We start from the raw sequence: 72089 nt of genomic DNA on the forward strand, positions 1-72089 counted from the left end.
TTACAGTGTCACTGAAGAGGAAAAGTAAAGATCCATATTTGAAAATTGCAAAACATAGGCCTCTTGGAAAATGGAAGTTATTTGACAGTTGTCCATTCTATTCCTGCTTTGTTTGAGCATCCTGGGGGCCTTGCAACATGGGTAGTTATTCAGTGATGGCTGGAGACAGATGCTTAGAGGCATTTAATCTGGAGTTAGAAGCAAGAAAGTTGGGGATTGTTTTGTTAAGTGTGAATGGAAATAGTTTCCCCAACCAAATATTATTTGAAACACTATTTTTTATACGTGGATTAGAAGAGACATTTTAAATGTGGGTTTAAAATTAGTTTGGAAATTGTCTTTAAGCAGGGATTGTATATAATTTATTTGAAAACTGGGCCTGATTAAAAATGCATTAAGGAACAGTCAGATGCTGTGTGCTGCTAGTGTGATGCAGGACGAGGCACAGAGCACCATGTAGGAGCTTCTTGCCAATAATGTGGAACTTGAACCCAAACAGGCCTTTAGCGGTCATTCCTATTTATAGGAAACAGGGGTATGAGGAGAGAAGAAAAGGTTAAATGATAACATTTGAGCTGAGATTCACTTTCAAATACTTCAGCAAGGAGAAAGAAGTAAAAAAAAAAAAAAGCGCATTCATTTCCTGTAGGTGCCATAACAAATTACCATAAACTTGGTGGCTTAAAAGAACAGAAATGTATTCTCATTTAGTTTTGGGAGGCCAAAAGTCCCAAATCCAAGTGTTGGTAAAGCTGCAATCCCTCCACAAACTCTAGGGGAGAATTCATTCCTTGCCCCTTCCAGCTTCCAGTGACTCCCGGTGTTCCTGGCTTGTGGCTTCATCACTTCTCTCTGCCCCCATCGTCATATTGCCTCCTCCTCTTCTCTGTCAAAACTCCCTCTGTCTCTTTTTTGTGTAAGGATATAGGTGACTGCATTTAAAGTCCACCTGGATAATTCAGGCTAAGTGCTTCCTCTCAATGTCCTGAACTTAACTGTCACTCTTTTGTCATATATAAGGCAATATTTATCCCAGGTTCTCAGGGATTAGGATGTGGAGATATCTTTTGGGGTGGGTGGGCACCAGTCAGCCCACTACATAATGAAAGACAAAATCTTGATAATTGATCAATTCAGTTAATTAATTTATTTTCCCAACTTTATTAAGGAATAATTGACAAATATAATTGTATGTATTTAAAGTGTAGACCATGATAACTTGCTATAACTGTGCATTATGGTCTCATTACCAATGTCAAGATAATTAGCACAACCATCATTTCACATAGTTAACTCTGTGTGTGTGTCTTGAGAATGCGTAAGATCTACTCTCAGCAATTTTTAAGTATACAATACTGTATTATTAACTATAGTGACCATGCTGTATATTACATTCTCAGAATGTATTCACCTTGATAATTGATCAATTTGAGTAATGGGCCTATACAGGTTTTAGCTTGGATAAATTTATGAATTTTCAAAATAAAAAAAAAGAATTGGATATCTTTTAAAAACTCCCTCAGGCAATAATGGAGTAACTGAAACCAGATTTAACTTCTGCCAAAAACAAGTAGAAAACTGGACAAAATAGATGAAACGTGTTTCGAAACACTGGACAGAAGGCAATGCAGACCAGGGACAGAAGGAAAATACGAGATTACCCCAGGGTCACCCTCGCTTTCTGCATATAGGTAACTTCCAGACCATAGCACAGGGAAGAAAGGCTCAAATAGGGCAGAGCAGTATCACTGAATTTTGAAGACTCAGATAGGAGTTTGAAAAAGCTGAGGCAATTGGAATCAGTGATAGAGCAACATCACTGCGTTGAGCAAAAGAAGCCAGACCTGAAAGATTAATTCTGTATGATTCCATTTATATGAAATTCAAAAAAAAGAAAAGAAAAGAAAACCAGATGAAGGCAAGAAATGGGTGGGACTCAGTTACAACGGGACAGGGGGGAACTTTTTGAACAAAGCTGTTCATCCTGGCTGGGGTTGCTGTTGCATGACAGCGTACATTTGTCAAAAGTCATCAAACTGTTTATTTTAAATGGTCCATTTTATTGTATAGATTATACTTCAGTAAAGTTGATTAAATGTATTAAAATAAGAAGTTACTTTAATGTTTTCCTGCTTTGATTCATCTCCTGGGAGCACCTAGATTCTAGCCATTTTTGCTTTTTTATTCACTCTGCTTTTCCCCTGGAGGCAGGTAGTTGTATAGCTGAATGGGATGGGAGGATACAAGGCATTCAATAAAAACTACAGCATTTGACATCTTATCATTAGACTAGCAATATAATTGGAGGATAAAGGGAATCTGGGTTTTGGAACTAGGAACTGAGTTTCTGTTCTTATTACTTATTTAAAAACTCTGGCTTTACCCTGTGCGAGCCTTAGTTCCCTACATTTTTTTTCTTTTCTTTTCTTTTTTCTTTTTTCTTTTTTTTTTTTTACAGTGAAATGACCTTACACCTATGGCTCACCATTGTCTTGCATTTTTAAAAAATTTTATTCATTTAAAGGAAATAAAGAGGTACAAACCTTTATTATAAAAAAATATAAGTCATGGGGATGTAATGTGTAGTTGTCCTCTTGTGTTATCCACATGATGTGAAGGCAAAGGAGTCAAGAAATGTTGGCTAATGCTATTCTTATTCTGAAGAAATTCTCATCCATCTAGACAAAGACATATAGAGAAACAATTTTGGTTACAGGAAAAAATCGAGTGCCATCTAATTGTCCATCAGTAGGGGAACGCCGTGCTATGGCTTATGATACGATACTATGCAACCACCTAAAGGAATGAAGATGACCTCTGTGTTGTTATGAAAGGGTGTCCACGATTACTGCAGATTTATAGAAAGCAAGTTGAAGAAGAATATATTTGGTATAGCACCATTTCTGTTTGAAAAAACCCCAACATGTATATGAGTATATGGGTGTGCATCTGAATTATATGCAGAGCAAACTCTGTCAGCAGAGATGACCTCTGCAGACAGGAGCAGCTTTGCCTTTAAAAAAAACTTCTTTATTTGGAATTATTCAATGAGCATGTGCTACTTATTAAGAAATTACACATTTCTAACAAATAAGCAGTCAGCACCCCTCCCTTGCATTCAGGCTGCAGAAATCAGAGATGCCAGTAAGCTGATTGCAATCTGTCTGGTGTGCTTATAAATGGAGACTTACTTTCTTTATTCCATGGAGGATATCCTACTCATATATTGTTCTCGCTTTTCCCATCCCATACAGTTATCTTTTTGAATCACTGAGTTGCCTCAATGAACTCAAATAGATGAATCAATGATTAGAAATAACTTGTGTACAACTTCAATGTAATTTGTTCCAGAAGAGGAGTTATTTTTCTCCTGTGACCTCTAACCCATTTGAATACAATGTGGGGAAACAGGCTATGGTATCGCACAGCTTAGACTCTAGTGCTACCACCACCAAAATGCTGGGCCCGTTTCTAGCTCTCGGGATTCTCTGAACCTATTCTTCTGTCAAATGTGCAAAATACTTGCTTTCCTGAGACTTACTAGGGTAGTTGTGAGTGTCTAATCAGATAAAGGGGAAACAGATTTTGGAGAAGGTGATTTAACTTATCTAGGTCACCTGAACTATCGTAGGTGCCGAAAAATCACCTAATCTTTCCCTAGAACTTTTGGTCAAAAAGTGATGAGGATAGAGAGCACAGCCTCAACCAAATGCCTAGAAAGAGGTAAAAAGGAAAGCAAGAGGAAGCACTTATTATGTACTTACTATGGGTCAGGTGGCAGTTAAGCAATGTACGTATTTTATCATGTTTAATCCTCACAACAAAACTGTGATTTGGGTATCTCAGGCTGCGTTTACAGATCAGAACACTCAAAAATAAAGAATATGTAACATAGATGTGAACATCATTCATCCATCCATCCACGCATCCATCCGTCTGTCCACTTAACAATAGAACTTGGTCCGAGGAATGCAACTGTGAATAAAAAAGTAGAAGCCCCTGCTGTCATAGAACTTACCTTCAGGGGCGACCTGGTTGGAAGTTTCCCAGCTATCCAAGGGCAGAGGGGCGGTTCTCATGCTGTGTTCTACCACACAGTTTCTGGCTCTAGCATTGGCACCCTCCCACCCCACCTTTCCTAGACTCTTCACTTCAAGTCCCACATGTAGGTCCCAGGAACCTTGATGCCCTTTTCCGTCCTCCCCCTGAGGCTCCGCACCCTGTGCCAACACTCGTGAATATTCGGGAGTGAAAGCTTGTATTAACCAGTTTTTCTTCCAGGGTGATTATCTGAGCAAAGGAAACTTCCAGGAAGGCTGCATTTCTGGATGAGTCAGTTGTCATCACAGCCATTGCCCAATGCTGAACCGGGACGGGGTTGGGAAGGCTAAGTCATTGAAAAAGCGAAGACTCATAGGTTTGGAACTCGAAGTTGCAAGGGACGGGCCGTGTTTCTGCAGCTGGCGCCGACTTGTTCATTCTCTGGAGAAAAGGACAGGGTTGCCTTCAAGAACCCCAATTTAAGATTGCTGGGAAAGGGGCTCCTTTTCAATCTTTCTCAATGAGTGTTTAACAAGGACAGCCAAAGGGGGGGAAGGAGGAGGAAAGGGGAGAAGAAAGAGAATTGGGGCTGGAGAAAGGCAGATGTGAGGGGAGTGCCTACTGGCAGGAGCACACAGACGGAGGTTCTTGTGCCAACCACTTGGGTTCTTAAGCTGATGTCCCCGCGCTGAAACCTCTTGTGTCGGGGCCAAGACCATACGAATGACAAGGAAACCCATCATCAAGGCAAACTTAACAAAGGCAGCAGACACCTGGGGCCTCGTGTTGCTGGTCTTGATTGCCTTGCTTAGAAGTAATGCTGCATAAGCTAAATTGTCGCCCATCCTATGCTGTGTGTCTTAGGAGACTTCCTGGCTTCCTGTCAGCGTGGACGGAGAGCACCTCCAGTCTGCACTGGCAGAAAGGAAGCACACGAAGTCCACTGCTGGTTTGAGCTGGCTCCTCAGGGAACCCCGACCTGCTTCTGTGACTGCTGATGCTGCTTCTGAGCTCACCCTCATTCCCTCAAGGTACTCTTGACTCACAAGTTACTCCCAGACTCAGCAGTAAACAGACACGTTTTCAGCTTGCCATTTCCTGTCATCAGCTTTTTGGGGGTTGTCATTTCCTGGCTTCTCCCCAATAACACCTGAAATGCAGCATCCCAAGTCAGCTCTCTTCTTCTCAGAATAAAATATTAGCGTGTGTCTTCCTCAATTGCTCCGTAGTTATTTTTATTCCTTTCTAGGTACTCAACTCAGAGATAAAGTTAGAAATAAAAGGAAAGAGTTAAGTCCCTGCCTTTCTTATAGGAGATGTACCTCAAGGTAACTGAGCCGTTGATAAGGGCAAGTTTCTCTTTAGAGAAGTATTTCACTAACGACTGAGAAGGAATGACAGAATTAATGAGGCCAATGTGTCTGGGCAATGATTATCAATGCTGCCCAAAGTACAAAATAGAGACAATCAGACATAATGTGATGGAAGTGTACACCACTACTTATGAATTAATCTTGACAAAATTAAGAGACTTAAGAGGCATACTGCCCAATTGCAATGTATGATCTTATTTTGATCTGAATTTAAAGAAATGCACTATAAAAAAATCTAAGACAAGCAGGGAAATGAAAACATTGACTAGATTTTTTTAATGATATTAAGGAATTAATGTTGAAATGGGATAATGGGATTATAGTTATTTTCTTTTTAAAAAGAATCCTTGTCATATATATATATATATATATATATATATATATATATATATATTATGGATGAAGTGTTGTGGGTATCTTGAATTTCTTTCAAAATAATCCAGAGGATAGCGGGGTAAATGGGTGTGAGTGTAAATAGTACAAGACTAGGCATGAGTAGGTAATTGTTTAAGTTGGGTGATAGGTGCATAGGAGTTTATTAAAGTAAACACTTTTGTGTATGGTTGAAAATTTCCGCAACAAAATGATGAATTTTAAGATAAACTACTGGAAGAATGAACATGAAAGGTATGACATCCCTGCCATTAGAAGGGTAAAAAATGAATAAGGAAACAATGAATTGAATAAAAACCATGAAAAGGGAAAAAAGGGCAAAATTAACCTAGAAAGCATTTTGAGGAGATAACACAAAATAAGATGGCAGAAATCCATCCAATTCTGCCAATAATGATAATAACTGGGAATGGATTAATCTATTAAAAGATCAGGTTACTATTTTCAGTTACATACATTGGTTTTTTTTTTTTACAAGAGAAACCCCCAAAAAATTGAAAAGGAGGAAAATGAAGAGATAGAAAATGATCTACTAAACAAACACAAGCAGAAATTAGTTGAAACAGTTCAGTAAGTTAAGAACTGGAATATTTCAGACAGAATTAGCAACAATGTGATCATTGGTGACCACAACAAGAATGGTTTGAGGGCACAGTGGGAGCCCCAACCAGAATGCATGTGACAAGCAGTGGATGGAAGCAGAAGTGGAAAGGAAGAAGAGGTAGCAGAAAAAGCAAGTGGAGGGAACACATTCCCAGTAAGGGGAGGAGGGTTATTTATTTATCACTTATTTACTTATTGAGCCTGTACAAATACTGATGCGATGAAGCTAGAGGAAAGGGCGAAGTGGAAGAAATGGTAGCGAGAGAAGGAAAACCATTCCCGGGGAGGGGGGAAAGCTGAAAACGATGAGACCCAGAGCTGCAGAGGAGACATTAGCAGCAGACAAGAAGCAAACACCTTATATTTTATTTTATGTCTAATTTATTAATTTGTCATTACACAAACAATACATGAATGCGTCCTCAAAAACATCACACATTACAGTTAAAGCTAATGCACTCCACCAAACTAATGTTAACAGTTTGGTTTTATTCTTCCAGACCTTCTCTACACATTGTTATAATACACAAATAGGTACTTAAGAGTACACTGTACAGTATCCGTGTATGTGAATGTATGTGGCATGTGTTAGTATCAGTGGTGTCATATGTAGTACATGTATTGTCCTTCAATTTTCCCCCATACTTTAAAAAACTTAACACTGTATCCAGAGATATTTCCACGTTAGTACATGCAGGACTCTCCGTTTTCATCGATGCCCAGTATCATATAATGTATACCACACTCTATTCTCTTGAGGGGCATTTCGTTTTTTCCAATTTTATACTATTAAAAACAAAGGTGTAATCAACATCATTGTACAAACCACTTTGTGAACAAAATGTGTAACGTGGATTTAATTAAAAATTGGAATTGTTGAGTCACAGGGCATGTGAATTTTAAATTTTAATGGATACCACTTAATTGCATTATAAAAGTGGCCCTGCCAATTTGTACACTCCCCAGCAACATAGAATTCTTATTTTCCCACACCCTTGCCAGCTCTTGATTTATATGTATTTTAAACTTTTGCCAATTGGATCTGAAATAGTTTCTTGTGTTTTAATGTGCATTTCCCTTATTTCCCTTATTGGGCATCTCTTCATGACGTATTTGTAAAACTTTTTGTTTATGTGCATTTCACAGGGAGATTTCGAAAAGGGCTCTGTGACCAAAAAGCATAAGACTCGCAGCTAGTCTAACTGGAATTAATTTTTGTGAGAGATCTAAGTTTATTTTTTGCCCAAATGGTTATGTTGTTCCAGTACTATTTGTTGAATAAAAAACCATTCTTTCCCTACTGGTTGGAAATGTCATTTTTATCATTTAATCAATATATATTTGTGTTTGTTTCTGGGTTCTCAGCTCTATCAGATTTATTTTTGGTATCAGGCACCTGAGTTATTCTTAACTTGATTCATTGAATGGTACATGGTTTTGTCAGCCAAGATAATATGTTGCTTATGAGACAACAGATGATACAATTCATAACACACAAATCCTATTCTAGTTTTTGATTTAAATCAGTTTCATTATCTACAAACTTGGAGTATTAAAAAAAAGTGTAAACTTCTCTCTCAATTAGTTCCTCTTTTGTTTTAGGCTCAATGTAGAGATGGGAGGCTTTTCACCAGGTCCCCTCTTTCTAAAAGTATTATTTGATGCTAAAGCTTTTTGGTGATTTATTTAAAGTTTTTCCTGGCAATGTCAAAGGGTTTCACGGGGCATGGCAACTTTACTGTTGATTTATACAAACCTTTCATTCAACAAACGATATGAGGTCCACAAACTATGACATATACTTTGAAGCAACAATATGGCACTTTAGTTTTTACTTTAATATTGGACTATGAGGTCCTGAAGTGCACAAATCATGTCCCATTTGTCTTTCTGTCCCCAAACATCTAGTATACAATACAGCACCTGAATAGAAATAGAATTGCATTTCAACAGTGTTTCTATAAAATAAAAAATAAAACCCGAACTTCTCAAAAACAAAACCTTTACTTTAGGGGCTTTACAAAGTTACACATATATATATTTTTAATGTCCATTTGCCACCTGATTCAATTATATATATACTTTTAGTAGAAACACTAGAATTATACACTGAGATGATATTGTTTCATGCCCAAGTGCGGGGAAAATGTTCCCTTGCTGTACGTGGACTTCCTCGGGTATAATATGTCGATAGATGCATTGCTTGCCTGTGAAATAAATGATGGCAAGAATTGTGATCTGGAAGACATTTTAGGTTGCAATGGGCAAGAATACTTTACAGTTGTTATAGAGAAATATCTCAGGCATGCAAAAGAACACAATGAAAAGATAAACTTGGCTTTTTTATGGGAAAGTAGAAATGTGGCATTTGCCTTGTTTTAAAATTCAGTGACTTTTATGCATTAAATTAGCACTGTTTCCTTCCCTCTTCCAAAGGGATAACTTTGGCTTATGTGGACAATGTTTTAATCCATAAACTTAGATGCTCTGTTTTATAGCTCAACCCATGACATCAGATCATGGGCAAGTTCCCCGAATTGCCTAATCTATCAGTTTCCCTGGTGAGGAGAAGGAAAAATAAAGCTAATTCACCATCCAAGCATGTTGAACAAATTCTGTGACCATGTGGATAGACTGTGCCAGAGCAAAATACCAGCCTCTTACTTTACCATTACCAATCCTGAAAGACTGTCTTACTTTATGAGAATTATGTTAAGAAAATAAGAATATCTGTGACCTTTATCTTGCTTTATACAGTGCCTATTTTTCATCCGTGAACACAGCATATTCTACCAATTGTAGCCCACTCAGGTTGTTCAAGAGCACTGTACAGTAATCTCTCCACTGACAAAGGGAATATATGCAAAGAACAGCTCTTGCTATAGCGGTTCTGTGACTTGGAAATGTTCGAGACAGGGATGCTTCCAGAATGTCGAAAAGAAGAAAATACGGTATAAATATACGTGACTAAATAAACTATTGCTAGAAAATAGAAACATGCATTACTAGGCTTGAAGCAGGAGATGGGAGAGAAGGTCCAGTTTCACGTAGGCAGGGGACTTACAGGGAAGAAAGCTTTCTGAACTGGACTGTAGCAAAGAATAGAAGGTTGAAGCTTGGGCTGTGTCTGCAGCGGGGCCAGAACCCATATTATCCTTTCTGGGGAGGAGGGGACAGCTAGCTTTGGACTCAGGTTTCCTCTATCCTAGTCACCATAAAAAGACTAAATTTGGTTTACCTTTAGGTGCTTAATTTACACAGAGGCATAAAGTGACAATCAAGTCTCCTCTATCCCCTTCTCCTTTTGATAAATTCTTGAAATTCCTTTAACAGGATTCAGACTTTAATTTCATAGGGATCTATGGCTGTTGGAAGGAAAAATCTGACTCAAACTTTCTAAGACTTGGGGCTCTCTGATCTTTCCTTGGAGCAAGAAAGAACAGGAACCTGATGCTGAGAATTGAATTTTCATTGGGGAGGAAAAAGTGGTACAAAGAAAGACACAAGACAAACTTCCTTCATGAGCATCACAAGATGACCTACGTAATTTTGCCTTTTCATTTCTTCTCTGGCTTATTGTTGTCCTTCCTAAATTATTTCTCAGCTTCCAGTTTTGGCCCCCAATATACCTCCCATCTGCTGCTGGAACGATTTAAGTTTTCTCGAATGCAAATCTGATCACAACCCCACTGCTTAAAATCATTCAATAGATCATTCTTGCTTTCCGAACAGATGCCAAATTACTAAGGTGCGTGAGGCAGTCGTGGCCTTCTGCCTCCGGTGACACAATTTTGTGGCTATTCAAGGAGCTTCATGTTCTCCTTGAAGCACTGTTTTCTTACTCTTGTGACCTTCAAGATGCTGGTGTCATCTCTTTGAGGAAGCCTTTCCTGACAAAGCTGTCCTTGAGTGTGTCTTTATTATTGCATTGTACCTGCTGGCTTGTTGTATCCTCAATTAAACTGTGCATCTTAAGCTGAGTTTTGTCCTTTTAGCAGGATTAGTCAAGAGAACTGAATTATGTCCCCAAGTGCCTGCTACGGAACTACAAAGCTTCCATTTAAAACATATGTGACTTCATCTTAAAAATTTGTTGCCAGAAAATTAGCTAATATTTCTGGTTCTACAAAGATGCATTTCTATGAACAGGTATTTTGGTTACTCTAATCTTAAGGACTGCCCGCCCCCTTAAAGGTCCAGGAGTGACTAGAGTTTGGAACTTGGAGAAATACCATAATCTCTGACCTGGGAAATTCTTTGTGATTACCCATCACTGGGGGCTTGATGGTTAAGCATCCTTGTGTTAATACTTCTACTCAGCTCAGAACTTGGGAAACAGAACTGGAAATACCCAGCTGTTGAGACACACGAGTTAAACACATACTTAATATCCAAGGTGTGGGTGTGTGTAGTAAGCTGTAAAATCACATTATAACTACCTAAAATGAATTTCCTTTGAGGAAGTTAGGTTTGTATTACAGACACATTGCCATATCAGAAACACATTATTTTCTGGTTTAAATTAAACAGAAAATTTATGTGGCACCTTGGTCTATGGTCATTGCACTGAGAAAATTATAGATGGCATTCCTATAAGACTGTGCCCCCAAACTGGCATCTCAATAAATATTCCAGTCAGGTGGCTCAGGAGATCCTAAATCTGAGGTAAAACTGAAATTTACTTCATATCCTAAACAAATGCATTGGGGGAATACCCGAGGTTTCCAAATACAGAGAAGTACACTAGCTTTCCCACCCTTGAGTTTGGCCCTGACTTTGGAGAGGGAGCGAGCTTCATGACAGTAGGTTTGGATGTAAAGGCTTCCTTTCTGTTATTTTTGGGGGTGAACGTAGGGAGGAGGTTGGGTTCAAAGGGAAAGAGGGATAGGAGAGCAGCGGACAGGCACTATTATAATCTTACATTTTTTGAAGATTGCATTATGAGTTGAGTATCTTCTCATGTCATTAAACTGAAAAGTTTATTAATATTTAAGGCTCTTGATACATATTGCCAATTACTTTCTATAAGTACAGAGGAACGCTTGCCTTTCTACATTAGGCCCTATTTATCGGTTGAACCTTTAAAAACTGCCATTTCTTCTCTGAACTATCCATGTTTTCTCTTTTGTATTGGTTTTTTTAAAATGTAAAAATAGAAGTAATTGCTTTTAATTACCATTTTAAACTAACATTAATCATTTCCTCTGTGACTCTTACTTTTATGTTTATAAAATGTTTTCCTAGCCCCAGAACCAAAATTTGTATTCTCACAAATTCCCACCTTTTCTAATACTAGTTTTTCTCTGCCTACATTAAATATCACACTGTTTGCACTTGAGGGGTACAACTGGTTAGCCTTTTGGTTATTCCAACATGGAAATTTCACTTTCTGTCATGTGTGGCAGCTCTACTTAAAATCTTACTCCACCCACATCTTTAGGGATGCTTCTTCAAGCCTATGTACTAAGTTCCTTTAGTTATTTCTAATGTTATCATTAACATTAAAATTTTGTTTATATTGAACAATATATCCTGAAGAACAACTAGAATGTAAGATATTTGGTAATCCCATGTATGCTCCGATTTTATGTATTTAGTTTGTGGCTCATCTGATTAAAATTTTATGTTAAATAGATAAAGAACATTTATCTTCTTTTAACGCAGAGAGCTAACTACTGGTTCTCATTAACTCTTGATTAGCTAGCTGGCTATAGATATAGGCACCTTTCTGAATTCAAGTAAATGTTTTGGTAGACAAGGATTTCCTACTTAAATGTCATTGACATAATATGAATATTGAGTACAAATATTGCTCACCATTCTTGCATTCTTTAAATTATTTTACTTTGAAAATTTAAGAACTATCATCAAGTCATTAATAACATAGGTTTTCAGTAAGGAATATTTTGAACTGTGAAAATACAAATCTAATCAAATTAAATTTTGAACACATATAGAGCCAAATATTTCAACAAAACTGCAGTTTAATTTCAGAAAATGTGTTAAAATATATATTTATACATCAATTTCTGACATACACTTAATGTTAGTATACACAAAATGATGCTTTCTCTTGAAACTGTATTTATGAAATGTACATTTTAATTTAAATACTCAGTATACACTGCACTTAATCTGCATGTTGCATTTATTAAATACATTAAAATCTGCAATGTAACAAAACGTTTTCTGCATACGAAATTCAAAACACCATTTTAAATGAACAAAAGATGGCTCACTTCATTTTTTCTTGTATTTTACAACTAGTGTACAGTACACTAGCTCAGCTCCACATCCTACCTGTTCGTTCTTTTTTATCTGACATTGTTCACAGACTAGTACATATTACAATAAGAGTGCTGGATAAAAACATGAGGTACGAAAGTGGTTCAAAGAGTATAGATCATGCAGATCATGCTAGACAGCAAAGAAAATTGTGACCGAGAAAACACTAAATAAAAATACATAAAGAATGTGCATTATAAAAAAAAAAAAAAAAACTCCATTACACAGCTTTGCATCTTTGGTTACAAAGTAGGTTGAACAATTTCACAGCTTTTTATTCCCACCCGAAAAAAAAGTCATACGAAATGTCGAAAAGCAGAGGAATCGTGGCAATTTCTCTATTAGAAAGTAGAAACAAATGAACAAAGTTTTCTTCATCAAAATAGCCCAATTATTTATTATATCACAATGACTGGTGACTACCTGTACAGCTGCACTATGTTCTTCATACTTACACTATACAAAATTTACATTCAAGCTGGGTCTTTACTACTAAAAATAAATACCAAAGGTAAATTGCCATTAGTGTTAGAAATATGCCAGGATTCTTTTGTTCAATTATTGCCTAAACGTTGTAACTATTGAAAGCAATCCTGTTTTCAATTCCTTTACTGATACTTATAATTATTCAAAAAAATTAAAAAAGTTCTGTGACATTGTTCATGTACATTATGAAAATAGCAGCCCTGTAATAAATAAAACACAAATAAATGAAAACTTACATAGGCAAATGTTACTGATATTGAAAGAAAAGTGGCTCTTTAGATGAACTGTTATTTATAATGTGAGAGGAAGGCTCAGGGTAAATCCATGGGTATAGGAAACATGGGAGAGCCACCAAAGCTCTTAAAGACCCCACTCATGCGCACCAGGTAAAACGCAGACTTTGCTCGCCTTAATAAACCCCATCTATTATTCTCCTTGTGTTCTGATGACAAAACTGGACATCAACAGTGCCGCGTGACATCTGAGAGAGGAAAAGCTCTTGCAGAATGATTGTCTAATACTGAAAAGGCCAAACACACAACCGAAGCATGGCTACTTGCTTTCGTATTAAGTGGAAAGAACACCAGTGGCACACAAGGATAGATTGCTTTCAGTTTTTCTTAATGAGGCAAGAAAGCTTTATGCTGAGGAGACATTCGGCTGCTGTGGAGGTTGTGTTGGCTGCGGAGGCTGTGCTATCACTGCTTGCTGTTGAGAAGTGCTACCAGGATTGGCCTGTTGGGCTGGGAGTTGGGATAATTGATCATTGTTTGAAAGAGATTTTAACAGTGCATTTTCTCGTTCAAGTAAAGAGTTTCTTTCAACTAATTCTTTTATTTGTTCCTTTAGAACTTCCACTTCTTCTCTTACTGCATACATCAAATGGCTTTTCACCAGATCCTGTGAAAAACAAAATTAGGAATATCAAAAAGAGATAAAGGGGAAGGTGCTGTTATTTGGTTCTAGCTTACCTGCTGCCTTATAAACATAAGGTGTTTTTCTATTAGTTTCCCTGCTCTGGCTTTTAATGCTTCTACTGTATCCACCCTAAAGGGGGTAGGGTGGAAAAATAATCCAGTTCCCAATTAGGGCAGCAAGCCCAGGATTTTCTTTTCAAAGTTTGGAGTAATTTCCAAAAATACTAGCTCCTTAAATTGTCAATTATAAGCTTGGAATTCAAGAAAGTTTAAAATCACATGCTTAAATGTTGACTAAGAGAACAAAGGATATGAAACTGTCTGATATTAAATTAGTTACTGCTTTAATAGATAAGGTGAGCTGCAATTTCCAACTTTAAAACCTTAGTGTGTTTTTCTTAATAGTTTGAGAATAATGGTCCTTATTTATAGCCTATCTACACTTTTAATAAACTTGAATCAAAATAGTTTATATGATATGAATAGTATATTTTTAATGGAACAAAAAAACTGATAGTAATAGCAGAAATCAGAACCAGAATCAACAGAAAACAAGTCTACGTACTAAAGTTGAGTACAACAGTGTCTGTAAGTGACCAAAGGATGACAAAAATTTCTAGCTGAAGTTTTCATTTAATAGCTTTTTTGTCTCAACTATTTTTGATGCTGAAATATTTGGGGGAACATAATACATTGTATGCTTCTCAAAATGGCCCTTATAAATGGTAACACCTGAAATGTGAGATGTTCAAACGGGGGCAATATTTACTCCATTGGTATTTCTTGACTAAAATTTCTCAATGTTCTAACATCTTTAACTAAATCTCATTATCAAAAAATATACTTTAGACATCTTGGTTTAAAGAAATCAGGTGTTTGTTTTTTAGAATTGATAAAAACCAAGTGCTTCGTAATAACCAACAACCTATGAAATGAGAGAACTATGAAGTTTTACTTACCATTGCTTGTTCTATTTTGTTGTCAATGGCTACACCACCTCCCCCAGATGCACTGGAAAAAATTAGAATATTTCATTAAATTATTCTAAAAAATGTAATCTCCTTTCCAATCCTTAAAATAATTACGAACATTTGTGTTTTACTTAAAATAAAAAATAGTAAGTTAAAATAGCGTATTAAGTATATTTTCACAATTTCAGTACTCAGAGCTCTCATTGTGAAAATGAGGATCTCAGTAAACAGGTGACTTCTAAACAAACATCCTTTGTAGTTCCAACTTTTCTATTTTGCCTATGACAAAATATGCTACTTTAATAGTAACTCCCAATTCTAGTCAGGAGTTCTCGATTCAGTGAACTTAGAAAGATAAATTCTGAATGAGCAGTACCCTCTGTACATCTCTCTTACTTCATTTACCAACTATACATTCTAATTGCCTTTCAGGTGGAAATTCCAGTAGTTACTTATTGCATTACAATTTGGATGATGCCTTTTCTTCTATAGATTTTATATGTTACTATTCGGGTTTTAAATTCTAGGGCTGGCTTCTAAAAATGATTCAGAGAGCTTTAGGGCAAGCCGTATTTGCAGGATTGGTTAACAAAGAACTCAACATTCTGGCAGACCTATATGCTTTGACTGTAGTTTATTAGCTGGCAAAAATCACCTACTAAGGTATGTGCTTTGGACCAGTTTTTCCTGGAAATAATTGGAAGTAGTCTAGCTGATAAGTACATCCCAAGTTCAAAAATCACCTTAGCATTTGTATGATAATGACACAGAAGATGAATAACTGTATTCTTTGGCAGTTTATATTCTCCCACATAATAGCTTAAATATTAAGAGCAGCGAGGATCTTTTTCCTTTCCTTGGTGTTTTTGTAAATTTTGAAGAACAGTTATTAGGTTGTCTCATAAAGACCAATCTGATACTTTAATCCACTGTATCAATAAAAAAAGAAGTCTTTAAACAACTTTTATATTACTAAATACTCTTCATAAAGTATACCCCACCTACAATTTAGATGCTAATATATTTAAAGACTATTTTCCTTTAGATGATGTGGATCCTCAGTGTTATATCAAACTGAGGCTCAGAAATATCCTGTCTGATGTAGTGGTGCCTTTTATATTACAATCCAAGTAGATGTGGTTATAATCCTGGTTCTGCTACTCACTACCTATGTGACCATCAGCAAATCAACTATTTAACTTCCCTGGACCTCAGTTACCTCATCTGTAAAATGAAGGGATTGGTGTCTCAATACCTCAATGGACTTTCTACTTCTAAGTCCTCAAAACTCTGACTCAATACATGAAAACACTAAGCTGGTTTATCTGAGCATTAAACACATTAATTACAGCATACTACTTCACTTCTTGCTGCTATTTCTAAGATGATAAGGGGTTTCTGTATACCTAAGTGACTAGAAAGGAATATATATGTACATATATACACATATATGTATACACACACGTATGTATCATTAAATACTTTTATGTTAGCTTTTAAATGCTTCGAGAGAGAGTTGTACAAAGTACGTCTATATGTAACTATAAACTATACAACTATATAAACCATAATGCTTCACTGTAAAGTTCAATCCAGACACCATATGGATATATTCACCAAATAATGGCCACAATTTGGTAAAAAAGATAGTGATAAGGATTTAGAATTTGCCTCAGAATCCTAGATTATACTTTCTATATTTTTTATTTCTATGTCAAGGAAAAACTGAATTAGTTTTAGTCATTTCATGCCTTAAATAAATTCTTTTCAACACGTTTTAAACAGAACACCTTAAATGCTAACTTTCATACCAGTTTTATATAAGCAACCAAAACAAACAAACAAAAAAACACACAAATAAACCCCAAATCCTTTAAAAAAGGGTTTATGGCTTCATTTTTTGATAATTAAAATAAAATCAGTAAGTTTCCAAACCATTCCCTTAGCTAAGAAACAATAATTAGCATGCTATTCTTTGCTGATCTAATAAACTTAAGTCCTGACTCAAACCTCTTAACAGCAACAGAGGAAAGGGTTTGCAAAGTATAAATAGATCATGTTGAAGATGTGTTCCTTATATTTCAATTTTGTTAAGCATCGTACTGTAGCAGAATTAAATCAGTCGCAGATACGCATAAATTACTATCCCTACAGTGACTTTGGACTATTTTGAAGGGTGTTTGTTATTCAAGAATTCTATAACCTGCCGCAGTGGTTCTCAAACTTCAGTGTGTACCAGAGTCAGCGGGAGGTCTTGCTAAACACAGCCTGCTGGCTTCCACCTCAGTTTCTGATACAGTAGGTCTGGGGTGGGGCCCATGAATCTTCATTGCTAACAAGTTTCCAGGTGATGCTGATTCTGCTGCCTGACAGAACGTTAAGTATTTTGAGAACCACTGGCTTACAGAGATTCAAGTTAGAGAAATAAGAAAAACCCAGTTCTATTTTAAAAACTTCTTAGCCTGGTACACAAAACCCTTCATAACCTTGAACCCTGCCTTCCATAGTCGCCTTTCTTCTCATACTCCATCTGGCCTATTGTGTGGTGGCCTTACAAAATTATTTTCAGTCTGTGGGACATATGTTCTTCTCAGGTTTCCATGCCTTTGCAGAAACTGCTCCCTCATCTGGAAACGCTGACGGTTCAAATTTATCTGGTTATTTTTTACTTGTTCCTTAAGATGATCCAGTGCCATCATTTCTGTGATGCCTTCTGATTTTCTAAGGTAGACTCAATTACTCCATCCCTCCTGTGGTCCACTAATCTTCATACACTTTTTATAGTGCATAACCAGGAGAGCAAAATAGCAAATGTGAATTCTGGGAAATTATTTAACCTTTCTAGACCTCATTTTTTTCATCTCAAATAAAGATTATATGCCCCAATTCATAAACTCCTGTGAGGATTAAGTGAGTTTAAATAATACTATCACTATTAACTCGGTGCTCCATGAGGGAGATTCCTTATCTTCTTCACCTCTGTGAAGAAGTGAACACAGTGCTTGGGACATATGAGCTCAAATGAATGAGAGCGTCATTATGATAGTAATTGGATGTGAAACAATTTACTGGCTCATAGTAGGACACCATTAAAAATGTCTGAGTTTGATTAAATCAATAGTTCTCAAAGTGTGGTCCCCTGCCCAGCAGCATCAGCGATCACCCGGGAACCTGTCAGAAACGTAAACATTTGGGTCTACCCCCAAACCACTCAATTAGATATTCGAGGTGGGACCCAGGAAGTCTATTTTAATAACTCCTTCAGGTGACTCTGAAAGAAGCTAAAGTTTGAGAACCCCTGCTTTAAATAACCTATTTACAATAAAGATACCAATAGGGTGATAATAAACAAGCAGGTAAGAGGGTATTCTATTTCAAGATCCCAGAACATGGTTTAAGAATTTTGTTTCAATGAGGGTAACAGGTTTTCTATTGTGTTCAAAGTCAACGTAATTGTTTGGGCTCCATGTTTCCCTTTTAAAATGAGAAAGATCAACTGAAGCAGAATGAATAATTTTCCTTAGTTTTCTTCCTTGACCCAACGTTATAGTATTACACCTGTTTTCTTTTTTATTATTGCATTCACCACACTATAACTTGGTTAACCAGTTTCAGAAGCTAAGTTTCTTAAGGGAAGGCTTCCTGTTTAAGACTTTATAATTATTCTTATAAACTGTAAGTACTAGATAAAGGTGAAGCATTTTTAAAAAGAAACTTTGTTTACTATGTGTCATTCTTTTGAAATAAAATTGTACCTTGATTAGCATTTACTAGGTGAATTAAAAATTATGGGTATGGGGAAAATGAACAGAAATACAGAACTGTGGGCAAAAAAGACAAGAATGATCCATTTTTATTTACTTAAATAGTAGCCCCAAAGGAACCAAATAAGCTTGAATTTAGTGTTTTTAAAAAGTCAATTATGATCACATTCAAAGGAAAAGTAAAACTCACTTAAAATATCAATGCTAGGCTACATCAAGACAGCTTGGCTTTTCAGGCTGCAGTTCATCTTTGAATTCATCCCAACCGGCTGCCACCAGCTTTTCTCCCCAGGCCGCCTACTCTTCTCACGATGAGCTCACCTGCAGCCTCACCGAGACTACAAGAGGCCAGGTATGAACCTCTGGCTTTACAAGTTCCCTACATTTTTATCCTTCTTCGTAGGCTAACTGCTTATTTCATACTCTCAGCTTAGCAATGTTGTACAAACCATCCCCAGTCTTTCTGTTGGCAAATCTACCTGATACACTAATGTTCAAGCCCCTTACCCAAACCAGGTAAAAATGATTCTTCATAAATTCACAAGCAGAAGCTATAATCTTTCCTGGAGGCCAGTCCTCAAGAATCATGTACTACTGTTTCCAATATGTCACCTACAATCTTCACCCCTTCAACCTCCAGTAAGCTCTATAAATATAATCATTACTAACTAAAATGCATTAATTTTAACCTGGGTAATATTTTGCCTCCTCCCTAAGAAACGCACGTTTTTGTTTTTAGAAAGGAACCAAAAAGCTTAAGCTGATTGCAAAAAAATACATCTAATGAACCTAGCTCAGCAAACCTGTGAAGGTTAAATAGGGGGGGAAAAATCCAGCAGTCTTCTGTAAGAAGAATCTAAAAAAATACTTACAGCTTGACACTTAATTTAAAAGCAAATAACAATTCTCCTTCCAAAAAGGAGTCTAAACAGATAAAATTCATGCAGACTTAATCTCTGGCCAAAGCAAACCTGTGTGATTAAGAACAAAAAATATCAAAGGTAATAATAGTAAATAAAGCTGAGACCTTAAAACTTTATGTATTCTAATTATTGATCATAAATCCTACTAATGTAAAAATAATCTGTTACATTTCATGATGTTAAAAAACTCATTAAAATGCCCCATGAAGATTTTTATTATTGATAACACTAAGTTATTTTTTTATGGATGATAAAAGCTAAGCAAAGGAGGTAAAATAGCTACTCACTAAATATTATTTTTTCAAGTAACCAGTCTTATAATAGTGTGAAAAAAGCTTTTACCAAGGACCTATTAAAAAAATCCAGCTAAATATTTACATAAAGATTGATATTTGGTTTTAGCATCTACAAAAACTTTGCTTACTACTGCCCTCAGCATATTTTACATTCATCTAACTAATTTTAGGTCAAAATCCTGGCCAGAAAAGAATAATTTAAAAGAGGAAAAAAGGATCCATGCTGTGGATTGCACCAATGCCAACTTCCTGGTGTTGGATGCTACACTAGTCATGCAAGATGTTAGCACTGGGTAAAGGGACACAGGACACCTCGCGGTCCTTTTTTTTTTTTTTGCAACTTCTTATGAATCTATAATTTATAATTATTTCAAAAGTTAAAAAAGATACATACACATGGTAAAAAATTCAGAGTATACACAAAAAGGTATACAATCAATACAAAGTCCCTTTCCTATGTTACCTGTATTAATGGCTTTTAAAAAAAGCCCATTTTAGGAAGAATTTCTTTAATACTTTAGAGTGCAAGAGGCCTTTCTAATTATGTCTCAAAAATAGAGGAATATAGAAAACTAAATATAGAAAAACTTTGTTAATAATTTCCCTAAAATATAAAGTATTAAAAAAAATAAAAAAATAAAGTACTTCTACAAATCTGTAAGACTAGAATCCCAATAGAAAAATCGCTGGAATTCACATGGACAGTTCACAAGAAATGACATGAAAAAACAGTCAACGTCTCATTCATAATACAAATACGGATTAACACTACAATGTATCATTTCCCTAAACAGACTGGCAAACATATTAAAGTTTAATACACTGTTAGTGAGGCTGTGGGAAATGGGCTTTGTCATACAGTGCTGGTGCAAGTGCTATAACGGCATGCCCCTATAGAGACCAATTTGGTTACACCTAACAACTTCTCTCTCTTCTCTCTCTCTCTCTCTCTCTCTCTCTCTCTCTCACACACACACACACACACTCTGTCTCTTATTTATTCACTCGTTGAGCCAGCAATCCTACACCTGGGAATTTATCCCATAGATTTTTTTACATACATAGGAAATAATGTATTTACAAGGCTACTTATCATAGGAAACTGGTTAAATAAATCATGGTAGAGCTATCCTTCAATTGAACAGTACCCATCTATTAAAAAAATCATCACAAAGATGCTTTTCTGTGTACTGAGATGGAAACAATGCATCCTGGAGATCTTTAAAAGTAAAAGTACAGATGTGTGTATATTAGCATTTGTGTGAAGGGGGATAAAGAAACTGGAAGGATACACACATACATACTAAGAAAGTGGTTATCTATTTGGGAAGGCACGCAGATGGGGAAAGGGATAGAAGCAAGACTACTTTCAATGAGTTATGAGTTTTGGAGAATACTGAAAAACATTCCAAAATGAAAACGACTCATGAAGGAGTTATTACACTATACAGTGTGAACTCATGGCAGACAGGAAAGGGAGAAAGAAGGGACAAGGAGCCAACAATTCCACTTTCTTCAGGAACTATTTCATTTGGAAGGTAAGGTACTATGTTCAACATAAGAAACAACAATCAATGTTGTTATATTTATGATTTGTAAAATTTATTTCCTTGGCTTAGGGGGAATTATAGTTCACTAAAAAATATATGGTGTAAAATAAATAATGTTCATAACTCCCAGTATAGTTATTTCTGTTCAAAATGATTCTGGTTAAGTAAAAAGTACAATTTTGGGATAAACATCTATGGTACAATGGGTTACACAAAAATGTTAATTAAAAATGCATTCCAAAGAAGGTGTAGATAAGATTAATATTAACTTCACCTTTTTCCAGGTCTCTCTACATTTCCAAGTTATGATATTTTGGGGGGCATTATTTTAGTATTTGGTAATAATATTCTGATATAATTATAGTTTTTATTTGTAGAGCCACTCTAAGGAAACAATTCAAAAACTAGCTAAACTAAAATTGTATTAAAACACTCAAGATGGAAGATATGAAAATTTAGTCTGGAAAAACTAGAGATTGATACAAAAGTGAAATATGCATAGCAATTTTACCATTACAACTCAGATATTCCAAATAAACTAAGAAAGTTTAATATTTTATTATTTCAAGTTAAATACTTAAATGTTATAAGAACATGGAATCATATCTACTTAAGATACATGAGCTTATGGACTAGCTAGTTATTTCATATTATACTAGCATTAGGCAAGGTTTGACAGGATGAAAAAGTTATTTCCTTCCTGAGTCACAGTGAAATAAGAAAGGGGTAGAGGAGAAGGGTGGCATTTCTCCAATGTTGGAGTGCTTACATTTAGAGCAGGCTCTCTTGAAAGAGATTTCATTGTACTGTTTACACAGCAGCAATAGGTAATTTGATGACAGCACAATTCATGACTGGAGAATGAAGAACACACACTAAAGGGCTTAAGCCCAAGTTAAAAAATTTGACACTATAGTCCTGGCTACTTTAAATTAATTCTTGGGGACTGGAAAACAGTGTATGACTGACAATTATTTAGACTGATATATATATACTGGTACTTAAAGAGTAAAAAAGGGAGAGGGATTTAGAAAGGATTTCAAATTTTGCCAATTGACATCTAGCTCCAAATACCTCACAAAAAATCTAAACAATATAGTTATACTGAAAAGGAATAAAACAGATGCAGTTCCATATATTCATTCTAGATATAAAACCATTCCTTTAGAATTTTGGGATAGAAGCTGATGGAAACCAACTTCTAAAAACATCAGAATTTTAGTGATTAAAGTATACCTTAATCTAGTAAAAGATCTCTGTTTTTCAATACTGATTTTAAGGACTATCTTTTCTAGGAAGTACAAAATTTTAATAGGAAAGGAGAGAAAATTTCAATAAAAATTCTTAAATATAAATGAAGACAATAAAAAACTACGAGTTCAAATTACTTCAGCTGTGTTAGGAAAACAATACAGATTTAGGAAAAACCTGCCAGGAAAAGGACTGTTTAACAGTCATTTTGTAGTAAAGATCAATTCTCCTCCAAAAGGTTGAAAATAGCATTCCTTCCCTTGACTATGAGGAAACAGCACTTTCACCACCTAAGGAAATTTTCATGGTGTAAATGTATGAAAATGAACAAAATTGGAGAAAGAACATGATAGAAAAAAATGTCAAAGGAAATAAAAACAAAAACTCTTAAGATTTGTGTTTCATTTCAGAGACCAACAAGCATTGAATAAATTTTCACCCAGCAGTGGGCCTATTATAAAAACAACCCTTTTATATAGCTAAATCCTTCTAACATTTCTAAAATGATTCAGAATTCAATGACATAAAAATGGGCCAAAAGGAAAAAAAATAAGAAATGAGCTTACTAATTGATTTCCAATGCTAACCATTACAATTCTCCCCCATTCTAAATGCCAGCTGAAAATTTAAACTGGGTATCTGAAACTCCTGAGACCCACCATGTCTCACTCGCACTCTTTGCTCACACTGTTTCTTACTCTCTAGGTACTTCTGTGGAAATTCTACCATTGTTTTTATAGCTTTCAGCTAAAATATTTTCTATAAAGGCTTTTCTAACCCTTTCAGAAGTACTACTACTCTTACTGCACTAACCCCATAGACTGTTTTAACAGCTGTGTGTCTCTCTTACTAGACAGAGGTATACGTGCTATATAAAATCTACCACAAGGCTGGCAGCCATCTACGAAAGAATTCATATGTTGTAGAAGCCTGGACTCATAGACTGTATACTTGGAATCTGAGTTCCAAATATATCACTTGCACTTTCTCTAGCGATGACATGAGGGAGCTGTACTGGATCATCCCCAAAGCCACTTCCTACACGAACAGCAACAGTTTTTCCAAGCAGTCCTAGGACATGGGTAATGCTATCATTTTAACTAAACTCAAAACCAATAACTGAGGAAATATTCTTTAATCTTATTCCTCAGTCTGGAACTAAACTTGCTGTGTGTCCCTGCTGCCTAATATCTAATTCAGACATCTAGGTAATCCAAATTCCTTTGGAAGCAATTGAGTCCTAAATCCTGAACTAACTTTGTCTCTTATTTCCTATATGGCTGAGTCTCAGTAACCTGTTTCTAGATGACACTTTTATAAAAAATGATGAATCCCAATCTGTCTCCTCTGCACAAAGCCCAGCACTCAATGCGCCCTGGATGGAAGAATACAAAGGCGGACAGCGTCCACCACCAGGAAGATCGCTAGGTGTGGCCTTAGCAAATACACGGTACAGCGTGGCCTCACCTCAAATCTGCTGTGTGCTGAGGCAGGTTAATAATCTCACTGGGCTTTTTCCCCTCATCATTAGTTTCAAAGACTTTTATGGAACTTAGTGTAACCACTTGAATGTGGTTTTTGGTCTATGGAGGTGGTGGTGGTGGTGGTGGGTGGTGAGAAGGAAAGACAGACATTCAAGAGAGATCTTGAAAAGATGTTACCTAAGTAAGCAAGAGAGGAGGGCTAGCAGGGCACTGCAAAATGTCTGGTCACGGGCATTAAGGAAGGTAAAATGATACAGGTTTTGTAACTGAAGCATAGAGAATCTGTGAGATCAGAGGGATGATAAAGGAAAGGGGCTCCCCCATAATGAAAAAAGGCCAGGACGACTAGAGTTTTTAGCCTGGAGCAAGTAGGAGTTAAGAAGACAGTTAATGTGTCACAGGAAGAAAGCCGTATTTTGTCAGGAGTGGGGGGTAGGGGGCATGAAGACTGAGTGACAGAGGAATTTGGGAATAAAGATGATAAAATTAAAACTTCAAGTTTCACTTGAGACTGCTGAATTTTGGGACATCTGGAATGTAGATCCTGGAAATACAGAGAGAAGGTTGGTGGAAATTGGTATCTGGAACTCAAGAGTAATCTGTGGCATAGGAGTCCAGGTTTGCGAGTTGTCGGAATGTGGACAACTGTGAAACGTGAGCTGGCTTGTCCAGTGAAAAGGCAAGTGGGGCCAAGCATTGGAGAACACCAACATGTGAAGAGTTATGGGAAGAAACTACCATTCTTGGGAAACCTAATTATTTATTTCACTGACTGGCTTCATAAATGTCTCTTCTTTCTCAAGCATTCTATTTTTCCCCCCCAACAAAACAGCTACTGTTGAACAAATCCTCTCAATCCCATTTCTACAATGAGGCTTAACCAAATGAGTGAAAATGAGACTATCCCCTTGAACACCAAATGCCAAATACCAGTGAAGAGCACATAGGTAAATTTTGCTCATGTCATATAGTTATGGGCATAAATCTTTTCATTTATGCCCATTTCTTGAAGGCACAGAGACATTACTTAAAATAGCTTTGTAAAAAAAAAAGCATAATTCTATAAACAACATATTTGCTTGCTACCTTGTAGCTCTTCCTAATTTGTCCCCACAGTCCAGGGATAGTAATAAATAAAAATGGAGGCTACCAAGGAACTGTTTTAAAATAGGCATCAACCCTGAAGAACACACGAGTGCCATGAGGTTTTTAAAGAGATAGTTGCCTCACTGTGATTCAGACCAAAGGGGACAGCACCAATCATGGTCATTATGCCTTAAAAAAAATAAAGAGAATATTATATCAGGAAAGAAAAAAATCTGGTCTATTTAACTTTTACTAAATCAATGAATGTTTTGCATTTGGCATATTTTAAAAATTTGGATTGGCTTGGGTCTGAGCAAAGAATTAGAATGCTCACCTTCAATAAATATACAGTAAGTACTGGGAATACATGCTCTGAAGAGTTCAAGTTTTCTAAGTTATCAGTTTACTACCACTTGGCTTAGTCTCTCTTGCTCTCTACTTCATTCTGGGGGCAGACATTCTGGGGTAAGAGAGCTAATCTCTTAGCAGCTGCCTATGCTAATGGCTGAATTCTCAAGAAATAATAAAGTGGTTTAAAAGCACAGGCTTTAGCATTATACAATCTGGTTTTATATCCCAACTCCACGACTTAATGGCAGGGTGATTCGAGCATGTTAAGATACTAAAACCAATTTCCTCATCTGTCTATGAGGTCATGGTTATCTACCTTAAAGGTTTGTTGTAAGTATTATATGAGACTTTTTACAATAGTAAACACTTAAAAAAATTAGTTCCTTCTACTGTTTGAATCAAGTTGGACTTCAACAGTGCATAAGGTCTACTATCCCAATGTATTTTAAATTACAAAGTCATGAGGTATAAATAAAAATCAATTATGATTAGCATCAAGAAATAGCGTTCGTATTTATGTCTCAGCCAAAGAATGAAATAATCCTAGTTATGCCTTAAATTTACTTGATTTCTTTGTAATTAGTCACACGTTAAAAGATTTAATACAGCCACAAAATATATGCTAATAAAAATTGTTTGACTTGAGATTTAAACTTACATCAATAGCTCTCAGCACAGCGTTCCTGTGGATTGAACATTAACAAAGTTCTTACTGATCCTCTTTAGGATCTCAAGGCTTCATTGTGTAGGATAAAAATCATCTTAACATACTGTGGGAAATTTTTCCAAAGGCCACTGAGATATAACCAAATTAATTTAATTAAAAATAAAAATTTCCAAAACAGTGTTTAACTAAAAACATCCTATACCTTCCTTTATATGAAATTTCAACAATCAACATTACTAATAACAAATTATAAGAATGGGATAAAGTGTTTCTTTGCTTCTAAACCACATATTACTCTAGTTGAGAATCGTTGCTTTAGAATTACCTAACTCAAAAAGCGATTCTGGTACAGGACAATAAACAAAAATATAAAGTAACACTATTATAAAATCTAAAGGGTTTTAAGAGTTTTTCACTCAAGCAAAACTGTACTCAAATAGGTACATTTTCTATGACAAGAAGTTTTTAATAGCCAACAACTTTTCTCATTTCAGTCTAGATCCATGTCCTTGAATTATAGGCAATAACAATTCTATAATATAGATATGGTAAATTACAGAATTTTACAATAGTTTGTACACATCACTTTGTGTAAAATCGATGACTTCTAGACTTACATCATAACGTGAAATCTGTTAATTCGATTTAGATTCTAGAGTTAAGACTGTCATCTGAAATGGGATGCTTCACCTACATCCTCTTTGCTCTCTTCTTTTCTTGCCAATAGGCCCCACCCCTCTGATTCTTCCAGAGATAATTTTGTTTTTATTGCCTTTATTGAATGTTCTTCTCCTTGAATTAAACCTTAAAGGCAGGAACTGTGTCCATCTCAAGGGTCTATGAATTAGAACACTGCATATAATTGATACGTATTAAACATTTAATTGAAAAAAGGATGGAATCAAATGTATAGTATTTAATATATTATCTAATTATAATTTGTAAGTTCAGTATGAACTTATCTTATGTTGGGCTCATCATGCCAGTAAGAAGAAGAAATTAATCCGCTATTTAAATGATTAGAAACTAATTAGAAGGGTGTCACTGGCACACGGTAAAAATGTGCAGACCTCCTGAGAAGTTGTTTCTCCCTGACAAAAACAGCTTACATACAAAGCAAATAAACCTTTTTGAGATGTTCCTTGAGTCTGGTGATACTAACTGAGGATAAAAAGTTAGCCGTTTCTATATAATATAGGTAACTGAAACAAGGAGAAAAACTGTTTAGGTTTGATGAACAGAGAAGCTAAAGCTAGGGATTTTCAGGTTACTTTTGACAAAATTATACCATAGATAAAGTCACAGAAGACTTCATGGAAAACAAAGTGGACTTTAAAAATTCTTAATGGTCTTTTAGATAAAAACCTTGACAAAGATCTTTTTATATTAGAATCATGGATTTGTGGAGAAATCATTTTCTAAACCCAGTGAAAGGCTTAATTGTATAATCATGCCTCATAAATATCCATCTGCGGGTTTTCTCAATTGCCCAATATCAGTCTATAGACGACCAGAACTGAATCTAAAGGGAAGAGGTGAAGAACCCAAAACTACCCCTGAAGGTGGGACGTGGAGGCCAAAGCCTTGCTGGTTTGGTCCGGGAGGATACGGAGGACAGTTCAATTGTTATGCAGTTAAGTCTCCCGGACAAGTAGAAGTTCTAAGTGAACCAGGTCCAGGAGTCTGAAGAAATTCAGATGCAATTCACTCTTTTTACCCTGGTGGGTCAAAGCACATATGAAGGAGTTGTGTGAAATCCTTGCATCATAACCAGAATCAACCACCAGGTGGGAAAACACCCTTGTGATCTCTAATATATTAAACAATGTCTCCTCAGTCATTTTTGAAAAAGAATTTTAAAACTACATTTGTACTAACACCAATGACCTATGGCCAAGAACAGGAACCCGTATTTTTTTACTATGGCAGCTATGAAAACAGACATAACTAGAGAATGTTCTCAGTTCAATGTTTCCACAGAATTGTAGTGCAGCTTATATTTTTACATGAACCTAATCTCTTTACTAAATGCTTTAAGTGATGTCAATCATCTGATTTTTCTGCTTCACATTTTAGTTTTTGTTGTACAGAAAGGGTTTACAAAAGGTCTGAACGTGAAATGGAAAGGAAAGAAGACCAGGATGCCAAGATAATAAACATCACTGGAGGTGTTCAAGGGTTAGATGACAATTTAGAAAGTGTATTGTAGCCATGATTCAAGTATGAGAAAAGTGGTTGCAATAAATGACCACTAAATTTCTTTCCAAGTCAGATTCAGAATTCTAGACTCAGAAGAGAAACTCAGAGGTGGTACTGAATAATAGGCTTGGGGCTCTGGAGTCATACCCAGGTTTGAATCCCAACTCCATCACTTTTATGATATAACTTCACCAAGTTATTTAAGCCTTTCCAAAGGAAATAATAGGACCAGATACTAGGTTTCAGTAAGATAATGCATTAGTGTCTGGCACATGGTAAACACTTAATATGTTAACTATATAATTTGTATTACTAAGGTATAGTGACAAAAATCTAAGGATCATGAAATACACAAGGAACACTGACTTAGGAGTTAGGGGATCTGGTTTCTACATTTGACTCTTGTCTCTAACTATATGTAATTAACTTCTGACATTCTTTCCAGATACCAAATTTTGTGATACCACACTGCAGAGGGATTTTAATGTACTTAAACATTTAGCAAATGCTGTTTATAGGGTTACAAAACAAATAAACATAATCCCAGAGTTGATAATTTAGTGCAAGACCGACAAGTTAGAGGTGTGATAAATGCTAAGACAGGGCAAGATTTCAGAGGGTGTTTTAGGGTCAGGAAAGAATGTTAATAGAGGAAGTGCCACAGCTGGGTAGAGAAGAAAAGGGACACGCACATGTTCCAAAAAACAAACAAACAAAAAAACAAAAACCCAAAATCATGTTAGAAAACTCAAATAATGAAGACCAGTTAGAAGGTTGTTGCATTTCCATATAAGAAAGGATTGTGTCCTGAATGGGGATGAGAGATGTAAAGGCTGAAGAAATACTCAGGAGGCAAACACTGATTCACTGACTATGAGAGATCAGGGGAGTTTCAATGTAAGGAGAGATGCCTTGGTAACAAATTTGGGCTTCCCACAGCATAAGGTGACACTCAACACCATCTATATGCTCTAAGCATGATGAAGAATGTGAAAAGAGGGTCCTGACAGCACTTAAAAGGACAAAGAGAAAGGAAAAGCCTGCCAAGGTTACTGAGAATAAACAACCAGAGAAGTAGAAAAACTAGAAGGGATGCTGCTTTCATAGATGTTAAAATATCAGTCCAAAATTCAAACTCTATGACCTATCAGTATTAGCTTTGTACAAGCAGACGAATATTTGGAACACTAAAAACTAAAAGCTACTTAAACATGATTGCAATTATCAATATCCATGCATACATGTATGTATCTCAAAGTCAGGAAGGGAATATGCAAACACTGAGACTGTGGCTGTGTTAAAAACATGGAGTAGGTTTGAGTTTCTTATTTTCCAAACTTTCCATAGTTTTAATTTTCAAAAGGCAAATACATTACTACTAAAGAAGCTGAATGCAAATTATCCAAAAGAAGACTAAAAGAAGATAGGATTCTCAAATTCTGATGATCTATCAAGCTGTATGTTTTTAACCATGACCCTGAAAAAATTAAGTTTATACTTGATCTGCAGACTATTTCAATTTAACTGAAGAGTAAACAAGTTCTTATGATTTCACTTTTTTTTAAGCAGTACTATTATTGTGGATTTAACTTAAGCCATATTTAGACAAAGGAACTTTATTATAAACACTCAAAAATAGAGAATCGGTTATAAGGTTTGGAGCTCATTTGAGAATAAAATTAAACCAACCAAAAGAATTTGCACAAAGTTGGTGCTGGATTAAAAAATTCCATGTATCCAAAAATAAATTTTGTCCCATTCATATTTTAAAAGTAGACATAAAATAGGTTTTTTAATAGAATTATTCACAATTAAGAACAAATGGGAAACCGATGTAGCACTTAGTAGGGGGTTTTACATGTGACCCCCCCCAATTGAAGAAACATTTGCAACTCAAAGTAGTTTTTTAAACTGCTTCCCAGTATTTGCTATTTATAAATCCTAAATATTAATGGTTATACTTAGTACAATACTATTCTAAGTAAGTACCAAAACTTTTATAATACATACATAATAAATTTGCTTATAATCATAAGCATTAAATTTGAACAGAGCTTATTTTTTAATGCAGCGAATACTTAGACAGTAAGCAACTGTCTTACCAAATTTATTTTTTGGCAAGTGCTTTAAAAGATGGTTTTGTAATAGAGAATGACCCATTACTACGTAAGTCCAAAGGAAATCAAATTTATGTATCCACATCTTTATTCAATATAAATTCTCTTATCCTTCGCGTTTTCCAGGGTTACTCTGCGTACCTGCATACCAGTTGAGAGCCCAAGTTCCAGTGAGAAAGCTAGATTTGAATCACAGCTAACAGCTATGTGGCCTGAGCAAATTACTTACTCTCTATAAAACTTGCAATTTCCTTCTCTGTAAACTGAAGATATTGAACATACTAGTATCTATGTAACATGGCTATTATGGATGTTAAATGAGATAACATGCCAAAAATACTTAGCACAGTATCTGATGCATAGTAACCACTCAATAGGAAGAATAAAACTATTCTGTGGAGAAATCCAATCAACACTGAGCATACAGATTGACAGTATGAAATTCCTCAACTGCAAGTGGCTAGGCTCTGATTTGTTCCATCAGTCTAATGATCACTTATAAGAAACTAGCCTTGGATAAATAGCAGTAAAAGTTACAGAATCAGTGTATTCATTAAAAATTTCTTTCATGAGTTACACACTTAGGTGTCTAACAAGGCTTGTCCCTTAGACACATTCACTAGCAATGTTACTCAACTGTTTTTGAAAATCTGACAAATGCTCTGAACCTTTCACTGAAAAGTGAACATACATAAATTTCAATCCATTATTCCATAGGGTTTATAACCCCTTGACTACTAAATATGGATATCATACACTAAAGAAATTATAAATTATTTTCCTAATTACCAAAATTATATAGATTTATTGTAGAAAATGAAAAAAAAAAAAGTATATAGAATAAGGGACAACTGTTGTTAGTTTGTTGTATTTCCTTCCAGACTACCACTGATTGCAATTACTGGTTTAAGAAATCTAAGTTTACAGAATACGGTCAATACACAGCCATGGACTACCATATCAGAAACCATTTAGAATATTATTCAAAAGATAGAATGGGTATGAGTATGTGTAAAGGAGAGAATAACGTATCTCTGGTTTAGAATAAAATCAGAGATATGGTACCCTGTTTAGATGATAATTTCAAATAATCTTTGATAGACTTCCACGATCTGTGTACCATACCTTAACAAAAATATTAATTCTACAACTCTATGACCATGGACATATATCACTTAACCCAGGTTCTTTTTTGTCACCTGCAAAATGTGATCATCAGATTACAGATTAAGATCTTATTCTAATCTAAACTGTATTATTTCAGGAGTCCCCCTACAAAATACAGCTGTGTTAAAACCAAAGCAAAATAAGAAGGTACACAAAACAGGTTAAAAAATTATTTTCTAAGAAGAATATAATTCTGAAAGGAAATGTTTTAATTTTCAGGGGATACAAAAAATGTATATTGACTTCTAACATATAATTTTCATTTGATATTGGCATCTTAGGTGTTCTCAACGTAAGAACTGAGAAAATTTTCTTGTCTTTACCTTTAGAGACATCTAGAAGAAAAAAGCCTTTTATGAAGAGAAATAAAACCCCAAAGGCAATAAAATTAATTTAAACTCTATTTTCTGAAGAAAATGATTTTTTTAAAAAAATAAAAGATTAATATATTATTTCTCAAGTATCTCCTGGGGTAATAACTAGAAAGTATTTGGGGCTCTTACTATATTGTAAGCATCTACAGCAGATGCAATAGCAATATTTAAATCATCTTACTATAATACAGGATGTCACTTTATTTTTTAAACTGATTATTAAACACCACTGCAAAGATATGGCCTTTAGCCAATTTGAAAAAAATTACATACTTCAAGTATTATATTTAAAATTCCAAGTTTTAACTTATACTTAATACTATACTCTTACTTACACAATGTGTTCATTTTCATAAATATTCATCTCAATACAATAACATCAGGTATAATACATAAAATCTAATCCATTAAGTCTTACCAATTTATGACCTGATGAGACACTCTTGTGGACAACATTCAGTCCTTAGAAGCTAGAATAACCCTCCAACCATGTGAGGGCATCACAACTTTTAAACTTTCGGCTTTCGATCATTATTATGTCACATTCCTCCTCCGATGCTGAATTCTAAAAAAAATTCTAGCAAAGAGTTTAAGTAAATAAGTGTTTTAATCAAATAGCCTTTAAAAATTTTTTATAGCAAAGTTTTATGTTTTACCATGATTACACAACTGATATTTTGTACTTAAGTATTTTTTTGATGTAAAATAATTTCATATTTAATCTGGATACTTCAAACTTTAAATTTCAACATGGACTTTCAGGCCATTGGAATACTTGTTAGTAAAGAGTCAAGTAGAAATGGAATCAATTATAAGTTTAAGATCATGATCTAGAAATTATGATTTAACACCATAACTTGCTATAGACAGCTTGGTAGTCCTGTAGAATGGCACTGGAATTCTATTGTTTGGTCCACATCCACATATAAGTTTCTAGACTTACAGCACAGGTGGCTGTATTAGTAGTCATCTATACCAATCATTTAAATGCTCAAGACAGCAATTTTTATACCTAAATCTCACTCTGTTTCTGCCACTCCCAATTTTAAAATTAGACGTGACGGAAAAAATAAAAAATGTTATTATGTATTTTATATAATAGCCATAACAACGTGTCCTGTTCATCTGTGTCTGGGCACATAAGAAAACTGGGTGTAGGAAGATTTAATAATGGTAAAAATTACTTCATTAAGAATATAATCTTAAATTTATTAAATTTTTACAAGAACCTTTCAATTGGGCATCTATTTTAATCACTGAAGGGTAATATTAATAAAAGTTTGTCTGATAAGGCTCATTTATATTTTCAGTTGCCAGTTATCCACAGAAAAGGCAACCCACATATTTATGGGCATTTTTTTTCTCCCTAAATTTACCTCCTAATAACATAATGAGGCAAGGGGCAAGAGGGAAGAGGGAAGAAGGGAGCCCATTATCGAGGAAGATCAATATGTGCAAAGCTATAGAAAACTCAAAGACAGCATTGTAAAGGAAACTGCAGCCATCTCCAGATATTCAACCCAAAGATAGGGGTCTGAGTTATGCTGTTACAGATTTTAACTTTTAATGGAACTTCTCTATTACACACGGTCATTTAAAAATCTCCCATAGAATCTGAAGAACTATTAGGATTTTTCCAATTTATAAATATAATCTTTCCAAATGTAATCTCACAACACATTTGACTTCAATAAAATCATACTTTACTGTCATTTGTCAAAGCACAGCCTTACAATGTAATCACCTGGTGAAGGCAAAAATCCGTATCTATGAGGATAAATAAGAGTTTAAAGTTGTGGTCATTTCATCAACATATTACCAAAATGTTTTCAGAAAGTTTTAATTCAACTCGTCTCCTATTAACCAAAGTACTACCTTAATTTTTTTTTTAATGTTATTTTGATGATTTTTACCAAGCCATGTTAAACAAAGTATATGCTTCCTGAAATACATGTATCTGTAATGCTGGTAATTTGCTTGCCTGTAAGGCTTTGATGAACTGGTCATTTAAAGGGTAGACTACCTGACTCTTTGGGCCTGCCAACAAGCATTGTTATGATAAACGCCTGGAAAGCCTTTGGAAGATAGAATTTATACCAGCCATACAAAGCAAAAACAGTTACTTCACTATGAAGCTTGTAGAAAAAAACTTTAAAGTGTATGTGCATAAATGTATGGTAAAATTTGGACTTAAGAGCTACATACATTTAAAAAAATATGCAACTTCTATATAAAAATTTTTCTGAGCATGCATTTTCAAAATTGCTACCAAGTACAGGGGTCACACTTGAAGAGTTTCAATCACTAAATTCCACCATGTAAGAATTCTTATTAAAAAATCTGAAATAAAATTAGGTAACTGAAAGGCATGTGGATGAATAGAGGTAAGATTAATTAGATATCCTTTAAATTTAATTTAAAATTAGAATTGTCCTAAAAATGTATATTTACTTAGAAAGCTGTTCTAATATAGCAATCATAATGTTTAATCTCTGGCAAAATTGCTATCAAAAACAAGTCCTGAATGTTTCCTATAGTTATTTCATTCTTTTTCAATTTGTTATGAGGAAAAATCCCATTTAACTGAGAATATCCTATTAAAAGTTCTTATAGTACAGTCCAGCAAGAACTAGGCTTAATTTTACCATTATTTGGCTAATTTTAGTGGCAATTTTATATTAACAGAACAAAACAGAGAGCAGAGGGGCAAAAAGGTAGATGATTTGTAATTTCCAAGTCATTATTTGAAAATTGGTATGTGAAATCAAACAAATCTACAAGAGCTCCTAAAGGAACTTTAGACTATTTGAATGAATGTGCTTAGCTTCACTAGATACAAAATTTCACTTTCAAGTGTAAACTACATTGTTTAAAAAGTTCACTACACTCTTTTGAGAAATCCTAGACATGATAAACCAATGCTTGCTTCTCTAAAGGTCAGAAATGCTTATTTTTGAATGGAGAATGGCGAAATGGAGCAACCCTGTATGCCCCCAATAAATTACATAGTCTTCCCATAGATAATGTACTGAGGAAATGATGCTAGAAATATCAAAGATAAACTTATAGAAAAAAATTAGTCCAAATGTACATGACAGAATGAGAATACTAGAAAGACAGTGTGCTCCAAGAAATTCACACATAAAAAGACACAATTATAGGAAACCTCATATATCTTTTGTTGAGCCAAGATACTAAGTAGTTTTTTAAAAAGGTGTTTAGTATGTATGCATTGTATCAAATGCACCTATTGGTGGAAGATATGCAAAAAGAATAGCTTAAAGAATTTCATTAATACAGCTTTAAAAAACAGCTATAACAAGATAGGTTATTGATATTTTTAATTTCTACTCCTCATTCTTTCAAAAGGAGCAGAGAGAGATTACAGAGATACAAAAAAAGAAATTGAAACCGGGGGTGGAGGAAGGTAAAAATGGAAAAAGAAAGTTAAGTGGAAGCCAGCTATATATTACTAAAATATATGCAATAAGGACCTGCAGGCTGTTAACAGAAAGCTCCATATCTGACTCTGAGCTTTTATTAATGACAGTTAGCAAAAAGGAAATACACTGCTCTTAAAATTTAAGATGCTATCATATTATGCTTTTAAGAACCGATATCTCATTTCTTGAAACAAAGTATGTTATGATCATCCCAGACATAATTAGTCACATTTTTTTGGAGAAATTAGCAATATCTAAAACAAACAACTGCTGCAAATAAGCACAGAAATTTTCTGAAGATCAATGGTTAACAGTCACTGTGAACAGAAAAATGGGATTAGTCAGACACTACAATTCTTTTCCCTCCTTTTTCCTCTTCTAATAGTGTGTAGGTCTAGGAAGAGACTGCCTTATTTATCTTGATATTACCAAGCATATATGTAGAAAGATACGTTTTTGGATTCCAGGATACAGTTTATGTACACCACTATTTCTGGGCCAAACAGCTCGATTAAAACCAACCAATCAAACAAACAATGAGCACCTTCTGAATCTTTTAGTATTTACAATGAAGGATCTTCAAACTTCGAAAACAACCAGGAAACAAAATGGCATAAAAATACTATTTCTTAAAGATATTTATCAGGGATACACATTCAAAATTATCAGCATCTGTTTAAATTTATTTCTGTCAAATATGAAAACTATTTTAGAATTAGTCAACTGAAACCTCAACACAGAAGCTAATTTTTGGTAAGCTAGTACATTTAAATACTCTATATCAATCACAAAATCTATTGTCTGATTTGAGTGATTTAGAATACTAATACACAAATAGAGTGTCAGTTATTCAGTCATCGCTCTTATCTAACTACCTACCAACTCAAATCTTAATAAAAACAAAAAATTAAAATAAGCCTACCTTTTTTTTCTTCTCAAAAGGCTGCCAAACTACATACAGGTTTAAATACATTGAAGAAGTGTGAATTAAAAAATTTAAATTACTGAGGACTAGAAAACAAAACAAATGTTATATATTTGTCTGGTTTAACAATTCCAGACTATATTTAAATTTCCTTCTCATCTGAATAAGTTCAGTAAGAGTTTTTTCTTAAAAAGTTATGCTACAAAGTTCTAGATTCTATAGAAAAGAATAAATTGGATTTAGTAGACTATTTTATGCACTTATAAACACACAAGTTTCTCTTCTACTCAAAGATTTGGTTTACTTAAAACACATTTGGTGAAAAGTAAAAATAAAATAAATTCCCAACAACAAAAATAATGTTACCAACTATTTCTACCCTTTTCAACCGTTTCTCGATTTCACCCTGAAAATAATTACCATGACCTGTCAGAGCAGGCTGTGGTGACTTATATTGAGAAAATTTACTAACTAAAGAGGAAGATGGTAAACACATGAGCAGAAGCATATAATGGATAAGCAGTTAGTAATTCCTCATCACCAATTCTGAAGTCTAGTCATGTGCTGAAAATAACGCCTACACATTAGGTGTCCCATTTCAGCTCACCACAGAAAAGCTAAGAAAGGAGAAGAAATACTATATATAAACATTATATATATATATATATCAGTGTTAGTCCATCAATCAATCAATTTTCAGTCTCTTTTTGCCTTAACTTTATCAAGCTTCAGGTCTGCAGCTCCAGCTGTACCCTGAGTATTTCCACCTTAACTTTTCATCAGTTCTTCACCTCTTCCAAAGGTAGTTAACAACAGAATCTCATCACTATTTTCTCCTTCCCAAACCAATTCTTTCACTAAAACTTTCAATGGTACCTCCACTCCCTCAGTTGGGTTTGACACTTTGGAGTCAAATTTAACAGCTTCCCTATCGTGTCCAATCAGTTGCAAAACTGTATAATTACTACCTTCTGATACCTATTCTTTCCTCCTGTCCATTGCCTAATTAAGGCCTTTATTACCTCTCTAGTATCTTTGGTTTCTACCCAATCCAAGATTTCTTCTCTGTTGTCGCCAAATGCTTTATGCACCAATCAAATTTAACCATCTTAAAAAAAAAAAAATTAACCATCTTTATCACATAAGCCCCGTACTTTCACAATGGTTCCCAGTAGTTTCTCTAACTGGAATGCTCCCTTTCCCTCAGCTCTTTAACTCTTCACGACCAAATTCTACCATCTTTCAGGTTCCAACTCAAAAAGCCACCTGGAATGAAGCTTGACCAATCCTGCCAGCTGTACCTGAGAGGCATAAAATGCTTAAATTTTAAATGATAGTTACCATTTTCAATCATGTGATGATGTTCTTACCTATCTTTTGTGGCAGGCCTTTCCCCTGCTAACCAATACTATACAATGCAGTCAACTAACACATCTGGGTATTTTTTAGTCTATTCAACCTCAATTTCAACTTTCCTGAATTTACAATTTCTGTACATGTTTCAGATTATTAAATTTATAAATGCTGTCATCCAATAATAGCTGTAACTTCCTGCTTTAACATCTGAACATTTTTTTATTTTTATTTATGTTTTATTAGTTTCAGGTGTACAAAGCAACGTAATAGACATTTAAACCCCTCATAAAGTGATAACCCACCCCAAGCTACTACCCCTCTGACATCTTATATTGCTGTCTTCCCTATGTTGTACTCCACATCCTGTGACTATATATACCTATATATTTAGTTATAGTTGACATTCAGTATTATTCTACTTCAGCTTCAGGTGTACAGTACATTGGCCAGGCATCTACATAGTCTATGATGTGATCCCTCTGATAAGTCCAGTGCCCATCTGGCACCTTACATGATCTTTACAACATTGTTGATTATATTCCCCATACTGTATTAACTACCAATTTGTATTTCTTAATGCCTTCACCTTTTCCACCCTGCCCCCAACCCCATTCCCATCTATCACCTGATAGATCTAGCACCTACTTGGCACCATATCTAGTTATTACAGTATTGTTGACTATATTCCTTATGCTATAACCTACATCCCCATGACTACTGTGTGACAACCAATTTGTCCTTCTTAATCCCTTCCCCTTTCATCCATCCTTACCCCTGCTCCCATCTTAAAGAAGTCCCTCTAAGATTCCTTGTAATACTGGTTTGGTGGTGATGAACTCCTTCACCTTTTTTTTGTCTGGGAAGCGCCTTATCTGTCCTTCAATTCTAAATGACAGCCTTGCTGGGTTATCTTGGTTGTACGTCATTGCTTTTCATCACTTGGAATATTTCCTGCCACTCCCTTCTGGCTTGCAAAGTCTTCGTTGAGAAATCAGCTGATAGTCTTATGGGAGCTCCCCTGTAGGTAACTAACTGCTTTTCTCTTGCTGCTTTTATAGTAAGATTCTCTCTTTGTCTTTAACCATTGGCATTTTAATTATGATGTGTCTTGGTGTGGGCCTGTTTGGGTTAATCTTGTTTGGGACTCTCTGTGCTTCCTGGGCTTGTATGTCCATTTCCTTCACCAGGTTAGGGAAGTTTTCTGTCATTATTTGTTCAAATAGGTTTTCAATTCCTTGCTCTCTCTCTCCTCCTTTTGGTACTGTATAATGTGAATGTTGGTACGCTTGATATTTTCCCAGAGGCCCCGTAAACTCAATTTTTTGGATTCTTTTTTTTCGCTGTTCTGGTTGGGTGTCTTCTGCTACCTTATCTTCTACATCGCTGGTTACAGCCTCTGCTTTATCTAATCTACTGTTGATTCCCTGTAATATATTCTTTGTGTCCATTATTGTATCCTTTATTTCTGACTGGTTCTTTTTCATGGTTTCCATCTCCATTTTTATGCTTCCTATCTCTCTGTTGAAGTTCTTCCTGAGATCATTCAGCATTCTTATAACCAGCGTTTGGAACTCTGAGTCTGACAGATTGCTTATTTCCCTTTTGCTTAGTTCTTTCTCTGGAACTTCGTTCTGTTATTTGGGACGTTTCTTTGTCTCCCCATTTTGGCTGCCTCCCTGTTTTGGCTGCCTGTGTTTGTTTCTATGTATTAGGTCGGGCTGCTATGTCTTCTGGTCTTAGCAGAATTGCCTTATGTGGTAGATGTGCCGTGGGATTCAGTGACAGTCTTTCTGGTCAGTTGAGCCACGTGCTTCAGGTGTGTCCCTTGTGTGGGTTGTGTGTGCCCTCCTCTTGTAGTTGAGCCTTGGTTGATGTTTGCACATCAGTGTGAGGGACTGACCCTTGGGCTCACTGGTTGTGAGGATTGGCCTTGACTACAGTGGAAGAGTTGTTGTGCAGGGGCTGATCCTATGGAGCAGGATCTGCCTCAGCAGGACTCTGGTGCCTGCCCAGTCTGCCCCTTGGGTGTGTCGTGCTTGGACCTGGCTAGGTGATGCTCCAGCTCATTTTGAAGCTGCCCTCTGGGGGAACCAGCTCCAGGACCACCTTGGAGGGGATCTGCTGTAAGTCCACTTCAGTCACAGCCTGTGCCCCACCCGGGGCCACCCAGCGGGAGCCAGAAAATAATCCACAGATGGCTGCTGCCTGTGTTGCTTGCAAGTGCCTTGAGAGGCCAAGCCACGGACCAAGGCCGGCTGCCACTAATGCGGACTTAGGCCTGTTCAGCCAGAGGTACAGGATATGCTCAAGCCATCATCTGAACACTTTATAAGCATGTTCTTAGGTTTTCATCTAAATCTGAGACCCAGAACTAAAAGGTGAAAGGTCATTAAAACCTTGTCCTCTAATTTCTAGCGTCTTTGATTATGCTGTATTAGATATCCTTAACTGGAATAGGTCAAAATGTAATCAGGTAATAAATTATGTAAGTACTAGAGACAAATTATTCGGAAATATATTTGGGGTAGTTACAAAACAGTGCGGGTTCATATCCTCAAGGTACTTAATATAATTATTAGGAGAGGACATTAAACCAGTAACCATCTCCAATAAGTAATCCACTATGGTGATTCTTTTAAATTAATTATGTAGTTCAGATCTACAATTACGCTGAATCATATGGATGAATCTCAAACATAATATTGGCTCAAAGAGAGCAGACACAAAATATATAGTGTATGATCCCACTTATTGGAAGTTAGGATAGGGGAGGGGAAGTGATAGGAAGGGGGCATGAAGAGCTTACAATTTTCTTTATCTTGATCTGGGTGTTAGTTACAAACGTACGTTCAGTTTGAGCTGTACATTTATGAATGGTGTACTTTTCTGATACAAATAAAATGATTTTTTAAAAGTCACACCACTGAGCATTCAAAAATTAGATTAGTCAAGTTCTGAAACCTGAGTTTTACGATTTGGGTTAACAAGTAGTGTTAGTGATGCATCCAGCTTCTTGGAGGATAAGTAAAACAAAAACTGTCTCATACAAGCAGCTTAGTTCTGATTTACTCTTAATTTCAAATATAAAATCTCATAGGGAACGATGATAGGAAATACTAGAAGCCTTTTCTAACACAAAATACTTTAGGTTACTTAAACAAGAATTTTTTTAATCCAATAATTTAAAAATGATGTAAATAATTAAAAAAAAAAAGTTAACTAAAACCATTAAGTATCTAGTAAAAGACATACCATAAATGTATGTAAGCATTAATTTTAAGTTAATAACCCATGTGTACTTCCTTCCATATTTATTTCTCTTTAAATATTCGTGTTATCATAAGAACAAGCTGACCCCAGGGGATGGTGCACCTAGCAAATGTTACTCTCCTTACAAGCTACCTGATTTCTTCGTTTAGTCTACCTGAGTTAAAGTTTCTTTCCTCTAGTACTCCTTCACCTTACTGACATATTTACAAGAGGGTAAAATTGTTTGCTATAAATTCTCACTCTCAGCTTTTGCAGACAAAGGACTCGTCGCAATGAGCACCTGCTTCCCAGTGATCAAGTTTGTAAACTAATTGTCTATTTAACAAAGCAATGCCAATAAGTAAGTTTGGAAAGCTGTTCTTTAAAGCAGAAAAGTAGGAAGTCAAACTTTAAAGTTACTATAATGAAATGCCAATAGGCCATGATATCACTAAAAATGAACTTCTTCATAGTAAGATAATCCCCAGAAAGCAAACTATACAAGCTGCATTACTCATTTTAATAATCGGCGCAAACATTTGGGCTTCCCTAGAAAGGTATTATTTTTGAGCTATCAGTATCTATTAACCTTATATTTGGTGATGTGAAAACAGTTTCAGCTGATTCCCTGAGGACTCTGCAAATGACACATGGGGGAACTAGAACAATGATGGCACTTAGGAAAACGGAAAGGAAAGCTTTATAGTAGCTTCAACTTTTGTACCAAAACTGAATACGCATAACACTTTAAATATCCATGGAAACAATAAATATAGATAGAGGCATACTGTTTGATGAAAAACTTCTCAATTTGCTAATTCTAATAATTAAAACAGGAAAGGAAACAAAGGGGCTGGGCTCTGAGAGAAGAATAAGTCAATGTGAGAAAGATTTATTAATTACTTATATTTTGATTAAAAAATACTCTGGGTAAGGAATCCTAGAAAAAAGATTCCAGTCTTTCAAATAAGACAAATCCAGCAATCTTCAGATTTCTAGGGCAGGTTTAATGAAAACTGGCACAGGGCTTATAAGCTACCCCTACTGAAAATGATTTCCAAGATTTCATAAATAGGAGCCTGAAATATGGTATCTATCAACTGATAGGCAAATTTATACCTCAAAGCAAGGAGATTAACAAAGGATTTATAGTCCTTTAAACTCCGAATGGTTCTATTTAATAGAATCACCACTGCAAAATACTTATTTGTCAAATTAGTAAAATTTTAAAAAATTCTAAACTTACAATAGTCAAAAATAAACAAGACATTTTGGTGAGATCTAACACAAACAAGGTCAGGAGAAGTTATGATATGTTTTAAAGCTTAAAACACACAAATCTTCAACTCCTTTTTGCAGCGAAAAAGAGTATCCCACAATAGTTTATTAGCCAATACACCTATTAAAAAGTCTGTATATTATTTGCTAACTGAAATTGCAGATAGTTGGAACTAATAAAGCTAGCGACCACTGCTCTTCTCAATTGAAAATTTAATAAACTAGTTAAAAAGTTAAAAGGAAGCCACTAGTCAGTTTCCATTGGGTTGGGCTTGGCACCCTGGTACCAACAGGCCAACTTACAATGAAGTATGGGTCATCTAGAATATAAATTCTGGTTATATTTTGGCTTCAACATACTATAAACAAGTATCCATTAACTTCTTTGGCTCTGGACAACAGGCTCCAAGGAGAAGAGAAAATATTTTCAACCCATGAAAAACTATAGATACAGCAATATGCCTCATTTCTGATACCTTAAATGTTTCTGGTATCTAAAAAAGAGAACAGATAAGGAGTATTTAGCTGTAACAACAAACGAGGAGCAGACAATTTCTATGGTTGTTTTATAATGAAACAAAAGAAACCTTTCAATATTAAATCCAAATTACAAAAAATAAAGCTACATTAATTTGATGAAAATAGGTATTATTCATATTAATGCCAGGGTAGCTCAAGAAAGTTAGCCATTTGAAATAAATTACCATACCTCTGAAAACTATCCTTATTACATTTCTAAACAGAGTGCTATGTTTCCTTTTTCTGAGGGAAAAGTATAAAGTACACCCCAAAGTACTCACCCTGGCTACATCTGGTAAGCCATTTGAATGTTTAAACCTTTATGCTTGATTCATGCCACAATTTACATTTATGTCTCAATTTATATTGCTATAGCTATACAATTTAAAAAGTGAATCTATAAGCATGGTATTATAAATTTTAAAATTTCTTGTTCTACAAGTAACTATTTAAATACATTTTTAGTAAGGAACACATCATCAAAAAGATAAGTTTGTTAGAAAATTTCTTAAGAGTGACACACACAGCAAATCAAGCCAAAGAATTAAAAGACTGTTACCATTTCTAGGCAATGTAGACCACGTCTTAGCATGACATATACATGCACTTAGCAATACTCTTTCCTAATGGAAGACATGGAGTTGAGTCTATGAGTGTTATCCAAACAATGCCAGAGGACACAAATGCGTTGCCAGGCAGAGTTAAAAAGAGTTTTACAAAGCTTTGTGAATTTTAAAAACATCATTTGAGCTCAACTTCTACTAATTAGACACAGAATGATGGTGTGCTAATAAATATTCAGCAAAATAACCGAACAGAGCAAATACTACTTAAAATGTGTATTAAGCAGAAAGATAAACCAAAGTATCTTTTGCCATAAATGAACTCCAAGACTTCATTCAGTACTTTAAAAACTTAAAAATAAAATTTATACATTATTTCTGTGAGAAAACAAACCACTTTAGGGCTTTACAAAACAGTAATGCAGATCTAGTGAATTCCAGCAAACAAGCTTGATGTTGCAGTTTCTCGCCAAGAGTTAGCGAATGACCACTACACACTGATTCCTTGGTCTTATCTCCCCTCCGATTTCTTAATATAAAATAACATTTTGCTTTGAGTTACTAAGGCTCTTACAGAGAAATCATATAAGATAGCACAAATTAAAATAACTGTAGGTAGTTTATTTTATAGAATATATTTTTACATTAAAATGAACGTGGGCTAAGTAAATATTTCATATAATAAAACACAATAGAATATGTAAATCCTTCCAAAAAAGTAAATATAATTAAAAGCTCAGTAAGAAGAAATGTTTATATTCTATTTAAAATATAGACTGTCCTTTTGGTTTATTTTGCTGCTTTATCTCATGCTAGATATGTGATTTCCCCCCTAAAATAACAAAGATCAGTTTTAGTGATGAGAAACTAGTACAGCGCAAAGCAATTCATGCATACACTTTTGCATGTATGCATTCCATATGTGAGTATTCATACCTATCCCCGAGGTTCTTTGATTCCTGAAACGTGTTCAAATGGAACGCTTGGTAGAAAGCAGTTGAAGGATTCCTGTGAGATCCAAGAATCAAATGGAAATGAGGTTGAGAAAGTACAGTAAAATCACTGTTCAAAAAAGATGGAAGATTTTAGATTTAATACAGCGCAACTGCTTCAATACAAAGAGAAAAAGCGACATAAGCTTGTTAAACGCATTCTGAAAGAAATAATTGGACAAAATTTAGCCCCCGACAATAATTCAGAGTCGCAGTGCTAAAAGAAAGGGGTAATAGAGATAAAATTAAATACTAATTAACATTCAGGTAGGGGTGTGTGTATGTATGTATGTGTGTGTGTGTGTGTGTGTGTACACAATTATATACATAAGAATGTGACCAATTCGCAGCCTAATCAACACTACTCTGTACCAAATACCTTTATAAATGCCTGTAAGTTTAGTAGTTTAACAAAGCTGTTCTGAGGTACATGCAAAATAAGCTAAGCTATAACTTTATAATATAAAAATTCTTCATAGGATCTATTTGACAGGGTTTGATGATGGACAATAAGTCCTTTTCTGAGTTGGGCTTGACACAATTTCCACCTTCAGAATCCATTTATTTATTTAGATGTAGTCTCTCTGGGTTAGGGCAAAAAATGGTGCTACAATTGTATGGCAGCTTTTGAACTTCTTGTATTAGTACAGTGTCCTTTTAAGAGGTAAGAGCTTAGGCACCTTAATCACCATCCACTTCTGTAATTCCCTGGGGACACCTTCCCTAGGGCTATAACCACAGAATCTTAACTGACGGGCTCATCTGGGCAAGCTCCCAGCCTGCATGATTCACCTCACATCTCAGTTGTTTCTCCTGGGACTAAACCTTTGACAAACCTGCTCTCTAACAGTTCCCCTTGCACCTCAGTGTATTTTCAAAGTCTCTCCTACCCCCAACCTGTATGTTAGGGAGCTAACAAAAACTTGAAACATCACCTCTAAAATTCTTGACCTTTTGCTGTAGCAGAATAACAGCAGCAAGCGTATTATATACCAGACACAATTCTAAGTATTTTACATTTATTAACTCAAGTCTACAATAGCCCTAAGAGGTTGGTGCTATTATTATTTCCATCTCTCAGTAAAGGAAACTGGGTCAGAGAGAAGTAACTTGCCTTATGTCACAGAGTCAGTAGGTGGCAATCTGGCCCCAGAGTTCCTGCTCTTCAACCACTACGCTAAACATACAGCAGAGTTAAAATTTAACCTCTTTAGGTCTGTCTCTTTATCGGTTAATGATATTACTATCCAGACTTGCAGGGTGGTTCAAGAACTGAGACTATAGGTAAAGCTCCTGGTGCATAGTTAGTGCTCAATAAATGACAGCTATTGTTTTACCATCAAAATGAGGTTCAGATACAACACAGCAATTATGAGACCCTAGCAAGAACCTTAAGAGAGTCTCTGCAGTATTATTAGTACAAGAAAGCCATTTCCAAGTTTAGTGGAACAGCAAGCAAGTATCAATGAACATCAAACAAAACAAATACTCAATAGAATTCCATGACTTCAATACTCAGATTAAGACTCACTGTGTTATCTAATGAATTTCTTAAAAACATTGTTAAAAGGCATTTTTAATTTTAACCAGTAGGGTACTTCTTAGATGATCCAAAACTAGGAAAGGCAGACAGCCACTAGATACCAGAGTGTCACCAAAGCAACTGTCTGATTAATTACTAGTCTTCAGTAAGTATACTTCTCTTTGTTTACCCTACTTCAACTCCTTTCTACTCTTTTAACCCTTTCTCTACTTTTTTCTTGACTAGGTCTAAGGCAATCAAAGGCACTGATTAGACCTACTAATATCAAGTAAGGATTAAGAGGCTGCTAACTACTATTGATTTAACAGCTTGTATCCTCTCAAGATGTATTTGTCAGGCCGCTTTTTTCACTTAGAAATCAGTCTGCCAAATTAAATGAAAACTAACTGAACCAATTGAAAACCCAATTTAGCTTTTTTACAAGGCTTACCCAGGACTATATGGGAACAAGTATGCTATTCAAAACGGTCTGTTTGGAGACCTTAGGTTTAAAATAAACAGTGATTCAAACAGGAAGGTAGTAAATACAAGAGAATAACAGAGTAAACTTGGAAGTTATTCTGTAAGTCTGAAATTTAAAATTCATTAAAGAGTATTTATAAAATATTATAAGGACGACATTCTTTAAAAGAATTTCAGATCACCTGATTTTGGAAAAACATACATATACATTTAATTTGAATCAAATTCATATGCTAAATAAATTGGTTCTAAATGAAGTAATACAATTTAAGTTATGAAATTCCAGCATTTTTGCAGCATAGACTAATAACAAAATGTTCCTCATAAGTTAAAGGTAGACGTGAAAACAGAACTTAACTGCAGTTAGTTGTGTATTTGGGGGTGAGAAAAGAACCTGTGAAATAAAATACTGTAAATGGACCTAAAGTCCTTAGAACATGTCAGAACACATACATTTAGGATGCAAAAATTTGTAGTTAACAGTCACTTTCTACATATATTCAAAATGAAGAAGCCATATGGAGCTACACAATCTATGAAAAATTTAAGTAGTCTATATTCCCAAGATAAAGACAGTCTTATATGAAATTTTTGGTTTCTGGAATACTTCAGCAGGGATGTTATCCATAACTGAGGGATTTTTAGCAAACAGCAACAATAAAAAAATTAATCTCAAAACAGTGATTCCTAACGGGCACAGATTAAAGGAGACAAGTCTGTGAAACCTAGCTGATTAAGAACTGCAAAACACCCATCAGAGACTGAAGTGTTCGATCATCAGAGACTTGTTTTGGAATGACATAAAATTGAAGAAATTAAGAGCCCAAGGAAAACGCTGTTAATGGAACATCATTTCAAGGTTACAGTCTCTGAAATCTGAAAGGACCAAGAGGCAACTGACATTAAAAAATTTATTAGAAAAAAATACTGAATTTTATGCAGCACTGGTGACAAATTCTCTTCTGCCCAAGAAATAAAATTTGAAACCAGTTTTCTAACAACATATCTGATGTTAATGTAAACTACTAAATATAGAGTCAACGAAACGCTTTTTAGGAAAACTGAGGTGTGGTTATTCTGAATTTATTTCAGCCACCTAAATGAAAATGACATTTTCCTATTTGGAGACATTTTTCAAAACCAATTAATAAAATGTATTCTTTTCTCCCTGTCTTTATATAATAGTCTATCATGTTAATTTCCAAGTACATGAAAGTAGTACATCAGAAAGTGAATCAAATGTGAATATGTCTACCTGCCTTACTAAGGTACTATCATTATAGGGTAACTACAAAAGAAAAAACAAACAAACATATACATATACTGTATCTCAAAACTAAAAATCACTGAAGCTTCAAAGATAAGGTACATAAGCTCTGCAGTCAGAGAATTATCTTTTTCTCCTATGTCTAAATTCAACTTCAGAGTTCTCTAAATAGAAACCAGGGAAATACTACAATAAGCAGAGGAACAAGGGCCGTCTCTAACATTATTATGTAGGAATTTTAAATGTTAAAACTGTCTTTTAGGTAAAGGATAACAACACAACAGATCAGTGGCTACAGTAGGTTTTGCTTCCTCCTATCGTACAGTCAGCAAAATAATAAAACAAAGCTAACTCTGGGAATATCCAAGAGCACTGCCTTTGGAGTCAGAAGGCCTGAATATGAATCTATGCTTTGTCACTTAATAGCTATGTGACTCAAATCCTGTTTCCTTAATTCACAAAAAGGGGAGGAAAATACTTCCTTAGAGTTGCTTAGAAGACCAAATCAGATTATGTATACGTAGGGCCTAACACAATTAAGCTTGGTTTGTGTTTAATATAGGGCTATAGTTTCCAAATTATGCTACATAAGAATCAATTTTTGGTGAAGTATCTTAACATATACCAAAATATTTCATCATTATTAAGGTAATATGGAGGGAAACAAACTACTTAAGACAAACAGAATACTTAAACTTAGAGCTACGTATACCAAGCTATTTAATATATTCCATTGGATGAGAATCCTGACTTCTGGGACTCAAAACTCCCCCAGTATTTCCTTACACACAACTTTTATCACAAGATTTTAATTAAAAACACAATAATCATTGAAAAGGGTACTGAAATGATTCCAAGACATATACTACTTCTATAAAAAAAGCTTCAAGAAACACCTTTAACAGCAACCATACACTTATGATAAAAATCTCAACTTCTTACCATGACATTTAAGCCCTTCACTCCTGGTTCCTGTCAAATTAATCACATCATTTTCCAAATCTGACACATTCCTACTCTTCCACTTTGTTATACAAACTGCCTTCTTCCTCCACTTAGAAAAATCATCCCCTTCTTTTATCAGTGACCTAATGAGAATGACCCTTTTGAGATTCAGTTCAAGAATTAGCTTCAGAAGAATACACAAGTTATGGCTGAAGAGGAGGTGTCAGGGAGACTTCCAATTTATATTCTTGCATATTTTGAACTGTAAAATGTTATTGCCTATGTAGAGAATAAAATAATTTTAAGTGTAAGTCAGTTGAAATACTTCCTCTCCATACCAGTCTGACATGATATCCTAAATTGCTCCCATTAGCACCTTATATTTATTATTTTCATATATGGTCTACCTAGCCTTTGAAAACAAAACAAAAACAAAAGAGGAGAGGAAAGCTTTGTTCTAATAAAATCAACAGTGTGTTCAGTTATATATTAGCATGTTACATGAGTGACCATTACAGACCACTCAGAGAGCACAAAGAAAGTTGAATGATTGACTCATTGTTGCTTTAAATGTTTTCTTGAGCATTCACCCTACTTAAGGAGTATCTGTAAACTTCACGCTTTTTTTTAAATCACCATAGTCTGGTGGAAGGAAAGGGTTTGACAAGGTGAATGCTTAAGATGGCAGCTCTTCAATGAAACATGTCTAAATGTATGAATCTTACACACAGGTAACCATAAAATTTGACCAAGTCTCAAATTCTAATTTTACCAGTGAGGACAACTGAGAGAAGTTAAATGACTCAACTGAAGAAACCAGCTAAGTGTAGAAGAGCCAGCATTAGAACACAAGTTGCTGTACTTCTTACTACATCAAAATTTTTCTGGCCTAAAACAATGTCTCCTTTTCTGATTACATTCATACCAAGCAATTACACTTTCAGATCAAAACTGCAGTATGATTTGTAGCATGTCAATGGGGTGATCTGGGAAAGCATTTTAGACACTGAAATATTGATGCTTCTGTGATGTAGGCTTGCCATGTTATGTACATACTGTTCATAACTTACTTGCATAACTCATTTAATCCTGACAGACTCTCAAAGGCAGGTATTATCCCCATTTTTTCATATGGGGAAACAAGAGGCTTAGATGGCTAAATAAACAGCTCAAGGTCAAATGCCTCAAGTAATGCAGCACAGCTGGATTTCAGTCCAGGTATTTCGGACTCCATTGTCTGTAATGGTCAATCATATAACATGCTAATACATAACTGAACACACCATTGATTTTATTTAACAAAGCTTCCCTCTCCTCTTTTGTTTTTGTTTTGCTTTCAAAGGCTAGGTAGACCATATACCAAGGATTTGTTTTGGTTTAACTTATAAAACCATTTAGAAAAACTGAATTCTAATTCTACTTTAGAAACAAGTTGGCTTTAAATTTTGCTTTGTGTATCCTTCACTCACAAATTAAACAATTTACTTGAGTAATAACGAAGAGGGATACCCTATAACATTAAAAATAACATTTAAAATACACTGGCAGCATTTATAATAATTGACACAATTAATCAGTTTCTCTTCTACACATCAATATTGTTTAGTCAAATTTCAGTGACAGATTATGGGAAAGAAGGCTTTATGCAATTTAACATTCAGACTTCTCTTATGTGTCTTGCCTACTCTGATATGTGTTTATATTAGCAAGATATTTACTCATAGTCTGTGTCCTGGGTGATTACTATTAAAATTAACTCAATGATCTGCTGAATTTTCAAATAACCACCAATGTAAATGTACAACTTAAAGCCTGAGAGTTCATCCTTTTAAGCAAATGTTAGCTTTGGTTCAAAGAAATAAAACTACAAACTTAAATCTGATTTGGAGCTTTAAAGTTGAGAGGTAAACAATCCATAGTGGCATAGATGACATTTAACTCACCTGATTTAAAAGTAGAAATTATGTACTTACTTTTTAGAGGTAAAGCAGATAATCAACCTTTAATATTATCAGTCAAATTTGAACTGTATAAATTAAAATATATTATGAAAGTCAGGTAATTATACTAATTGGTTACTGTTCCTAAATCTTTATGGAGGAGTCCCAATTTTTGTCCTATGCAACGCCAGATTAAGAATATAACATTGGGTAATTTGGTATGTTCAAGAATTGCTGTGGAAAGATCTAAGTTATACCGTACCAATAATTCAGGTATGCATAGTCTTTGTGACTACAGTAAATCATCTAAAAGACCAGCCTCAAATTATAAGTCCACTGGCTTCGTATTAGGAAAAAAACTTAAAAAATTTATTCCTATTCAAGAATTTTGCTAAACATACCCCTTTAATACTTTCAATTATGAAGACTTATTAAAAATCTGCTCTTCCCATTAATAATTACTTAGGGAATATCATGATTCAGGCTACATTTAACCAGACAGATCTGTTTTTGTAAAGCCTCTCTTCCTCATACTCGAGTATTTAGAGTAATGCAATAGAGAAATAAACAGTATCTGTTCAGAAAAAGAATACATACTGGTTTAAACAATTATTAAAAGAAGGAATTAGACCATTGTTCCTCAACAATGACAAATATTCCTATTCCTTCTGAGACTACATTTTATGTCATTTCACTATATTTTCTCTGTCTTGGTTATCTGCAATCACTCTCTAGCCCCACATCTCCCCAAATCCTGCCATTTTAGGAAAGAAAAGTCAAACTCCTTTCACACTCCCCTATCAACCATTCCTCAGGAAAGAGATCCTTTCTGGTTTCTTTACCATCTGACTGGAGGGGCTGCTCTTTGTTACTGGAGGACACTAGAGAGTATGACTGCTTCCCATCTCTTGGTGCAGAGGAACACAGAAACCCTAAACTCCATTCCAAATTAGCAAGTACCAGATCCATAAATCCACTATCATGTTTTACTATTTCCAAATTAGTGTTGTCGAATAGATTGGTATTACATTTATTCTCACGAATTAGAAAACATATCAGTACTATAAAAAATGACTTCTCATAAAGGCGATTTAGTTCAAGATACCTTCCTTCCTTCCTTCAAGATACAAGGAAAAAACAAGGGTAACTAAGTTATTTGGACTGTGTCTTATCCTCACACATACAAGCCCATATGCTTTCTAAAAAGTTAACCAATGTTCAGCCTATATAAGTTAGTTCACACAAAATTTAAACAATGTTATGTGTCCCTGTGAATAATAAAGGCCATACTCCTACTCATACAACATGGTTTTGGGAATTGCAGGTACTTTTGGATCATCAGCCTTTCTGGAAATCTATAATTTCCTTTACTGAGAGCCATGCTGATGGCTACAGTCATCAACTTTATACTTTAGTCATCAACATGGCTCTCTGATGAATGCATCAACATCAGTTTTTATAGTAAATAATAATGTTACTCATACCCAGGATTTTACACTTTGATTACAAAATCCTCGGTAAGAGTATTTAGATACTTAAATAGGCATAAGATGGTATCCAGTGTGTGATTTAAACATCAACTGTAAAGCTGGAAGGGCAAAATTACCTCCACAATTCAATATAAAAAAATATATGCTCCCAACAAATACAGATTTAAGTAAGGGGCTTTCATTTTTAAGACTTTCAGAACTCTAAGAAGTATCTATAAATTTTACAACTAAGTGACAATTCTGCCTGCTGATATACATTTACATAATCCTCTCTTGACTTAACCATCAAGTAAAAAAAAAAAAAACTCCATTAAAAAAATAGAGATGGCATGTGTATATACTTGTATATGAGACATATATCTCACATATAACCATACAAACAAAATTTGTATTTATAGCACATATCAGAACATACCACTAGCCAGTCACAATTATAATACTTTATCAGTAGTCATTAGCAAACTACACAAATAAAACCATTAACAAGATATAGAGATATTTGTACTAAGGGATCCTTACAATCAGGTTTTCAACAGTCTTTTGGTTGCAGTTGACAGTTCACAATTGCAGCCATTCATTAGAGTTCCTGGAATGTGGCCTACAGAGTTCACACTGGTCAGCTATCTATGGAAAAACGATCTGTACTGCACATTCACTTTCAAAAAGGGCCAATAATATTTCGCATCGTCCCCATTTACCAAAAAGGAGTTTAAGTGTGTAGGTAGTTTAAACAATTTTTGTTCACCATAAAAGTGACTACAGATTTTTCTATGAACTGTATTTTCAACCATCATTTTAATCTCCAATTTATACAAAATCAATTTGATGAATCTCAACAACTGACTGTCTTTCTAAAGAGAAAAGCTAAAATGATACATTAACTTTATGGTAATTAATAATATATGGTCACTGGGCAATGGTAACTAGGAACTTTAAGACTTTCCTTACTTTGTATATACAACCATCAGTTCTTTTAAAGGTATGATAATATTAAGTTGTATTAATGTAAGGTCTTTTCTGATTCTTTAAAATAAACGGTCTCAAAATGAGCCAATATACAGCCTTGTATTAGGTAATGAAACCAAAATCACAAGATAGAGTTTTCAATATATCTACCGAAATCATCTCAATGATTCTGTGTGAATTGTCCATTTTCCTTCCTTTTCTCAATGCTTTTTAAAAAAGGAAACACCCTTTTAACAAATATTTTCTTAGGACCTGACATTTGTCAACCTATTCAAAGTTTAAGTCATAATTACTCAAGACCTCTCACTCCAACGTTATATTTTACATTTGAATGACTGCAAGTAAAACTGTATACAGACTTTAATTTAATAAGGCAACCCCAAATCACCATGTAAAAATTACTATTTTGTTATTACTATCTCCTCAAAAGTACTCAACTCAGTAATTTAAACATTAGCCTGGAAAAACTGTTATTTAATTTCAAGCATACAACTTTAAAATGCCCGTTTACAAAAAAAAACAAAAAACTATTTCTACTTAATGGATTTATTCCTTCACCAGGTGTGTTGGTGCAGTGACAAAATAGTCAAACATGTAAGATTACATCTTGGAAACTAGCATGTTAAGTTAAAAACCAATGAAAGACTAACAAAAATTAGAAATGCACATTTGATAAGCAATGTAGATTTTAAAAGACTGGGTGGGAAGGGAAGCGCCATATTTAAAATAGGACTGCACACGTATCAAAATCCCTGCACTGGATTAAGTGTTGCAACTGGTAAGCACACTGATAGAGTAGGATCTGTAGTTCAAACATTCACATGTTTAGAAACCAGATTCTTGAGATTATCAACTCTCTTAATAAAGAGAGGAGAAATACAAGGATCTTTGAGGTCATGCCCTAAAGAATACATCCCAGAATTTCCATTTGTCAACAGATCTCTGCTTCTTGCCAAATCAACATATTAAAGTCATGGGGGAATGTAATTACATATGTTGTAAACCGAGAGAGGTGTGAAGAGGGGAGAAAATACATTTTCATTCATAGGTGTGCATGTGTTTTGGAAGGGGGTTGGGTTTGGAAAACCAGTCATTTCTTGAAGAAATATGGGGGCACTGTACAACAGGAAAAGAGAGGTAAACAAATAGCTATTTACCAACCCATCATTAAAAAAAGGCTTCTGGCAGCTAGAAAAGGGAAGATTGCCTGTTGACTATTACCAAAGGTGAACAATTAAACTCAATCTGCATTTCAGGTGTGCCTCTATGTATGGAAAGTACAATATGGGAGCAAATGTAAAGAGAGATTTTTCTGAGTGGCTTGTGGAATCAGTTTCTCTACTTGGTAGTACAATTTCCCAATGACTAGCTAGCTGAGCTCACTTATGGACACGTGGTATTCTCTAAGAGTTCTCAAATGGAAAAAACACTCCCCATAAGCAAGTCACCTACAAAAAAAGATGAACTTTGAATTACAAAAAGCAGAGAAGATGAATTGCAGTGAGCATTTTTCAAATCAACGTAAGTATATGACAAAAATACAAGGATAATTAGAAATGAAAAGTTAAGAATGTGAAGGAACTCAGAAGAAACATAGGAAGAAAAAGCTTTAACAGATCTCATTGTATGCTACATAACAATTATTCTAGAAATCCATAAGAACAGTTTTGATCTTTTAACACATCTAAAATTAACCTCTCTCTAAACAAAAACCCAAGCAAATAAATGTCTACCTGTAAAGTACCTGAAACTTTCTCTGTAATTTTAAAATATAAATTTAAAGCTTGTAACAAGTCAATTTTTTAAAATTTACATTATACGTCAAATTTTCATGTGACATTTCATGTGACGAAACCATTTAAAATCCTCATAAACCATAACCAAACATCAACTGTTGTATTATTAATAGGGCATTACACCAACTTTCACTTAAACCAATAAAAAAGCATCCCTTAAATGGAGGGAGCCAATAGTTGACATTTACCCTTTTACTATAAAAATCACTCTAATTTCAAGAACTACAGTTTTTACTACTGTCGAAGAGTCTATCTCATACCTCCCTTTCCTACAGTAAAAGATTGATGGAAGGTGAGAGCATCTTCAAATACACTTTTGCTTTAAAAAAAAAGTATTTTAAAGAAGACACTGGTAAGACTTTCTATCTTTTATTAAAGGCTGAATGAAGATATGATCTTCAAAGCCGGATTTGACATTTCACCATTATCTCTCCAGCCTTTCCAGATACACTGGAGTAGATAGATACCCTACTCGGATCTTTTTCTACTAGAGGGCGTTCTGGTTTTCCAGAATGAGAAACTTCTCATTTTAAGTCTCAGTCTCAAAACTCACACTGACAAAAGTCTCTGCTGTAAGTGCTCAAGGGTGACTGACATCTAAGAAGGGGACAATCCTTCCGGGCATAACCTACTAGCTAGCTACCACCTCAAAATTGAGGATTAAGCAAAAATCCACCTTTTTGAATGAACAATTTTGCATCCTTATCCACTTTAGTATTTTTAAGCAATTGTGACAAGACTAATTCTCTCACACACCTTTACATCAGCAACCTAAAGCTCATGTCTTTTCAATCAACTTTACTAAACACAAACTAATTTTTATATTTAGAAATGCTAAGGGCCTCAAATTGACCCCCCCACACAAAAACAAAACAAAACAAAAAAAACTCTCCCAAAGCTGCATCCTAAACTACATTTGGCCAAGCATTCCTATAAAATATTTTAAATAAGATTTCCATACCTGTCTTCATCACCATCAACAGGAATAGCTATGCTGAATACAGAGGTGGCCAGACTGTTCATAGGTGTTAACTGAAGGGGGTTTGCCAGGGCATCTGCAACAGGAGGCTTCACAACAGGCTTATTTTCAGCAATGAGAGAAAGTGGTGGTTGAGGTAGGGGTTCTGATTTTCTTCTAGTATCGTCAACTTGCCCGACTAAAGGCTGGGTCTGAGTCTGAAACTGGCTTAGGTCAGACTGTGGTAGACTTGGTGCACTGGGTGTGCCTTGCGCTAAAGGCAGCCCAACATGCTGGATTATGCTGCCGCTCCTGCTGACTGGCGTATGGCTGCTCAGCTGCTGCGACTGGACCAGAGGCGCGGGGACATTTGGCATAGTAACAGAAGTGGTAGACACACTAGGCACGCTTGGAGCGGGCACGGCGGCAGGCACGTTTGGAACTCCGGGCACCACGGCTTGAGGGCCAGTAGGCCCGGCTGACGGCGCACCGCTGCCACCCAACTGCGGCGGAGGGGCAGACTGGGGCTTCCCGGCCCCGGCAGGAACCAGGCCCGGCTGCCCCGCGCCTCCCATAGCAGCAGGGGGGACTCCCGCCGGCTGAAAAGGCGCGGCCTGTCCGCCTGGCGAGGGTCCCGGCCCCGGGGCCACGGTTTCACTGGGCAGAGAAGAGGCGCCCATGATTTGCGTGCCCCCCGAGGAGGTATTATGGCCGGTGCCCACCGGAAGGCTGGCCGCCGCGGCGGGGCTCGCTCCGGCGCCGGTGGCGGAAGGCTGCGCGGGGCTTGGCGTCTGTAGGCCAGCCACGTGCTGCTGCTGTAGGTACTCAGTCGGGCCAGAGGGCTGGACCGGCATCAAATGCCCCGGCGGAATCTGAGGCTGGGGATACGCGAACTGATGAGGCTGCTGCGTTGCAGAAGCGCCGGCGGCTGGGCCCGGCTGCGGAGGCAGGGACACGCCGGACTGCGCTAGGGTTACATTCGTCGGAGGCAGACCCTGTGCACTGGGCCCCGGAGGGACAACGCCGGGTCCGGTTCCCTGGGGCTGGGTTGGCGGCGGGGCTGCCATCATTTGCTGCGGCCCGGCCGCAGCTCCCGGGAACGACGGCATCGGCGCGGAGCTTGGAGCCACAGCCCCACCTACGGGCGGCGGCGGCTGAGGCTGCCCAATGCCAAAACTCAGTGGCGGGGCCGAAGCCGGCAGGTTCATTTTCTCCGACGGGGGTAGCTGTGACACAGCAGTCAAAGAACTGTCAGTTCCCGAGTCGGGCCCATGCGCCCCCGGCATGGAGGCCACCACCACCACCACCGACCCTCCGGTGGCGCCCAGGCCGCTGTCCCGTTCCGCTGTCTGGTCAAAAGTACTGCTGTGCCTGATGCAATCCCCGGATCTGGTCAAGACGCTGCTGTCGGAATCTCGCTCATAGTATTCCATACACGTCCATCGGCCGCGTCTATAGGGCTCCCCGCTTCCGTGGTCCAGCTTTATCACGCGAAAACGGGAACTACAAGTGGTGGGGGGCTGCGATGGAGCTGCAGTCCCTGGCGCGGCAGATGAGCCTGCGGCTGGGTGGGCGCCGGGTGCCCCCGAGGAGGGGGTCGAGGTGGCGGCCGCCGACAGAGTATTGGCCAGCGCCCCTGCCACGCTCCGGGCCGAAACGGCTCCTCCTCCGTTGGCTGGAGCAGCCGCCGCGGCCGCCAGCTGCCCGTCCAGGGGGAGGTTTGGGGAGACCGTCCCGGGAGTCTCCGCATCCCCAACATTGTTGAGCGTCTCTTCGGAGGAGCTACGCTCGCAGACCTCCTCGGGGCCATAATCCGTGGCCCGAGAAACGTCGAATATCTCAGAGGAGACGTCCTCTGTGCGTGACTCGTCCGGGTCGTCCAGGCTCTCGGTGTCCTCGGTGATGCTAGTGGCCACCTGGGCCGTGGTGACACTGGTGATCTGGAAACAGCTCTTCTTTTTGGCCGGCATCTTGGACATGGTGAAGGCTGGAGAGCAGAGAGGCACGTCGGCTCCTCTGCGGTCTTGCCGGAAACCAGGAAGGACAGAGCACGGGCCCCCAAAGACAAAGTCCGAGTCCGCGCTGGGGTCTGAGGCCCGCCGCTGTGAGAGTCACGGGCAGATCCGGGCGCCCGCCGTTCTGTGAGACATCCTCCTCCTCCCCGTTTCCTTCTCTGTGTCGGTCTCTTCGGCTCTGCCCCCGTCTCACTCGCGCGGCGGCTCCTCCTTCTTTTTCGCCTCCGCCAGCCGCGGCGCCTCAATTCAATCCCCTCAGCGGCGGTGAAAGCGCGATCCCAGGGGCGGGCCGGCTGCTTCTTCCTCCTGCCTCCGGGCCACCGTGGTCAGTCCAGCTCGGCGCTCCGCGCGGTCAGCAGGCCTTGGCGGGGGGGTGGGAGTGGGAGGGCGAAGGGGAGGAGGCGGCGGCGGCGTGAGGGGCGGTGCTGTCCCACTCCGGCTTCTGAGGCCGGTGCCGGCGTCAGCTCCAGGCTCTTGGACGCTGAGGAGAGAAGGGGAAGGAGCGGCGGGTCCGGAGCCCGGGATTTCTGATTCAGCCAGGAGTCGCGGGCTGGCGACGGAGCTTCGGTGCGGGCGGGCGGCCCTCCCTCCCCGGCTCTAGCCGGAGCTCAGCCCCAGACCATGTCGACGGTCTCTGGCGGAAACCCACTCCGGGAAAGGGAGGGGAAAACCGACTCGGTCCTCCCCTCACAGGGGGAGCCACCCCCACGGGCGGCGGCGGCGGCGGCAGTCCCGGCCTCCCCTCACGGCTCTTGAGAGAGTGAGGGGCGGCGGCCGGCTGACGGGCGAGCGGAGGCGCTCTGGCTGTGTGAGGTAGCGGCGGTAACTTCTTCGGCTCCTCTCGGTGCGCCCGGTTCGCAGACCCTGTAGAAACTGAAATTCAAACTGCTGAAGCGGCGGCTGCAGCTCCCTCCCCTCCGCCAAGATGGGGCTGAAATGGCCGCGCCAGGGATGCTGGGAGGAGCAGCAGTCCCGCTGCCGCCGCCGCTGTCGACTAAAATGCCGCCGCTGCCGCAGCCACCGCCAGCGCCGCAGCCGCCGCCGTTCCGTGACGCACCGGCGTCGTGACGTCACCACCCCGCCCCCTCCGGTTTCCTGCAGTTTCGCGTGGAGGCTTGAGGGTAGCGGCAGTGGGCGTGGCTAAAGGTTAAAAAAAAGGGAGCGGTTTTTTATTTAAAATTTTTTAAATTTAAATTTTACGTTGTAGGTCTTTAAGAGTTGAAGAACTAAGAACTCTTAAATTCCAAACCCTAGAGAAGCTTACAAGCGCACCAAGCGAATGTTTTTATATTTGTTTCGAGACACTGGAAGACTGGAGGTCATGTGCTATGTCTAATGTTTAGCAAAATCTTAGTGTAACAAGGGCGATAGGAATGGGGGTTGGGGGGTTCAGCTATAATAAAAAGGGATACAGCTGGAGTAACCGACTCACTTAAAAAGTCTTTCCTGAAGATAAATGTTGACCACTACAGTCAGAGGAGTGAAATGTTGAGAGAAATAGGGATGATTAACCAAGAATAGCAAGCCAGATTGAGTCAGAAAAATGATCTTCCAGCCAGAAATTGTCTCCAACAATGGCATCAGGAGATGGTTACTTGCCCAGGGTGAGGTCAGTTTAAAAAAAGATTAGAGGTTACCAACATACTCCTAATTTTCCTGAATTTGCTGTGATTCCAGGATCCAAGAGTTCATTTAAAGTCTTGAGACTGTTTTTACTTCCCCCAGGAAATCAGCTTATGGGCTCCATAAATGTAGAACCTACTGCGTTGAATAGTTACAGTTCTTCCTTTTGTTTATTCTAAAACTCTTAGTTGGAGCCAAAGTGTTCTATGGTTTGGATTGGGCCGTGAAAACCAGAACAATTCAGAAAGCACCCTTTCCTGTCCCAGTACAGATAGCAGCTATGAAAGTACTGGCAAATTTATTATCTTTTACCTACTTTCTGGCCAAAGAAAATGGTAAGGCCATTATTTTAAACCATGGGAAAAAAAAATGAGGAAGGAGGCTCTTGAACTTTGACATTCTAATACGTTATTTAGGTAAAATTTAAGAAGTCTTGCTGGGAATCAAAATGTCCTATCTATTACAGCTTTAGCAGTCATATCGTGATCATTTACGTAAATCAGTCATTATACTCAGTTCTCTAATATTTGAAAAGTAGAAATGCTTTTTTTCCCAAAGGATGTTTTGATAATTAAAATTTACCAAGAAATTTTTAGGTCCTTAGTTGTAAATAATATACAGAGATATGTCTTTTAACCTTGGTAGAAACCATGTCTTCCAAACCCAAGTGACTGAGGTCAGGATGTGAAATAAGACCACATAATAACATCCCTGTTTCTTAAGGGGGTGGGAGACAGTGAAGGAACAAAGTGTGGCATTATGCTGCTATTGTGGCAGAGATAGCTAATGGAATGTTTCATTTCTAAATCTATAATTTCAGTAATTGTTAGAGACAGTTTTCCATCAATAAGTTAGATCAACTGGTTAAATCCAATATGAACGTTTAAAAGCTTAATTTAATTTTGGATTGATTTACCAGATTGTTAAAAGTGGTGATCAATGGATGATGTTGAGCATGTGGCTATTGGAAAAATAGTTTCGTATGCCTGCTTGTCCCATTACATTCTTATTAGATAAACTTCTTGATCACTTGTTATGGTACTCTTAAATCACACATTTTAAGGAAAAATCTTAATCTGTAAGACCGTTTCTCCTTAATGAACATGTAAAGGATTTATTATGAAAGTGATGATAATTTAGGCGAGATCAGTAAATGGGCTATATTTCTTGTAAGGATGGGAGTAAAGATGTCTAAAGACATCTTAGCAAAAAAATAAGATTTATTAAGTTAAATGTTTTATTTATATGTTTAAGGATTTGTGTATGTTTAAACTAATAAAATAATTCTCTTAAAAGTAAGTTTTCCAAAAGTTTTAAAGGCCCTAGCTTTTTTTTTTCTTAATACATTTGTTCTTTAAAAATGTAGAGACTTTATTACATAAAACTCCCATGAAGAAATGATAAGAATTCTGGTTGTTGCAAACAGGTTTGAAATCATTTTACAGAGGACAAAAAAATCATATATCATCAAACTACAAAAAACTATGTAATTCATGGTTGGTCCACCAAGGGTAAAAAGCCTTTTTATAACGAATTAAAATAATTGAAAGCAGGATATTTGTGCAGGTATGCATGCTCTGTGTGGGGAGAGTTGATAGTAAGTAAACTATGATAGCCTAACTCACTGGAACTGGGGAGAACTCAGTGGAACTGGGGAGATCCCTGCAGTCCCAGACTTCAAGATCAGGGGTCTTACTGCAGCTATCCTGGCTCCAGGCCTGCACCCAGAAACTATACGTGGAAACTGTGAGAATCTTTAATTACTGTTCCAGAGTCCCCAGCTTGACAGTCTTTATACTCATAGCTGATAATTTCGTCAAAGACTGAATTTGAAGCAATGTATGGGAAGTACTCTTAGAAAGAACAATGAGTGTGGGTGGGTGGGGGGAATGACTTAGAAACTAAGGACTGTTTCCGCTGATGAAAAAACAACAAACTGCAGCAAGATATTTGCATCATACCCCCAAATTTTACTAGGTTATTATCTAACCATATCAGTACCAGATGGTAAATTGTTTCACGGTCACAAGACCCTGGAATGTGAACTGCAGATATTCAAGAAAAACTAGCTATTTTTGAATGAATGCATATTATATTTTAAATAGTCATGGTTCATTAATCTAAACAGACTGGGATAGAGAAAAGAAAAGCATACATTCCGTAAAAATTAAGCAACTGCTTAGGCTAAGAGAAATAACCCTTTAGAATTAATACTATCAGTCAGTCAGTGACATTTATTGAGCACTCCCTGTATATATTTGGAATTGGACAGCCTGTATCCCAGCCAACAAGTTTTTCTGAGATTTAGAAATAGCTATGTTTATTTTCTGTTTTTATCACCAAATTGTTAGACACATAAAAAATGGAGGACTAGTTTTCAGGTTCCAAAAAGCATTTGATGGAAGTAAGTATCAGTTGTCTGAACAAGTAGTACTTGATTTATCACAATGATTTTCCTGGGGTTCCGTTTCTGGAGCAATATCTTATCAATAACCCCGTGCAGTGAGGCCATTTTGTAATATTATCCCCAAAGGGGAGAAAATGCAACGAAATTCTATGTATGCTTTTATAAAGGAAAACATAATCTGATTGGCATGCATAAATTTTACTTGAGAATGAAGTGTGTAAAATTTTCACATTTAAGAAAAGTTCTATTACTCTTCTAGTATTTAATATACTATGAAACAACCATGTCTTTTTTAAATAGTGAAGGTTTCCATGAGTCCCAAAGACTTTTGAAGCTCAGGCAAAACAGCAATTTGGTGGGGTAAATGGGTATATTTTGAACTAATAATAAATATAATGCCCTATTAAAGCTTGTTTCCTTTTAAAACGGAACTTAATTTAGAATCCAAAATATGTATTAGTTCTGTGGTTTTGAAATCTAGCTTAAATGCTGCAATGTATGGCAGCTTCAATAGAAAATCTATTAATGACTGTATTACATATATACACATATATACCGTGTTTCCCAGAAAATAAGACCTAGCCGGACCATCAGCTCTAATGCGTCTTTTGGAGCAAAAGTTAATATAAGATGTTATTATTTTATATTATATTTTATATTATACCCGGTATTATATTAATTTTTGCTCCAAAAGATGCATAGATGCATTAGAGCTGATGGTCCGGCTAGGTCTTATTTTTGAGGAAACACAGTTGTGTGTGTGTGTGTGTGTGTGTGTGTGTGTGTGTGTGTGTGTGCGCGTATGGGTATATACAGAGGGTGCCAAAAAACGTACACACATTTTAAGAAAGGAAAACTATTAAAATTGTAATAATATATACCGATAATGAAAGATGAATACAAGCCACGTTTGACTTCTCCAATTATAAGCGGTTCTCAAACTGGTTACCGTTAGCGTCCAGATGTTTCTGGTTATGGTGAACTACTGCTTGAGCAATGTTGACCAAAGTGTCCACTTGTATACATTTTTTTGGTACTCCCGGTATATATATAATATATGATCACTAGGGATAGAACTAAAGAAATCTACATTGCCTAATTGGAGAAAACTTGAGATCAAGAGTATGCTCTAGTTTTGCTATAAACTTGTTTTGTGACTGCTGACAAGTCTATTAATTACTCAGTTTGCGATTACTAAAATGAAGCAACATTGTGGTCATGAAGTCTTAAACTACCAATCCCACTGAAAGAGTGGATAGGGAAAGGTAACACGTGTGGCATCTTTGGGAGAAAAGAGTACAACTCAATGTGATACTATTGGCAGTAATATTTTCAATACCATTCATTAATAAAAAGAGAAAAACAGTTTCTAGGTGTACATAATTTTATGAAGAAGCCATATCCTGTCATCGATGAAGTAGTTATTTACAGACATTTAGTGGATTGTCCTTTGGTAAGGTGAATCATCACCATCTATTTTGTCTTTCCTGTGTATATAAAGTTGGTGTGCACACAGGTGTGATTTTGTATCTCTTTAAGTGGTAGGTAATATACCTGTAATTTTAAGTTGTAACTTTAACACAAAAGAACATTGAAAGACACTGCCAATTTCTAGTCTTCTAGGTTATAATACCTTCTGAATGTTACAATTATCAGCTTATAGAGTTTTTAAAAAGTGTGTTTGAGTGTAGAAACTTGTATAAACTGATTTTGACATGAAGGATGGTCTAAGTGTTCTTGATTGATCATCTGAAGGTCATTCTAACTTGGCTGATTGGACTACTTTTAATTCATAGGAGCCAAGGGTTGAAAGGCACAGATAGAATCTTGACTACTTTTTATTCAGTTATGTTTTAATTCAAAGATAACTGGCTCTTTAGTCACTGGAAACAAAACACTTTTAGCATTTAACTTTAGAATACTTGAAATCCTAGTTTGACAGCATTCATACTCATTAAAAGCTCAACCCATGATCCATGTTTGCACAAGGATTTGGGTGTTACTTAAAATGGCCATGTAATAAGCTGCTTTTCTGTAAATTAATACTTACACCCTTCCCCCATCTGTAACCTGGGATCTTTGGAGAAGAAGGAAGCTAGTAAGCAGTAAAGAAATAGGGGGAAAATGCAAAATCAAAATCATGGTGAAATATTAACCATAGGGTCGTTCCAGTTGTGGCCATCAAATCCCTAATGAATAATCAATCGGAACAGTCTTATTATGACACCCATTTTGTGGCACTTACCTATTTTCAAACTAAGTCAACTAGATACAAATATATTTTCGTCTTCAAATATTTAGAATATTTTTTCCATCTTCACTCCATTTCTTTTCCTGGATTTTGATACTAATCTTTCTTTTTTGCATTTGCATATTATTTAGTCAACAACTGATCTAATTCTAGATTTTAAGTTTGTAGGTATTACATTCTTACTTGTTTCATAGGCACTCCATTAATACAATGGTTCTACCCTTTAAGGAAAAAAAACATCAGTCCATCCTACAAAAATGCATATTTTCAAGAAAGATAAACTATGTGGTGATGATTCATTCATATTAGTCAAGTATTCGCCACCGAATTTCCTTAAGCTTAGCTACTGTGTTAAAAATCTTTCTTCTATTATTTCATTTGAAATATTTTGGTGTAAGAAAAATAATTACTAGTAACATCAATCTTACATTTTGAACAAACAGCTCAAAATATCTGCTTGTTTATTCATTCAACATATATTTAGAAGCCTCCTCTGGATGGGCCTTTTTGCTAGACTTGGGGAAAACAGTTATGAACTAGACAAGAAAGGAAAGCCCTAGTTCTAATAGGTCTTATGTTTTAATAGGGGAAAAAACACCAAAGAAATAACTAAATGTGGTAACTTCAAATATTCAATAGTGTTAAGAAGAAACAAACTAACAGTGGAAGGCGGAGGCAATGGCCCCTTAGGTGTCTGGCAGGTGGGCCTGAGGAAAGGCTCTGTGAGCCAAGATCAAGCTCATAGTCAATAGCCAGTATTTAAAGAAGAGGGACAGGTGTGGACAATGATCCTTTGGTAGAAACTAGTGTGTGGTGGGGAGAGAGCTGGGGGCACCTGAGAAGGAATAAGGAATTTAAGATGGTATCTGGAGGGATCAGGGGCCAGATTTTATGGACTTTGTTGGCCAAATGAAAGAACTTGTATTTTATTTCAAATGTAATGGGAAGCCACAGAAGAGTTATAAACAGGATTAACATTATCTGATTTACATTTATAAAGAAACTTTTTTATTTTCTTAATCTCTCACAGTTTAGAATATGTTGTGTATTATGTTTAGACAGGTGTTGGAAAAAACCTCCTACATAGTCAAAGATAAGTTTCTCTTTATAGAGCTATAATATTGTATCATGCCAAAATGGTAGAAATATTTAACAATGTACATGACATTTCTTATACAGAGACTTAATAACTTTATAGCAAAACAAATTAAATACTTGTAAGAGAGAAATCTTTTTCTCAGTGAGATCCTAAGTAACTTAATTGCAGTGATTTTGACTACTCAAGAAGAATTTGAAATGCCCCATTTACAAAACAACAACTCTGAACAACTGTGGAAACGGAAACTATTTTGTTTGAATATAATTATTAGATAAGTGTGATAGAACCACCTGACAAGGAGAACTTCTAACAAGTAGAGCTAATTTTAGGCTCAGCCTGAGCTTCATTTTTCCAATGAGATAAAAATATACATAGATAAACCTAGGGATACTTTGAAGCATTCAGTTAGTCATAAAATAGCCACAGAGGAGGGAACTTTATGGAAGAGGTAGGAGGCAAGGCCATATGTTTTGGTGTTGGTGGGTTGCCTTTCTTTTTAGACAGATACACATGTTCTAGTGTTGTATTTTTGTTAAATATCATTCTAAAATTCTGAAATTATTTTACAACTTAATTATGAAGCTTATGAATATTGATCATATTGGTTTATAATAGCACCTTGGTATGGGTTGAAAAATATTACCCAAACTTTATAGTTCACCTTGTTAATGAACTTTATTTCTAATTGACTTCTATTTTCAAAAATTGAAACCATTTTGAAGATGAATGTCATCATTTGATGATATTTCAAAAATGATAAATATGGTAGAATATCAAATTAAATATATTTTTAAAAGTTGTATTTCATCTTTGAAAGAAAATAATATGTATGCATAGGAAAAGAATTTTGGGGAAAATACATCAGAATTTAAATAGTGGCCATCTCTGGGTGATGAGATTATAGGCTTTTTTTTTTTTTTTTTTTTTGCTTAATTTTCAAAATGTTTTCCAAGTTTTCTACAATGATCACATACAATTTTTATCTGAATGTATTACTTTTATGTAAAAACAAATGTACCCACATATATCACCTAAACCAAAAGTAAAGGTATAACAATTGTCGAGACCACAATTTTAGTTATGTGATAGATGCCACTTTATAATTGCTATCCAAAGATAAATTGCCCAGCAGGAATAGTATATATTTGAATGCCATCAAAAGATTAGGAATAATTAGTGCTTTTTCAGCTAAATCAAATTAATGCAAAGAATCTTTAAAGTTAATTTATGAAATAAAAAAGGAATTTAAAAAGGAATTAAAAGGACAGAAAAATAAAATATGAGAAGGAAAGTTGAAAAAAAATGGGGTGTCAGGAAACCTTTGTTCTGTCGTAGGCTCTGTAGCATTCTAGCTAGCTGTGTGCCCTTGAACAGGTCACAACCTCTCTGAGTCTTATATTCTTTATCTGTAAAATAAGGGAGTTGAATGAGAAGATGACTATTTTTGGTTCTTAAATTTTATGGATCTAGACTACCAAAGGGCAAGTTCGGAGTCTTGGCTTTGCATGCAGTGACAACATATAAATGGGTCCACAAAATGTTTTTCAGCTTTGGTAATACTCATATTTGTTGGTTATTGCCTGAGCCCCCAAAGTACTCTCTTGCCTCAGGACCTTTGCACTTACTCTACCTTCTGCCTAGTCCCTGAAATATGTGCATGTCTAATTCCCTTACCTCCTTCAAGTTTTTGTTCAAATGTCACCTTTTCAGTGAGATCTACCCTGACTACACTATTTAAAACTGCAAACCTCTCCCACTCCCATCCCTCTTTCCTGCTTTATTTTTCCATGTAGCACTTAACACCTTTCAATATATTATTTACTTATTTTGTTTGTTGTCTATCTTTCCACACTAAAATGGATTGTTCCGAGGAGGACAGTCTTTCATCTGTCTTATTCATTCTTGTATTCCCAAGGTCTATAGTAGAGCCTGGCACATATTAGATTATCAATAAATACTGTATATATAAATGAATTTTCCATTTTTTACAAGATCCTACAACATTTTCATTCAATATTATGAAAGTAAAGTAATAAACATGCCCCAAATTATGAAACATTGGTACAGTGGGAAATTCCCTGCAAAACCAGGCATTTTTATAAACATGTATCTTTATGATGACAACAAAAAGGAAATAATTTTAATTGTTAGACAAAAATTTTTTGAAACCTTATTGAAGCAATTTTATTCTTTGCAGAAATTTCAGAAAATATGCAAGCTCTATATTGGATCACTGGCAGAAGTATTCTGTAGAAAGCAGCTTTAGTATTTCGAGAATACAGCACTTTAGTATTCTGTAGAATGCATAAAGTTGAAATTTTGATCAAGATACACATTGTTTTGACACAAGCCATTCTTAATCATATTTAATTCAAGGTGCATTGAACCATATTTATTTGATATAATAGTCTGGTTTAATAACATTTTTTTACATAGAAAAAATTTAAAAATAGAGCCACTTCTAGGGGTAAAAACTTCTTATCATTTAGTTTTTAACCGTAGGTTTATAGATATGTCACTATAGTAACAAACTATTAGGGGGAAAAGGCTCTATTTTGAATTCACAGCGTCTAAATGCTCTGGATTAATGAATACCTAGGTTAAAAAATGTCTTTTATAGACTCTTTGGGCTTTGTTTTCTTCAACTGTTTGGTTTGGCTGCTCTCATTTACATACTTGTTCTCATTAGGGTTTGAATTTCAGAGCTGGCCTTGCTCTGCAATGGGAACAAATGTCTTGCCATGTGATACTAACTTTCCATTACATCCTGAAGCATTTGCAGTCCCAAAGGCAAAGAATTTATGGTTGGTACATGAGAGATGGAACTACCGCATAAAAGAAGCCAAATTTGACAACATTTTTTCTTGTGGCCAATATAGTTTCAAGATAATGAGAACTCAGAATAATCAGCTAATGACCAAAAATGAATCATTGTTAAAACACTTTTTTTGGCATGAAATAGCTAATGTTTTTAGTTGGTTGATAATTTTCATAGCAACCATGGTATTTGGCACGTCCTAAACACCTTTCATTAGAGGCCTTCAGACCCCTTTGAAGCAGATCATTATACTCTGAAACAGTTCTGAGAATAAGGGAGAGTAATACACAAGTTTTGCTGATATTCTGTAGCTGTGTAGAGAGCATAGTGTAGCAAGTACTTTAAATGCACTGCAAGATTTCTCAATAATTCTTCAGCCAAGTAGGAAATTGAGTAGATGAACAAGAGAGATTCAGAAGGACTGAAAGTCAATCCCCCAATTAGAGTTCGATCAGAATCCCAAACTTAATTGTTTTATTCTTTAAAAAGTAAAGAAATAAATGAGTCATGGAGGCTATTTCAATAGCAGGAGCACTATTAATATCTATAAAAATACCATGGCACCATATTTCCAAGGAGTTCTGTATGCTTCCAAACTTCTCCTTATTCTTCACTATAATCCATGAGATTTTTTTGGTTGCAAGTATTATTCTAGTTTGGGCCAGAAAGTCAAGGGAAAAGACTATCAAGAATGGAAGTCAATAAGCATTTATCTCAGTCTGTTGAGATCTTGCTTCCAGGTGTATCTTCTGTTTGACGCAAATAAATTTTTATGTATATACAGAGGGTGCCAAAAAAATGTATACACATTTTAAGAAAGGAAAAAACTTAAAATTGTAATACTTAGTATATACCAATAACAAAAGATGAATACAAGTTACATTTGACTTCTGCAATCACGAGAGGTGCTCAAAGTGGTTACCATCAGTGTCCAGACACTTCTGTTTATGGCGAACTACTCTTGAGCAATATTGACTAAAGTGTCCACTTGTATACAGTTTTTTGGCAACCCCAGTGTGTGTGTGTGTGTGTGTGTGTGTGTGTGTGTGTGTGTGTGTATGAAGTCAGTAACTGTAAGAACTCGTCGTAGATCTCTTTATATCTCTGGTCATATCTCGTATTTGTGCAACATTTTATAGTTGTCAAACTCTTGCCATGCGTCATAACCCTATATCTGTGTGACCTTGGGCAAGTCACTCAGTTCATGGCCATGGCTCCCATTTGGTACGCTGTGTTTAATAGATGCCCTCTACTGAGTCTACAGGAAAGCTTCAGAATTAATAGTAGAGTAATCCAACACATATGAGCTCTTTAAAACAAAGGTATTATTATAAATGTAAGGTATTATTATTATTCATCTAACTTGGGAAACAAATTTAGAGAGACTGAGTTGGCTCTAAGTATTTAACCACATTGATCCCAAGAAACACATAGAACCATAGATGAAAATGTTTATATTTTACAGCTTAGGTAAAAGAGCATGAGATTTTGTCACAAAGGACAAAATATTGCCTCTTAAATGGGAATAGTGCTTTCTAAAAATATATAATCAAATATTCATTCTGAACCATAAACTCACTACTTTTGTTTAAATCCATCAAACTGAGTATGATTTCATCAGTTATTGACCAACATTTAGGCTACATATGACAACTGATGACAAAACCAATTTGTTTGAAAAGATGCCTAATTTTGGGATAATTAATCCCATAATTATGATTTATATAAACTGAAGAAGAAATAGGTAATATTTTTGATAAAAATTGTATTTTCCATATATATGTATAAAATCAGAAAAATACTTGATAAGTAATACTTAAGGAAGTTAGCTATGATACCCTTGTCATATAGCTCACATATTAGAATAAAACCTCCTTAAGGACATTAACTATTTTATAAGATGTGTCAACTTAAATGAAATGATATTCTCTAGCTTCTAAATTATTGTTCTTTTAAAAATATATCTACCTGAAGCCACGTGATTGACAGATTGTTTGTACTAACTAAACATTGCTAACATCAGAAAATGATCATTTTAAATTATTTTGAAATTTTTGTTTAATGAATGACAATAGTTACATATTTAGCTAGGTTCTGAGAAAATAGAGAAAAAAGTGAGCAGCAGAGAGAGATGGAAAAAAACGAGTGTTTAGTATGTGCCAGGCAGTGTGGTAGACATTTAAAATGTCTTCATTTCATTTCTACAACAACCCTATGGGATAAGCACTATCATCTCCAATTTAGAGATGAAGAAATTGAGCCTCAGAGCCACTGAGGACGTCCTCAAGAGTCCAGAATCAGAGCCACATTTGAACTGGACCCGAGTACTCCCCAGGTCCATGTTCTCTCTATTCACTGCATTTTATAATTTATAAACCACAGTTTAAATGTTCCCAAACTTGTGAAGAGGAACTGCTTTGTGCGTTTTTGTTTTGTTGTGAGAGCTTCTGGTGGCAGAAGGGAGAGGCCCAGAGAAACAGGTTGGACCTCTTACAGATGAATTTGAAGAGAAGGGCTGCTGAAGTGAGGTTACTGAGTGGGGAAGGAAGTGGGGAAGAGGTAGTTTCTTGCCATGTGAAGAAGCAGTGGACCAGTGCAGGCCCTGGGGTGTACCACTTAATTCATCTGGTGGTGGGAACCGCTACTGTGCTTGGATGAGGCTCTCCGGGGGGCCTTTTGTTCATTTATATTAAGGAGCAGAGCTTTTATAATATGAGATAAAGAACTTTATTTTTCTATTCCTAAAAACCAAAAAATAAAACAAACCCCAAACTAGAGGTGTTGGTCTGCCATTCTATTTCAATCAAAATGAAGATGCATCTGTAGCTGGAATGTATGTGTAACTGTTTTGGAATTAGATGCTCCAGGGTCAGACTATCTCCACACAGCAGACAAGCAAATTCCCGAGATACCAGGCAATGTTTTCAGCAGGCTGCTTCTTCTTCCTGTCCCAGAGAAGAGGAGTCTTTGGTTCTAGTCCCAGCTCTGCAACTGGCAAATCATCTCACCTCTCTGGGCCTCTGTTTTTCCTCCTTTGAAAAATAAGGAGGTTGAACATGACAAATCCTAGCTCCCCTTCCAGTCCTTCTGCCCTGTGATTCCAGGAGAACAGAAATTACAGTTTATTCCTTAGGCACTCTGAGGGAATAAAACCAAAACAATTACCTTCCATGATAAAACTCTTTGTCTGCTATTCTAATTTTAGTGTCCAAAGATTTAAAGTCCATTAATCTTGTAGACTTGTCGGGAAGCAGGTCAATTGACATTTCCATATGCTTATTTGAATGTGTTTTAGCATTGTTAGACAATTTTTCTGTAGGCTGAAACTTTGCTGGGAGTTAATTCAATTTTCTTTTTTTTTTTAAATCTTATTTTGAAATTTTAAAGTAATTGACTTGTTTTGGTTGTTCTATTTGGGTGCTTTTTAAATCTCAAATAATTTTGTCAAACACTTTAAAAATTATAATCTGTCCTCAGAAATTATTTTAGGGACAATTGCTTGCTATATGAAAAACAATAGATGAAAATATAAATTTTAAAATATTTCAGTTATTCAAACATATATACCTTAATGATGAATACATGCTGAATGGAAACAGTTTGCTATAGTATTACTTCATGCTTTTATACTGCCTAAGGTTCATTAATTCACGAATGGGTGGATAATCTTGGTAAGAAAATGAAAATACTTTTAATTGTGGAAAATAGAGATTCATCTTCTTTTGGAGCTGCACTTGCTCAGTACACACATGTTGAGTTCCCTCTAACTTGATGAGCACTTGTTGAGGTTACACAGATGAGTCAGACATGTTCCCTGCCCTGGGAAAATCAAAGCTAGTAGAAGATGCTTGTTGTTCATCTGGAAAAAAGAGAGCTTATAAAGTTT

General features: G+C 36.2%; 1 protein-coding gene across 6 annotated transcripts; it reads right to left on the reverse strand.

Annotated features, from left to right (window-relative positions):
- Nucleotides 1-12376: 12376 nt before the first annotated feature.
- Nucleotides 12377-59058, reverse strand: TSC22D2 (TSC22 domain family member 2). 6 transcript variants are annotated; one of them, XM_019748881.3, is made up of 4 exons: nt 55994-59052; nt 44568-44639; nt 15058-15109; nt 12377-14081 (listed from the first exon to the last, which is right to left on the reverse strand). In XM_019748881.3, exons 1-4 carry the CDS (start codon nt 57967-57969, stop codon nt 13821-13823), a joined length of 2361 nt encoding a protein of 786 aa, XP_019604440.2. In that variant the 5' UTR covers nt 57970-59052; the 3' UTR covers nt 12377-13820. The 6 variants fall into 6 exon arrangements, 3 of the variants coding, with proteins under 3 accessions (XP_019604440.2, XP_019604441.2, XP_019604442.2); XR_012496804.2 differs by lacking the exon at nt 12377-14081 and adding an exon at nt 32717-32875; XR_016019734.1 differs by lacking the exons at nt 12377-14081; nt 15058-15109 and adding exons at nt 15116-19804; nt 32717-32875.
- Nucleotides 59059-72089: the final 13031 nt, after the last annotated feature.

Source organism: Rhinolophus sinicus, chromosome 17, assembly GCF_057876585.1.
Source record: "Rhinolophus sinicus isolate RSI-liver-muscle chromosome 17, RSI-T2T, whole genome shotgun sequence".
Classification (NCBI taxonomy): Eukaryota; Metazoa; Chordata; class Mammalia; order Chiroptera; family Rhinolophidae; genus Rhinolophus; species Rhinolophus sinicus.

What these genes read in the sequence shown, in the direction of transcription:
- TSC22D2 (XM_019748881.3), bottom strand. Translation starts at nt 57,969, where the DNA reads ATGTCCAAGATGCCGGCCAAAAAGAAGAGCTGTTTCCAGATCACCAGT. An exon ending in GTTGATGGTGATGAAGACAG is followed by an intron (nt 44,640 to 55,993) that starts GTATGGAAATCT and finishes TGGATCTCACAG; the next exon opens with GAATCCTTCAACTGCTTTCT. An exon ending in TCAAAGAACCTCGGGGATAG is followed by an intron (nt 15,110 to 44,567) that starts GTATGAATACTC and finishes AATTTTTTCCAG; the next exon opens with TGCATCTGGGGGAGGTGGTG.